We start from the raw sequence: 71218 nt of genomic DNA, 5'->3' as shown, positions 1-71218 counted from the left end.
TACATTCTCCTGGAACATGAATGGCACTGCCACCATCTCCGCAGATATCTCCTGGACTCAGCCACCGCCACTATGCCCCGCCCTAACAGAGTCAATCAAAATGTGTTTCCTGTGCACCTTCTTTGTGCCAGGCCCTGTGGTAGACACAGAAGACATACCTGAGTATCGAGAGCTTTCAGCCCCCTTGATCCTGACTCCCAGTTTGAGAACATGATTAATTTGGGGAAACACCAACCTGGAAGTATCAGAAGGGATGTTTCAGAAAGACTCACACTAATCCACCTTTGTGGTCCCTTCCGACCTCACCAACATCCTCTTGATTTTTCTCTAAGGCGAGCATTTATTAGTCTGATTTCAGCACATGCTGAAATCCTGTATACATACTGTAATCCTATATAATAAAAGCCCAGCGACCAAACAGTGGAACACCAGAGACCAGAACACCACGGCCCCTCGCCCAGGCTGGCCCCACCCCACCAGGGGCGGTTAGGGGCGCCCCTAGGCAACACGATAGGGTGCGAGTTTGATGGGGGAAAGTCGAAGAAATAGGGGCGCGCAGAAATTAAGGGTGTGCGGGGTGGGGGTGGTCGGCAGGAGTAGGTGGAAGGAAGGGGAAGATCCGATTGGAAAGGGCTCAGCACAGTACCTTTCTCACTGCGAACCAGGACGGCGCCAGCAGGGGACTGAATGGGTGGTCGTCTCATGAGTGCGCTTGGGACCCACATGTTCATGGCAGCAGCTGTGCTCCCCAAACTTCACTGATTCCAAATAGTAAACAGCTGTCAACGTCAAAAAACAGAAAATCCTCTCCAACTAGAGGCCCAGGACGATGCAACGCCACTGAAGGACACGCCACTGAAGGACACGCCACTGAAGGACAGGCCACTTCAGGAGGAGCTAGAAAAACCGGAAGTGTGCCCAGAGGCCTGTGGGATGGTGGAGGAGCCTGGGGGCGCACCGCTAGATGTGCATGGCCAGCCCTATAGTCCTCAGTCTTGCAGTACAGTGGGGCTTTGACTTACGAGTTTTCCTTCCGAGACCGAGCTCATTAAGGAGCTCGTTAACTCAAATTACTCTGTCAACTCAATACAAAAAAATCTGCCGAGAAAGAGCTGGTATCTTAAAAAACTCGTTAGTCGGGACACTCGTAAGTCAAGGCCCCACTGTATTTGGACGTGACTTCTGGTGGGAAATTATTTTGATTGAGGTTTGCTGTGCCCTTGCGTGAGGAAGATCAGAATTCAAGGTTTCGTTTGTTACCTTGGTTTGAAGCGGAGGAAAATAGGATAGTGAAGAAGAAACTTTGGAGATCGTGAAGGGCAGTTTGTCCAGACTGTGGAGAGCTCAGAATTAGAGTTTAATTGGGATAGAAACCCGGCTAATAGACCTGATGCCTGAAATCTGAGCGCTCTACTTTTAGGTTTTCCAGTTCAAGTGTTTACAGGCTGCCTATTAAAACATCCCTGGTTGGAAAGTGTTTGTATATAAGCCCATAAGTATTAAGTATTTTCTGTGTTTGCCATGCTTAGCGCTCTGTAAGGAATATGGAATAATGTTAAACGCCTCATGTTCTCAAGAAGCTTGAATTTTAAAATGGAAAATAAAGAAGAAATATAAATATTAAAAATTTAAAAAGGAAGAAGCTTGAGTTTTAGGGGCGATCAGGCAGGCAGGCGAGCAGTTAGGAGCCAGCAGTCCAGGATTGTGAGAGGGATGTCCCAAAGGTCCTGGATTGAGAGAGGGTGCAGGCCGGGCTGAGGGACTCCCCCACCCCATGCATGAATTTCATGCACTGGGCCTCTAGTTACTATATAATATCTGTTTACTCTTTAAAATAAAGAATGAATTTAAATTAATCTTGTTTTGTAAATTTCAAGGTATTCCCTGAGATAAATGAAGATACTCCAGGGTGTCGTCAAACCAGTGCTGGGAATCCTTATTCTGAGAAGTAGAGAAGCAAGCCTTCAAGGAGCCAGAGGGGAGAAATGTATCTAGACACACAGATAGAGAGATCACAGTAGAGAGAAATTTTATATGTACATTATTCATTTATATCCACATACACAAATACACATAAAAGGTGGTGCGCCAAAGTGTGGATATCGTTAAGTGAGTCGTCTCTTGTAAACGTAGCATCAATGTCCCTCATTATTAAGGCCACTGAGCCACAAAAAAGATGCTGAGAGCAACATTTCCAAAAGGGAGAAAGGCCATTACTCTGCAGAGGTGGGCAAATGCACAGTCAGAGGAGACGTTCCAAACCGAGTCGGATGGGTCTCTTGAGACTCCCCACATTAGTGCTAAGGACTGAGATAATTTGTGGGAATTTCCCAGGAGTCCTTTTTTTTTTTTCTTGATTTCACAGAGGGAGAGAGAGAGAGAAATATCAATGATGAGAGATAATCACTCATCAGCTGCCCCCTGCACGCCCGACACCGGGAATCGAGCCCGCAACCTGGGCGTGTGCTCGAACCAGGAATTGAACCATGACCTCCTGGTTTATAGGTTGATGCTCAACCACTGAGCCATGCCAGCCAGACTCCCAGAAGTTCTTGAGCTTTATCTTGGAGTGGCTTCCGTCCGGGCAAGGTCTCTGAGAGCCTCTCACTTAGATGTCACAGGCTAAGATCATCTGGGACTGTGGCTACTACAGCTCATCCAGCAGGTATGTAAACCTCTAGCTCCTCATATTGTTTTCCTTCATTCCTGGAAGACAGAGTGGTGTCTCTTTAAATACCAATTAATATAAATAGGCAATAGGTAATCATATATATATATATATATATATATATATATATATATATATATATATCCTAATGCTTTAACAATAAAAATTTATTTGCATAAAAAGCAATAAATATTTTTAAATGTTGTAAATATATAATATGATAAATATTTTGCTGGAGATACTAAAAAAGTGAGAAGGGAGAGACAATACATGAATTATAAGGTTGCAGGGAAGGCTTCCTATACAGAGTGGAGTGTTCCAAACTGAATCTGGAGGGAGGTGAGGAGCTGCTGCCGGCCACAGGTAGAAGCAGGACTGTAGAGAGAGCAGCATATGCAAAGGCACGGGAAAGAGCTCTCCTCTGCTGAGGACACATACGTTGTCTGATGTGCCAGGGACTTTGAGAAGCTCTGGTCTAAAGGTCAGAGTGACAGCCAGGAGCTGGGGAGGTGCCTAGAGGGAACCAGATATTGACAGTTCATGAGCTCCATTTGCAGCCAATAAGATGAGGCTGCAGAGAGAAGCAAGAGGCTTCCTCCTAGAGGGCTTTCTCTGCCAGTCTATAAATGTCGGGACTTTTTATCTTTCTTTTTTTAAAAAAATATATTTTTATTGCTTTCAGAGAGGAAGGGAGAGGGGGAGAGAGTTAGAAACATAAATGATGAGAGAATCATTGATCGGCTGCCTCCTGCATGCCCCCCACTGGGGATCAAGCCCGCAACCCAGGCCTGTGCCCTGACCGGGAGTCAAACTGTGATCTCCTGGTTCGTAGGTCGACACTCCACCACTGACCCACAATGGTCGGGCGGGTCTTTTTTTCTTGAAGGCAATAAGGAGCTACTAAAATACTGGAAAAGTAAGATTCATATTCTATGAAAGTCACTGTAGCCACAAGAGGGGAATGTGTAGAGGCTGGAAGAGTAGAGGCCAGTCCAGAGAGCCATGGAGGTGAGGGGCTCCAAGGAGATTCCAGGAAGATGGGGTGTGGGTGTAAAGAAAGTCTGTTAGGCAGCACAATTTATAATAGGTAAGGTCTGGAAACAGCCCAAGTGCCCACCAGTAGATGAGTGGATAAAAAGCTATGGTACATGTATACTATGGAATACTATGCAGCAGTAAAAAAGAAGAGTCTCTTACCCTTGGAGACAGCATGGAGGGACCTGGAGAGTATCATGCTAAGTGAAATAAGTCAGCCAGAGAAAGACAAGTATCACACGATCTCACTCCTATGTGGAATCTAATGAACAAAATAAACTGATGAACAAAGTGGATCCAGAGACATGGAAGCATGGAACAGAGTGTGGAATCTCAGAGGGAAGGTGGGGGAGGGTGGGTGGGTGAGAGGTAATCAACCAAAGACCTTGTATGCATATATACATACCCATGGACACAAACAATAGGGTGATAAGGCCTGGGGCGGTGGGGGGGGGTGGCTGGAGGGGGGTCAATGGGGGAAAAGGAGGACATATGTAATACTTTCAACAATAATTATTTTTAAAAAAAGTAAGAAAGTCTGCTGGGGCTCTGGCCAGGTGGCTCAGTTGGTTAGAGCATCTTCCCAGTAAATCAAAGTTGGGGTTCAATCTCCGGTCAGGGCACATACAACCATCAACCAATGAATGCATAAATGAGTGGAACAACAAACTGGTGCTTCTCTCTCTCCCCCACCCTACCCCTTCCTCTCTCTCTCTCTCTCTCTCCCTCCCTCCTCAAATTAATAAAAATAAAAAGAAAGAAAGTCTGCTGGGAGGTTGGAGTGATGTGATAGGAAGTGGTCCATGGCTCCTTCACCCTTCCCTCAACATTGCAGGGGAGGAGGCCGGGCTCACATAAATGGAAGGATGATAAGTCGGACAATCTCTGCGATGCCTGGAATGTACTTTAAAAGTGGGGAGAGTGAAAAGTGATGTCTCAGGATTTCCTCCAGAAAGGAAATCTGGGAACCGGGCCCTTCCTTTGAACAAAACAGGAAAGTCGCAACATACATCTAAGTGTATTTTTCTTGGACGTGTTCCTAACCTGTAGATAAAACAATAGATGGTTCCAATCAGGGACTGTTGGCTGTTTCTAACTGACCTCGGCCTTCTCCCACGTCCATTAGGCCTCTGTAGACCTCCCTCTGTGCTGACTGGATGCTCCGCCCACGGCCCGCTCAGCCAGTTTCTCAGCGCCAGAGAAGAGATGCCAGAGATGTCCCAGGCATCTTGTGGCCGGGCCATATGTTAGGTCCTACCAATGCTCGTCAAGCGGAAAGGAACGAAGAGCTGCAGTGCAAGCTGATTTCAAAACAGGGCTTCCCAGGCACAGGTCGGGGGCAGGGCCTGGGCGTCTGCATTTCCCACAAGCTCCCAGGGGATGCCAACGCTGCTCAACTATGGCTCACACGCTGAGAAGCACTGGTCTAAAGACGGCTGGAGGAACAGCCAGGAGCTGGACAGGTGCCTGGACAGAATCAGATCTTGACAATCCCTGGGCTCCAATGATTCATTGTATTTGTTGCATCTGCCCTGGAAGATGGACCTGTGTGATCTATAGTTTTGTGGATTGGAAGGCTTACAGCAAAGGGAAAGAGACAAGAAATAAGATAATTTAATAGCCTCAAAGGTCTAGCATTGAAACCAGCATATTAAAGATAAGAAAATAAATAGGGCATCTGTATCCATTTTCTTTATTTTTTTCAGTTACAGTTGATCTTCAATATTATATTAGTTTCAAGGGTCTAGCATAGTAAATAGGTATTTATCTAACTTATGAATTGCCAAAAACTTACCCATGGCTAAAAAAAAACAAAAAAAAAACCATTTATTATCTCACAGTTCTGTAGTCTAGTTACTAGCTAGCTGGATCCTCTGCCCAGGGTCTCCTCAGGCTGAAATTAAGTTGCTGCCCAGGCTTCAACTCTCCTCTGAGACTCAGGTTCTCTTCCAAGTGTTGCCAAATGGGGTCTGGCCACAGGGCAGGTCTGCCTAGGGCCCACCCGTTGTGTGTGGGTTCTTGACTTCGTATAGGAAAGATTTCACGACATGAGTCCAAGGTGTTTTTGAGGGTATGTTTACTAAAGCTGGGGACAGTGAAACAAGGAAGGGCTTGAGGTAAAAGAAGCAACAGGAGAGAGAAAGTCAGAGAAAAGGGGGCCTCAGAGACAGTTTCAGGGGGTGAGCCTGGGTCGACCTGCCACTGCCCTCAGCTCCTCTGGTTGCAAGTCTCCCTTAAAGTTTAGAAGAAAAACAGCAAAAATGCAAAGTGTGGGCATGCTCTCATGAGAGCAGGTGGTGGCTCCTTTGTCTTGAGGCTTTTTATCTCTCTTTGGCCATCGGGGATCCTAGGGGAGGTCTCAGGGGAGGGTCTTAACAAAATATTCATTCGTTTTACAGGTGTGTCCTTCAACATGTTGATTTATCAAAATGCGCAGATAGAGAGGTCAGGGCTTGTTTTCTGGTTAGTTTCATTTTTAAAGAACATCATCAAGAATGTCACTGAAGAGGGACTGGGACCAAGGCTGTTCTGTCCCAGGATGGTCTGGAACCTGTAACTCATTATCTGACTGTAAATTTCTCAAATGGTCTGGCCTCATTTAATTATTTTGTCTCAATTTCCCTTATTCCACTTGTCAAGGAATTTCCCTATCTTCTTATATCCTTCCTCACCAGCTCATTCAGACTGGCAGAATTCACTTCCTTCAGTTGTGGGACTGAAGTCCCTGCTTTCTTAGTAGCTGTCAGCTGGGACCCACTCGGGGCACAGAGGCCATCTTGCTACCTGGCTCCCTTTAGGAACGTAACAATCATGGAGTGATATCTTCTCCTCAAAGGGATTTGGGACCATTTTAGAATTCTGCCAAGCACAGCATCCTATGATTGCCCACTTTGCATTAACGATGTTTCCACATCAGTGTAATTTCTACATTTATTCTCAGCAGCTCTAAATCACCTCTTGAGGATGGTGGTAGTAGCAGTAGCTCCCATCTTTTGAGCACCAATTATGTGCCAGCACTTTGCTAGGTACCGTACGTATCCCTAGCTTATTTAACTCTAGCAATAATCCTTAATAATCTATGTCATTATAGACATCTATAGTTTGTAGACGAGGAAACTAAAGCTTAGAAAGTTTACGTAACTTGGTCTGGGTCACACAGTTTAGTTAGTGACCCAGTTAAGTTTGACAGAATGGACTGAGCCCTGGTCTGGGCCAACTGAGTAACCATTAGTTTCCTCACCTAGAAATGGAGGACTAAAACCAGATCTCTTGAGGTTTCTTCCAATTTTTTTTTTAAAAACATTTTTTTTTATTGCTTAAAGTATTACAAAAGGTATTACATATGTGTTCTTTTTTTTCCCCGCCCTTGACAATCCCCTGGCCTCCCCTACCCCAATTTTGACATTTATACTGTGAAAACTGCAATGCAAAGATTTCCAGTAATTTCTTTCCTTCAGATCCAAGGCAAATCAAAGTTTGTAACATCCTGAACAATCAAGTAAGGGAGTGCTTCAAATGGTTTGCCTCACAATGGTGGCTCTTATCTAACTGCGTGCTCCCTCTCCTCTGATTCTGTTCCTTTTTTTAAAGGAAAAAAGATTTCCTTTATTTTTTTTATTTTTTTAAAAAAATTCTGAAACAGACCTGTTTTGTACCGAGTTATTTTTGGGATAAATTTTACTGGTTGCTGTTGTGGAGGAGGTGGCGTTTTCACCTTTGCCATAATAAACAGAAATGTGTGTAGAAAGAAAAAAAAAAGCTTCTGCCGCGGCAGCCATTGAGGAGCAGCAGCCATGGCTCTGTAGAAAAAAAATAAATATATATATACATATATATATACATAGATAGATAGATAGATGATAGATAGATAGATAGATAGATATCATCCCTAATTATATGAATACCACATAAAACCTCCATACTTCCAACACCACGCACACACAAAACCACACCCAAACTATTCTGATTGGTTCTCGCCTGTCTTTGTTGGGTAGCTTTGCAAAAACTAAAGCCTAGCCCCCAGCTCCTGCTCTGTCTCCAAATCCCCTAATCATAGCTTCTGATATAAGGCACCAACCCCCAATTTCCCAGCATAAAGTATTGAGACATTGAGGTGCTCCTTGAATGGCCTAAAGGAAAAACATAATTTTAAGTGCCACAAAGGCAATGGAATTGTCAGAAGTACAAGAAATCAATTAATGAGTTATGAGATTTCAGTCACTGTATGATCTGTAACAGTACACAAATTACAAATTTTTTCAAAAAGGCAGAAAAAATATAAACAAGGAAAAGCTATCAGTGCCATCTTGTGGAAGGACTTTAATTAAAATCTCCAAGGTAATCTAGCCACACCCAAGATCATGTCAAAGCTTCTACAGTCCACACAGGTGTGCATCCCGTAGACAGCAGGGTAGCTTCACTAACTGTTTATAGGGAATGTTGCTGATTGGAAGAGGGTCCATTCTGATTGTTTGCTTCCTGTGCCAGGGCCAGTTATTAAATAATTTATATATCATCCCTAATTATATGAATAACACATAAAACCTCCATACTTCCAACACCATGCACACACAAAACCACACCCAAACCATTCTGCTTGGTTCTCCTACACGGCAAGTTTCTCTAAATGTGGACAGTCTGCATTGACCTTTCACAATGACCCATCCCCAGCTAGCACGTGCACACTTACAACACAATTGCTTATAGTATAATTTTTTCTTTCAAAATTAAACTTAATTTTCTTTTACGTCTTGAATTTATTAGAAATTATTTCTCTTCTTTCATTTATGCTCCCATCTGTATTAGTTACTTGTGGCTGCATTTAAAATTACCCCAAAATTTGATGGCTCAAAATTATAAATATTTTTTACTCAGTTTCTGTGGGTAAGAAATTTGGGAGAGGCCTAGCTGGTGGTTCTGGCTCAGAGATCCATGAGGTTATTGTCAAGATATTGGGGAGGTCATCTAAAGTCTTGATGGACTGAAGGATCCACCTCCAAAATAGCTAGCCCCTTACATGATATTGGTATGAAGCCCTGTTCCTTACCACACAGGTCTTTCCGTAAGGCTCCTTGAGTGTCCTCACAACATGGCAGCTGGCTTCTTCCAAGACAGAGCAAGGCAAAAACCAAAGTGTCTTTTATGACTAACCTAAGGCACACACCATCATTTTCTACTGGTTACAAAAACCAGTCCTACCAATGTGGAAAACACCATACAAGACATGAGATGAACCACTGCGGGCCATCTTAGGGGTTGACTACCACAACATCCCTTCTTAAATCCAATTTCCAGAATATCAGGTCCCAAGTATGCAATATGTTTAGACAAAAGATCAGAATATTTAAGACACTGAGAATTCTGACTACAGTCCAAAGGTTGCAGGAACCCAAACCCAAGCAAGCCTTAGTGAGACACAGGGACCTACTTGGAGGAAAGAATTCTCTGGCTCTGGCTTCACCTCTAACGGCCACTGGCATCAAGCCCTCAGGGAGCTGGGGCCTCAAATATGAAAGAGAACTAGGTCAAAGCATTCTTATTTGCTGGGGGAAGGGCAGCTAGAATGCCCGAGAACTGTTTTGTTGAGCTTTTCAATGAAAGTTATTTCCAGTATTTCACAATGAACAGAGAACAAAATGGAAGGAAGATCCTACTGTTTTTATAAGATTTTTCTGGTGGTTCTAACCCAAGCTCATCTCCACCCCCCCACTCCCCACCCCCGACCTCGTTTGCACTTGTTAGTTTTACTGCACAATTAACTTTTTTCCTTTTAAAATATATATATATACATATATATATGTATATATACATATATATGTATATATACATATATATATTATTGATTTCAGAGAAGAAGGGAAAGGGAGAGAGAGAAACATTAGTGATGAGAAAGAACCATTAATCAGCTGCCTCCTGCACACACCCTACTGAGGATCGAGCCGGCAACCCAGGCATGTGCCTTGACCAGGAATCAAAATCATAACCTCCTGGTTCATAACTTGACGCTCAACCACTGAGGCACACCTGGTGGGCACAATGAACTTTTTAATAAATATGATCTGATTGTATTTTATGGGTAACGTAGTACTTTATTCTAGGAGAACAATTACATTTGAATCTAACCCCTCCCCCAATATTGTAAATTCCTTGAAGTTAGAAAGATTAAGGTTATCACTCAGCCCACCATGGGTGACCACAGATTGTTTTCCAGGAATATGCCCCCCTCAACACACTCACATTCACACAGCACACACACAGGCACTGTACACCACACATGCACACAACAGGAACAGAGCTCTGTGAAGAGCCAGGCTTATTAACCCCTTTTTACAAAAATAGTAATTAGACTTAGCCAGGATCATGCTGACACCATCCTTCTTCCTGTGAAAGCACAGATACATAAACGTACACCTCAGGAAGGTGCTGCACAGTACTCAGCATAGTCCTCAAACTCATGCAGTGAAAAGGGGACACACAGACCCATAAAAATAGAAAACAAGTTGATATTCCCAAAGGGGAGGAGGGATGGGAAATAAATAAATAAATGGACACAAACACACCTTATCACATAGTCCTGGAAACTCATACACACTCGCAGAAATGTACATGCACAGTCTTGCCTATGCATTCCACTTATTCTTTATTTTTTTAGTCGTGGTTTCTTTAACACCTTTGAGTACTGCGTATCAGGCTCCATAGTAGATGTACGGCAGCGGTCGGCAAACTCATTAGTCAACGGAGCCAAATATCAACAGTACGACGACTGAAATTTCTTTTGAGAGCCACATTTTTTAAACTTAAACTATATAGGTAGGTACATTGTTATTAACTTAATTAGGGCACTCCTAAGCTGGCCTTTGCTAAAAACGTCCTCAATCTGATTGAGTTACATTCGCTGAGGTCGGCCCCTTCCAACTCTCCCATCCACACTCGTCTTGTATGCTTGTTTCAGATAGATGAGTGTGGATGGGAGAGTTGGAAGGGGTCGACCTCAGCGAATGTACCTCAAAACAGTGTACCTCCCCCGCACTGCAAATCCCATCGCCCGCCCACTTCTTCTAACGCCACTTCTTCAACATAGACTCGCCCAGGCCGAAAACCGACTTCTGCGCATGGGCCACGAAGTTTCAATCGCACTGTACGTGTGCGCCCACACGTGGTATTTTGTGGAAGAGCCACACTCAAGGGGCCAAAGAGCCACATGTGGTTCGCGAGCCGCGGTTTGCCGACCACTGATGTATGGAATTCAAAGATGGAATGATGACACTTTGCCTCTTGCACACACAGGCAACCCCGATCCAATAGCATAACTGCCACACTAGGATCACCTATTTATATGAGGCGAGATAGGAGTACAGCAAGCCTAAATCTTCCTGAAGTCAGGTAACGCTGCACGGAGGAGAAAGGAAAAGAAAGGCGGGGGGGGGGGGGGGGGGGCGGGGGGGTGTCATGTGGAGAGTGCTGAAGTTGTTGAGTTGCATAGGTCCTAGCCCGGAAACCATCAGAGAGGATTTTCCCTTTTATTTAAAGGCATCCTTGACAATGGGACACAGCCCAAGGCAGAGACCCTGGGTCTGTGGATAAGGAGGGCGGAGCAAGTAGAGAAGGGAGATGAATTCCTACAAAGGGAACCACTGGCCTTTCCAGAAGGAGGCCCAGGTTCATGGAAGGTGGCACCTCTACACCTGCAGAGATCTGGCCGTGGGGGACAGTCACTGTTGGGGACTCAGAAGAGAAGATGTCTCTCCCATAAATGTCTTCACTCTGGAGAAGGTGGGCTTTGAGCTGGTTCCCAAGGAGGCAAGGAAGGGGCATAGGGTCCTGTGGATCCTTGTCTGCAGAGGCAGTGTAAGCAGAAACCCTGGGCGCGTGGGAGGGGCTGGTATCTGAGAGCGACCGCAGGGAAGGAGGGAAAGGAATGGATTGGGATAGGCAGGAAGATCAATAGGGAGTTGTGTGGGAAATGAGAGTGCAGAGGAGAGGGGCCTAGTCAGGGCTGTGAATGCACAGAAGTGGAGGAAAAGGTAGATTTGGTAGCTCCTAAACCTGGGGAGAAAGGGTGGAGGCAATGCTTCAGTGCTGTCTGGGTAAATGGAAGTGCATTTCCATAGGGTCAGAGTAGGCTTTGAACTTGGAGGAAAGAGCAATTCCTTCTCATTTTGCTAGAACCAGAGCTTTACATGGTCAAATGTGTGAGACAGGAGTAGGTGGGGCCAGAGGGAGGGAAGTAGATCTTCATGGCTGGGCCCCAGGTTTGGAATGAAAGAGACCTTGGTTCAGCCACCCCAGCTACTTAACTAGTTGGGTGTCATTGGCCAAGTCAACCAGCTTCTCTAAGCCTCAGATTACTCAAATACAAAAGGAATACAAAAATATTTCCCACTTGTGGTTCTTCCAGAAAACACCTGGCATAGGGCCTGGTACATAAGCAAATTCAATAAGGTGTTTTCCTAAGTATAGTTAATCCACATCAATAGAAGCACATTGTTCAAATGAGGATATGGACTGAGACGCTGTGTTCATAGGTCCACCTTCTATGAACACATGATAAACTCAAGCCTCCCCCAGGGGAGGGTGGCTCATAGAGCCTGAAAATCATGAAATAAGAAAAGAAATTCTGAAACATTTAATCCAGATGACATTTGGGGACATGAGGATGGTTGCATGAAGAGGCAGGCCTTCCATTTCACTTGAGGAAATAATACTGTGTCGTTAAAGACTGTGGAGCCAGGACACTTGGTTTCAAATCCCCAGGCCGTCAGTCATCCTCAGTCAAGTTCCGGAAGCCTCAATGTTTCATCTATAACAGGGGTGGGCAACCCCTGGCACGCGTGCCAAACATGGCACGCCAAACATGGCACGCCAGTAACTTTTGCTGGTTCGCGAAACTCTCTCTTATAATCTTCCATTAACAATTTTTTTCTTAATATCAAGTTTTTTATTTTTCAGATAAATTCAGTGTAGGTGCATCTTAGATAAATAAATAATATTTTACATAACAAGTTATCTTAAAGACCATAATTGGTCTTTAAGATAACTTGTTATGGTAATCCTTAAAGACATGGATTGACGAGAGAGGGGAAGAGCAATTTCTATGCCTCTGCCTTAACTCTCTCTGCCTTCCTAGATCCGACCAGTGTTTTGGTTTCATCCACATACGCTTGTGAATCTTTGTTCTCAGTGATGAATTTTGTTAAGTCTCGTAATAGAAGTAGCCTGACGGATGAAAGTAGTAGCTCGTGCATATCTCTGAAGGTCACGAAATATAAACCTGATGTAAAATCTCTGTCATCAGTGATGCAGCAGCAAAAGTCCCACTGATAATATCAAACAGAGTCATAAAGTTTTCTGTCGCACTATCAGTGAACATGTATACATTAAAAAATAAATGTATTTTTCATCATCATATACTGTGTTTTTGTCGCTCGAATGAATTTTATTATTTCTTCAAGGTTCTTCACATGCGTACACCTTAAGAGATATCAAGTAGGCGTAACATGTTCTCAAAAAATTAGGGTTGGCACGCAGAAGAATTTTGAGTCAGAGATTTTGCTCGTTTTGGCACGCACTCACAAAAAGGTTGCCCACCCCTGATCTATAACATTGTTCATTAGATTACCTCGTAATTAGATTATTATGGCAATTAAATGAGTTAACACATGCAAATGGTTAGAATAGCATCTGGCATATAGTAAATGCTCGATTTGTTCATTTTTACATTTCAGGGCACCCGATGGCAACCCCGTATTTTTCATAATTCCAGCAGTGGAAAAATGAGAATAGTCTCCGTACAGTAATGATTCCTTCTTATTGGACGTGTTCAGAAATTCACTGAGGGTGACGGTCACAGTCATTGCAGAGGAAATTCGTCCTCCAGAGCGGAAGTAGATTTGCCACCTCTCAACCCCTTGGGCATAAGAGGAAGGAGGGAGGCCAAGCGTGGGGGTCCATTGGCAGGTGATGCAATAAATCCCACCCACCGCCAGGGGGCAGCAGAGTCCGGCCCCGGGTGGCTTCATCCCCAGAAAATAATTCTCAATTCCTTCCAGGGTTTTCTTCTTGGCTGTTCACGTGGCTTCCAATGCCTGCCGTAATCCCGCCCATTATTGACTATCCCACCAATCAACAAGGGGCCGGGGTCGGGTCCCGCTGGGGCCGGGGCCGGATAGGTGCTCCTCCAGGTCATTCAGACCGAGGCACCGCCCCCGTGCGACCGGGCCAGTCCCGGCTGCCGAGCGGGATGTCGTCGGGGCGTGCCCCCGGGACTGCGGGGTCCTCGGAGGCGCCGGCGCCGGGTAGGTGGGGGTGACCCGGCCTGGGCGGGCGAACGGAGCAGTGGGCGGAGGTACAGGCCGCCCCTCCCGCTAACCCGCGGTCCTGGGCCCTCCCTCAGTCGTGGGCGTGCAGCCCCCCAACTTCTCGTGGGTGATTCCGGGCCGGCTGGCGGGGCTGGCGCTGCCCCGGCTCCCCGCCCACTACCAGTTCCTGCTGGACCAGGGCGTGCGGCACCTGGTGTCCCTGACGGAGCGCGGGCCCCCGCACGGGGACAGCTGCCCCGGCCTCACGCTGCACCGGCTGCGCATCCCGGACTTCTACCCGCCCGCCCCGGAGCAGGTCGACCGCTTCGTGCAGATCGTGGACGAGGCGAACGACCAGGGAGAGGTCAGCGGGCGGTCAAGCCAGGGGAAGGGCCCGGGAGGGGTCAGCGGGGACACTCGGAGCTGGGGGAGCAGGGGGAGCTGGGGGAGCTGGGGGAGCTGGGGAAGCTGGGGAAGCAGGGGGAGCAGGGGGAGCTGGGGGAGCTGGGGGAGCTGGGGGAGCTGGGGGAGCAGGGGGAGCTGGGGGAGCTGGGGGAGCTGGGGGAGCTGGGGGAGCTGGGGAAGCAGGGGGAGCTGGGGAAGCAGGGGGAGCAGGGGGAGCAGGGGGAGCTGGGGAAGCAGGGCCGGGAGGGAGACGGGAAAGACCGGGGGCCTGGAGACTCCGTGTCAAACTGAACCGGGAAACCCGGGGGAGGGCGGGGCGGTGAGCGGGCGGGGGAGGGCCCAGCCCCGTGAACCCGCTGGCGGAGAGGAAAATCCGGTTGCAGTGAGGGCTGGGAGGAGAAAGGGCTGGACAGACGCGGACAGGTGCAGGCCGAAGCCAGAGGCTATTGAACAGTCTCCACGGCAGGGCTCCGTCCAAATACAATGGAGCCATGTGTACTCTTCAAGTTTCTAGCAGCCACGTTCTTAAAGGTGAAAAGGGAACAGGGGAAATTCATTTTGGTAATGTGATTTAGCCCGGTGGGTCAGAAATACTGTTGCAACCTATAATCCGTGTAAAGTACATCCTTAGTGAGGTGTTTCCGTTGTTGATTGCACTGCATCTTCACAACCTGGTTGCATTTTACATCGCATCTCCATCGGGGCCAGCAGCACGGCAGGTCCTCGTAGCCACCCGTGGCCAGTGCCTTCTCCACTGGAGAGGCGGGGAGATGGTGGTGGGGAGGCAGACCAGGAGCCCAGCCCTTCACCCAGCCACTCTGCTGGTGATGGGTGGCCTCCCGGCCACAGGTACCCACCGGGCTGCCGCCCTCCAGACTTCAATCAATGCCACTTCCCGCCCCTGTGAGGTGTGCAGGATCCTGGGCCTGGCCCGGAAGCAGCAGCTGGAGGGCCAGAGAGACAGGCCTAAGTGAGGGCCAGGAGAGTGTGGGGAAGGCGGCACAGGCTCCACCCCACCAAGCTCCCCCTTCACAGGCTGTGGGAGTGCACTGTGCCCTGGGCTTTGGCCGCACGGGCACCATGCTGGCCTGTTACCTGGTGAAGGAGCAGGGCCTGGCTGCTGGAGACGCCATCGCTGAAATCCGGCGGCTTCGACCCGGCTCCATCGAGACATATGAGCAGGAGAAGGCGGTCTTCCAGTTCTACCAGCGAACTAAATAGGGGCCCCAGCGCCCTTCTTCCAGGCCCGCTGCCTGACCAGGGCGTCAGAGGGGCCAGCGCTGTGGGAGTGGACTGAAGCCTCCAGCTCCCAGCCGGCTCACGAGACGGACGTCGCCCTTCCTGCTGGCAGGTTCTGATTGGAGGGATGTCTGGAGCTGCATTGTTGTGGGGGTCCCTCTTCTGCTTCCTTGAATAAATAACTTATAAGAACCAGCTCCTGTTGCCCAGCGCTTTACAGTTTACATAGCACTTCTACATGTCAACTTAGCTTAAGCCTCACCGTAGCCCTAGGATGTCGGAAAGGCGCTGTGGAGGAGGTGGCTAAAGCTCAGAGTTTCAAGGTTGCATTTCTAGAAAGTGGGAGGATGGGCCAGGACTACAACACACATCTTCAGCCTCTTAAAGATGCTGAAACTCTATGTATCGATTATCTGATAGGTCTTCTGGAGAGCTGGTCAGTGAGAAGGGCACAAATCCCCCAAAGCCCAGGGTCCCCGATGCTCACAGGCCGGGGAGGCCCACGTGGACGCAGCCCCTCTGTCTAGGCCCACGTCCCCCATGTGTGTCATTCCCTTGACCCTCTCAGGACAGAGAAGGCCTGAATGTTGTGCTCACCTCCCAAGGGCTGTCGGCCTCTCACCAGCCTCAGGGTGCCCAGCTCACATGCTTCTCATCAAAATTTCCTCCATCCTTACCTGCCCTGCCCCAATAGCATGGCTCGTTCTGTTTCTTAATGCAACCCAGAGTATCTTCCAAAGGTGTGTGTGCGTGTGTGTGTGTGTGTGTGTGTGTGTGAGAGAGAGAGAGAGAGAGAGAGAGAGAGAGAGAGAGAGAGCGCACATGAAGGCAGGAGGGGTGTGATCGGCCCGCTTCCTGTATTCCTTCCCTCCATTTACCAGGATGTGAAGACAGGTGGGAGGCTTGAAGCTTCACCCTACGTTCATGTCTCTGCTCTGATCCTGACCCACTGAGGTGGTACAACAGGTCCTCACACTCTCTGTCCTCTTTCCCAACCTGGCTCCACCCTCCCCATGTCTTCTGCTCGCAGGAGAGGGATCTGCCCTGTCCTTCCTCCTGAGGCTCCTTCAAAGGGGACAGAAGAATTTCTAACCCATAAAACCCTCTATGCAGCCTCCATCCCCATAAGGTAAGCAGGTCTCCTCTGCCTCGAGCATTCCTCGGGGAAATAAGCATAATTATGTGCTTAAGGAAATAGCTTTTAAATAAGAGTTGGCTTGGAATGAGAAACTGTCCTTATCCTTCCATCTGCTTTGGGAGGTTAGTCTGAGATTCCCTTTGGGCTCATTCCCATTCCCAGATTTTCTGCCTTTCGCTCACCCCCTCTTCCGTATAAGGCCACCAGTGAGGCATTACAGACCAGCCATGACCCTCCCCCATTCTACCCCTCTGAGAGGACAGGTGTGAGGAACAAGCCCCTCCATAGACAAGGAGCCTTCGCATTGCATCAGACCAGGACTTCACAAGGTCAGCGCTGCTGATGCTTGCAGCTGGACACTTTGTTGTGGGGGGGTCTCCTGTGCACTCTAGGGGATTCCAACATCCCTGACCTCTACCCACCAGATGCCAGTGGAATGCCACCTCCAAAAAAGTGGCAGCAAATATGTCTCCAGACATGGCCAAATGTCCCTGGCGGACAAAGCAGCCGCATGTGAGAGCCGCTGCATCTGATCAGCAAGACCCCATGCAGCCATAGGCTTTTGTTTGCTGTGGGAGCAGAGGTGGGAACACACTCGGGAATTTCTCCTGTGGATACGCACATCTTGACAGGGGAGAAGGGGCCAAATTAAACACCCTCAAACACCAGCCCCTTTTTTCCGGCTGGGTTCCCAGCACTGCTTCCTAGATGTAGCAGTGCTGTGTTCTCGGTGAGCTGCTGGCGGGCATGGCTGCAGGAACACTGACTCCCACCCCCATGTGTTTAAAGTTTTATTCATGCTCATTCTCCGGCATGTGGTCCCAGTTCCCTGCTGAAGGGAGTCTTGTGTGTGAGAAACATCCCTGCCCTCGCCAGTTTGGCCTAGTGGATAGAGCATCTCTGCCTGCGGATTGAAGGGTCCCAAGTTCAATTCTGGTCAAGGGCATATGCCCAGTTGTGGCTCGATCCCCAGCAGGGGGCGTGCAGGAGGCAGCCAATCAATGATTCTCATCATTGATGCTTCTCTCTCCCTTCCTCTCTGAAATCAATAAAAATACATTTAAAAAGACAAAACAGCCTGTCTGTATCTTGTCACTCTCTATAAGAAGGAAGCCAGTGTAGTCTCGTGGGATTGTTTTGTGACAAACCAATGTCAGTTACCACTAATGCACTTCACACGTTGTTGTGACTGCATTTCCTTACTGATCCTATCTAATAAAGAGGGAATATGCTAATTGACTGCCACCCCCTCAAAGATGGCGGCGCCCAGTCCCCTCAGCCCCCCAGCTGCCCAGGGCCAGCCCGAGGGATGACCAAATGACTGAACAGCAGGCTGCATGGGGTGACTAGGCTGGCGGGGGGGCGCTGTAAGGGGCGACCAGGCTGGCAGGAAGGGCAGTTGGGGGTGACCAGGCCAGCAGGGGGGGCAGTTGGGGGCAATTAGGCTGGCAGGGGGGTAGTGAGGGATGACTAGGCCGGTGGGGGGGGGGGGCAGTTGGGGGTGACCAGTCTGGCGGGGGCGCAGTTAGGGGTGACCAGGCCAGCAGGAGAGGACAGTTAGGAGTGACTAGGCCGGCAGGGAGGGGGCAGTTGGGGGCAACCTGGCCGGCAGCAGAGGGCAGTTAGGGGTGACCAGGCTGGCGGGGTGGGGCAGTTAGGGGCAATCAGGCCGGCACGCAGAGGCAGTGAGGGGTGATCAGGCTGGTGGCGGGGGAGAGGGGGCCGTTAGGGATGACCAGGCAGGCAGGCAGGTGAGCGATTAGGAGCCAGCTGTCCAGGATTGTGAGGAGGATGTCTGACTGCTGGTCTAGACCAGCAGTCAGACATCTCCTGAGGGGTCCCAGATTGGAGAGAGTGCAGGCTGGGCTGAGGGGACCACCCCTTCCCCCCACCATCCATGAATTTCATGCACCGGGCCTCTAGTATGATTATAATTGCCATATTTATGAAGCATCACCATAGAGCAGGTGTTTGCATACATTGGGTTATATCATTTTATCCTCTCAACCATTCTGAAAATCAGGCACTTTTTTCTTTTTTATAGATGAGGGCACTGAGGCTTAGAGAAATAGCAGACTTGCCCAGTGCCTCGCACTTGTAAGAAGGAGCTGGCAGCAAACCCAAGTGGTAGCTCCACACTCTGCTCCTTCGCTCAGACACCTGCCTGCCAAGACCTGCCCCTGGTCCCAGTTACACGGGGAAGTCCCCCTTCATGCTCAAAGCTTAGCTTCATCAAGCTGACTCTCAGGCCACTTCTGTTACGGCCACTATTGTCTGACTCAGAGCAAGTGGCTATCCTTACCTGGCAGGACAGGCTTAAGCACGTGTGCTGGCCTTGAGCCCTCAAAATATCATTTTATGTCTCATGGTTTATTAAAAACTCTAAATCCGTCTGGTTTTGTTGTTGCCTTTAATGCATGGCAGGCACTATCCCCAGTACTTTATAGACATCATCTCTTTTAGTCTTCAAAAGAAACCTAAGAATAGATCTTCTTGTAATGACCAGATGAGCGAGCTGGGGCCCAGAGAGTTTAAGAAACACGCCCAGAGTCACATAGCTAGAACAGGATTCAAACTTGAGTTCGTCTGACTATAAACTGCCTTCCCTCTTAGGAGCAGAGAGAAAAGACTTTGTTGTAATTGGAAAATATATAACAGCATCTTGTGTTCCCTGGAATCACAGCTCTGGGCTTGCAAGCTGTCAGGAGAGCCCCGTGATTGCCTGGCTCCCCTCCATCCACCCCCACTCTCTCCCCAACCCCCCAACAGGGACGCTCGACTCGCAGTGTTGGGCTGCGGCGGCCATCAACCCGAACAGGCCTCTGCCTCCAGCCTCCTGCACCATCTAAAACATAGTCCCCTGTTGATTTTAAAATGAGTTACATAAGCACTCCTTCCATTACTTTAAAATTTTCTCTGGCTATTACGGATCCAAGGCATACTCCTGAGAAGGCCGCGTGTTTGTCCAAGCAAGCGGAAATCTGAGAGGCGCTTTGGTGCACGTCCATGCCTGCAGTTGATGACTTATTTTCAACGTTGATAACTCCGTCCTTTCTGGCAATAAATTGCTTCAACCGCTCTCTCTCTCCCTGCTTTTTCCTTTCCTCATTCTGTTGCCATGGACATTTGATAATGAAAGAAATTGCTGAGGACACCTCTGAGTTTTCACTATGTCTATGGCAAACAGTTCTGGGGCTGTTTTCTCCTGGCTTTTATAGTAAACACAACACTGTTTCTTCACCAGCATATATGGAGTAGCAGCTCTGTTCCATACCCAAGGTGGGCCATACCCAGGTGGCCCTGCTCACCTGCGTGGGTTTTATGTGCCCTTGGGCTCCTCCGAACACACCCCAAGAAAATGTACTGACCTGCATGTTTTCTATAGGTGCCCTTTGTGAGATCTAGTTGGGGCTGGGTGCAGCCTAGGGCCATGAAATAGAATTAATAAAGTAACCACACTGGGACCAAGCCCACAGGCAGAACTAAGCCATTCTTGACCATGGCCTATAAGGGCCCGAGGAACCCTTTCCCTTCCTCCAGCTCCTCCCTTGCCTCATGCTCTCCCCTCCCCCATCGCCTTCGTTCTCTCGGCTCTACCTGTGTTGAGGTCTCCAAGACCACCCTCGGGTTTGATGATTTGCTAGAAAAACTCACAGGAAAGCTGTTCTACTCTCACTGATGGTTTATTGCAGTGAAAGGATACACGTTAGAATCAGCAAAGGAGAAAGGCTCACGGGGCAGAGAGAGTCCGAGAGGAGCGGGCAGAGCGTCCAGGGGAGCTGACAGACAGCGCTTCGTTCTCCCGGCAGCAGGGTGTGACCGCGCTTAAAAAACATGGCCAACCAGGGAAGCTCCCCCAGGCCTTGGTGTCCAGGGCTTCTGCTGGGGCCACATAGGATGCAGCACCTGCACGGCTGACCTTAGCTAGCCAGTCTCCATGGAGGTCAGACTGAGAGAGCAGGGCCCCAGCTACCTGTGCACACCAAGTAGGCATTCACCACACCACGCTGTTAGCACAGACGACTGGCCTGGCCCACACTCTCAGTACAAAGACCCTCCCATCATCAGGCAGGGTATTCTGAGAGCTCAGGAGCTGGTCAGGAGACAGTCCCAAAGGCCTTCGGAACATGGCAGGCCCGGGCAGCCTTTCCAGCACACGACCAAATGCTCATGACGTCCCCACTTAGGAGCCCGGCACACACGATCTCAACTCATTGCCTAGCTCCCAACTCCTACCCCCCAGAGGTGTCAGTTTAACATTATTTCCTGGGAGGAAGGTCTCCCACCACCCCACCTACACATATTCCCAAAGCATCTGTCATTCTACTATCTGGTTCTTTGCTCACCTATAATGATCTGTTTAGTTGCTTAATGTCTCTCTTTCCTCCTAGAGTCTTAAGGACTGGGCCCATGCAGGTGGCACCCCACACAATGTCTGGCACATGGGTGCTCCATAAATATTTGGCAACTGACATGTGACATGCTGTCACCTGGCTGGGTATCTACATGGATGCAGAAGTGGGAAGAAAAGAATAAGCGTAGTGGGGGAGACATGCACCCCTCGAAGTCTGCAGGCAAAGATGGGTACATACAGTTAGAAAAGATGCAATACAGAAATACGCAGGCAATGCCGGGGTGATTCAAGAGAAATGAGGAGGGTGTCTGGTACCATTCCAAAAGTTGAACTCTCGATGGGATGTGGAGGGTGTGCTCAGATAGCCTAAGGGATACACAAATGTTGGATGCGATTGAAATCACTAAGATTATGTATTAGGTGCAGAGTCCACAGAGAAGGTTTGGACAGAGAGGTGGGCAAGATGAATGGGGGGCAGTGCGGGGAAGGGGAAGATATAAAGAGCGTGCTTGCAGGATGATGGGGCAAATCTGTCATCCGGTGGGAACAGAAAACACAGTGAGATAAGCTGGTGAAAGGGCAGCAGAGATTCAGACTAGGTTAGGATCATATCCGATCAACAGGGTGGCGTTCACAGGCTCTGCGCAGAGGTCATGCCACGAGGCCCCATTTTGGTTCGCTTTGTTTTGTTTTGTTTGCCCGTTTTTCTTAACGTACCTCTGGCAGAATGGCCCCGTGACCTAGCAGCAGTCTGGCGCTTCATGGTGTAATGCTGCCTAAAAGACCAGGTCTCATTGCTGCTGGTTGGGGAGACCTTCCAGAAGATGAAAGCTAAGAGATCCTGCTCTCCCTGCTTGCTGGAAGTCAGTGGCTTTAATGCCTTGCAGATGACAGTAAAGGGGTCAAGTCGGACTGCTTGCCCTCTGGACTTGCAGGTTATGACTTTTTCATGCTTTTGACGTGGGAAAGGGTCTCAGGTGAGTGCCACCCGCATGCGCTGGAACTGTGTCCTCCAGCCGACGCTCCTCCTGCATCCCCGCTGCTCCGGGTGAATCACATTTGGAATCCTGGGCTGTTGCCATAGCCCAGTTGACCCGGTTCATAGGCCTGCAGGGATGGCAACCCCTGGTGCTGGGTTCAGTCCAGCACCTTGGTATTTCTCCCTATTTTCCCCAAACTGAGGGGTGCCCTGTGGTTGCAAACCTTCTACTTGAGTTGCACTCCCATTCCCCACGCCTCTCTTCCATGATGTCTGTCCTCTTACCTTTAAACTTGTCTTCTTTTCTCCAAATTGTCATCCACGTGTCAAGTACAGAGGAGCCAAACAGACCAGACGGTATGTTCTGTAAGTGAAGGGCATGTGGTGTGTGCCAAGGAGGGGCAGTGCCAGGGGCGCCAAAGACAGCTCCCACCATGAGAGCACGCACAATCCCCATCGGAGTTGAGGCAGCTGCAAATGCCAGAGCACCCTGAACCCCAAGGCTCTCCTGACTGGCACTGTCCAACTGGAGACCCCCAACATGCCCACATGGGCACCAGGGAGCCCTCTCCTGCTCCTCACAGGAGCCTTCAGAGCTCAAGGTGAGGCTGGCAGGGAGGGTGACCCTGCGCCTCCACACTTTGCTCCTCAGTCCTGAGGGCACTGGATCTGGCCTGGCACGTGTCCCCGTTAGGAGGGGAAGGAGGCCAGGAATGCGTGGAGAGCTCCAGGCCCGCACAGGAGTCAGGCTGCACCCCGGACAGCTTGAGAGTGGCCCTCCAACCACCCCAACCCACTTCTGCTCATCTGATAACCGGAACCCACAAACCACAAAGGAAGTCAATGGGGTGGGGACAAAAAGGAACTAGGGAAATGGGAAGTAAAGCAACAATAAGAGTAAGATACGACTGTATATTCATCAGGTTGGACATACACAGGGAAGTTGGTGAAAAAAACAGGGAGAACTTCCAGGGTAACTAGAATGTTTCTTTTTTTTTTTTTTTTCTAGAATAAACACCTTTCTTACATGAGCTAGGATAGGAGGGAAGAGGATTTATGTGCCTTTTCAGGCCTTGATGCTCTCGGCTAGGGCTCCAGCTCCTTGCCCTCTGGCACACAGCTGTCCGTCTGCCTGGCCACACTGGCCTGGTGCTGGGGTGATGCGCGCGAGCATCGCTGGAACTGCTCCTCTGGGACACTGCTGATCGTGGCGTTGTTTCCTTTCATCATATTTCTTCTGAATTTTCTTGTATTGTTTTGTTTGTTTTTATTGATTTCAGAGAGGAAGGAAGAGGGAGAGAGACATAAAAGCATCAATGATGAGAGAGGCTCATGGATCAGCTGCCTCCTGCAGGCCCCACACTGGGGATCAAGCTCCCAACCTGGGCATGTGGCCTTGACTGGAATAAAACTGTGACCTCCTGGTTCGTAGGCCGGCACTCCACCTCTGAACCATGCCAGCCAGGCTCTTGGATTATTTTTTGTTTAAAGTCTCTTCCTCCTCAGCAGTCAGCTTGGCCCCCTTCTTGCGGCCCAGGTGCAGTGCCTAGTGGACTCCAGCGCTGTCGGTAGCGTGCGCTGTCCGTGACCATGAGGCAGTTCTTTGCTAGGGTCTCTGCATGGATCAGTTTGTTGTTGGATGCACTGTAGACAATGTCAATAATCTTTGTTTTGCATGTACAGCATCCGAGCCCAGAGAAGTTGTCCAGGTCCAGCCTCAAGACTGGGCACTTGCCTCCCCACACGCAGACGTGTATGTGGTGCGAGCCCATCTTAGTGTTGGCAGCAGGCATCTGGGCTCATAGTGGTACAGCTGTCACTTGCCCCTGGTTTCATGGCTTGATGTTGGCTGGAAGGAGTGTATGTTTTATTTCTTAAAAAGAAAACATCTGAAGCAAATATATATGTTAAAATGTTGCCATTGTATATTCTGATGTTAAGCATATGGATGTTTGTTTAACCAAGCTGGGTCCTTTTTAGTCTTAGTTCAGGATGGGCAAGTTGTTGTCTTGTATTGCTTTCAAATTTTAAAAAGAGTTGGGTGAGAGGCGGGGTAAGACCACATGTCCCAGTGACCCAGGGGAAGGACCCTGCCCTAAACACATCTCTGGGATCCATTCTCAACAATGACTACCTGCCCGGCCAGTGGACCTCAAGCAAGGAGATAGGTGCCCAAGGAGGTGTATACAAAGGGTCCTTGCAGCGGCATTTTAATGGTCAAAAATCGAAATTGGGACCATTGTCTATCACTATGAGGACAAATAAAGTTAGTCTATATGTATCCAGTGAAATACTAAGCCACCGTGGAAATGAGTCATAGCCACATGTGTTAAAATGGATTCAACTCACAAACTGTGCTGAGGAGCAGGATGAATTGCAGAATCCTCCCACAATAAAATGCCATTTACATAAGATTTAAATATGTCAACCTCATTCATTTCCAGCCTCTAGGCAAGGATGTCCTATCTGAACCACAATGGAAAAAAATGTGAACGTGCTACATAGGATGATACATGCAAGACAGAAAGTAATTATATGTATAAAATCAAAAGTAAGGAAACAGAGATGGGGGTGGAGTTGACTCAAAGGAATGCCATGGATTAAATGGCAGGTTCTCCAAGAGATTGTCCAAAGACAATCTCCCAGTGCCACTGAGGAAGGAGTAAAGGTACTGAATTATGTGGATCCTAGACTAACTCAGAGTTTTAGGATATTCACCCTAAAATCCATTAATTTACAAATAAGAACATTGGAGGGTGAGAGGGCCTCGAGGAAGGCGGATGGGAATACAGTTCAGCAGCCACCCCAGTACTAGGGGCCTCAGCTTCCTCTTGGGCTCCTCCCGCACACACTTGTTGGGCACATACGCCGTGCCGGGCACTGAAGGTTCCGCAAAGAACAAAACAAGCATGGCCGCGCCCTCAGGAAGCTTGAAATTCTGTGTGGGAATTAATGCCCGACGGATGTGCGAGGTGTTAGGACAGGATGTGTGTCCCCTGACCAAGCCCGGTGGAAGAGAGTGGCCACATACAACTGAATATAACGCACGTGGACACAGGTGCACACGCATACACGATGCCTGTTATGAAAAAGGGCCTTATTAATGGGAACATTTTGTTGGGATAATTTGCACTTTGGGGCGAGTCAGAATCATGGAAGCAAGATCTCTGATTGGAGGGGGTGCTGCTGACGAACACAGGAAACACCAGAGAGGACCAGGTCGGAGGCAGGCAGAGGCTGGGCTCGGTCTTGACACATTAAGTTGAGGGCGCGTCTGAGACATCCACACGAGCTCCCAGGTGAGCAGCTTCCTACCTGAAACACCCGGTATGGTCTGTGCTGGAAAGGCAACTTTGGTGCAAACTCTTTGACTCGAGGGCCACAATGGGTTCTTAAACTGGACCGGAGGGCCGGAACAAAAGCATGGATGGAGTGTTTGTGTGAACTAATATAAATTCAAAGTAAACATCATTACATAAAAGGGTACGGTCTTTTTTTTCAATAGTTTTATTCATTTCAAACGGGCTGTATCCGGCCTGCGGGCCATAGTTTGCCCACGGCTGGGCTACACCATGGGCGCAGATGAGATTATTTAGGGAGAGACTGTAGAGTGAGCGAAAAGAGGAAAGGGCCTGGAATCAGGGACTAAAGAACTTCAAAGCCACTAGAGCAGCGGTTCTCAACCTGTGGGCCGCGACCCCTTTGGAGATCGAATGACCCTTTCACTGGGGTCGCCTAAGACCATCCTGCATATCAGATATTTACATGACGATTCATAACAGTAGCAACATGACAGTGATGAAGTAGCAACGAAAATAATTTTATGGTTGGGTCACCACATGAGGACCTGTATTTAAAGGGCCAGGAGGTTGAGAACCACCGCACTAGAGGAAGGCAGCTGAATGGCAGAGAGCGGGAAGGAGAACCAGGAGAGGTGTCCTAGGGCAGGGGGTTTAAGGAAGTGAGGAGGAATCCGCAGTAACAATGTAGGCATCCATCAAACAGAATGAGGACTAAACCTGTCCATGGGGTAAATATGCTGGAGACGGGCGTGAAGGAGGCTAAAGCCAAATTGGAATGGGTTGAGGAACGGGTGAGGGGGCGCAGATGGAGACAGGGAGTCAGGGAATGAACATTGGTGCTTCCAAACCCTTTCACTTGGTGGCTCATGTAGAAAATTATGTTGAAATGGAACATTGTATTAGAGCAAGGCTGCTTCCAGCTTCAAGTGTGGCCCCAACCAGCTGCCCCAAGGGCTAAGATCAATATCTTATAACACTTGTAACCATTTGAGGCACAACAGTGAGTCTCAGAGCACCAACTGGTGATGGCCACCAGAGGCCGCTCTCAAGTAGCTCGTCTGTGAATGGGTTCACAGCGGGGTGTGGAGTCCAGAGCAGGATTGCTGGCAGGGTTTGGTTTGGTTTTCACATGGAGACTAGAGCATCTTTCAGAATCATCTATGAGAAAGACCCAGTTGAAATGGTGTGACTAAATTCAAAGGAGAGGAAGGTTAGGATAGCACTGGTAGTACTATCAGGCTCCTAAGAAGATATAAGGGTAGAATCCATTTCAGTTGGAGGGGTGAGTATACAAGATACTGTGTGTGCAAAAGAAAAAGAAGTGTAATCCTTCCCATGATACTAGAAATCAGATGTCGTTATTATGTCACAAATTTAAAACCTGAGGCTAGTGCGATTAAGCCACTGCCCCTGGTCCTCCAACTAGGAAGCAGTGAACTGGGATTTGAATCCAGATCTTTCTGACTCCAGAACTCCTAGCATTATACTTGGGTGTATCTTGGAGCTCAGATGGTGCCAGGCCTGGAGACACAAAGATTAATTAGATTTGGCCTTACCTTTGAGGAGATCACAGGCTAGAAGTAGAAAAAAACAAAACAAAACATACAATAGACTAGAGCAGGGGTGGGCAAACTTTTTGACTCGAGGGCCACAATGGGTTCTTAAACTGGACCGGAGGGCCGGAACAAAAGCATGGATGGAGTGTTTGTGTGAACTAATATAAATTCAAAGTAAACATCATTACATAAAAGGGTACGGTCTTTTTTTTGTTTTAGTTTTATTCATTTCAAACGGGCTGTATCCGGCCCGCGGGCCGTAGTTTGCCCACGGCTGGACTAGAGTGTGATAAAATATAATAATGGAGGCATGAAAAAATATTTTAAGAAATGCAAGGACTATATTGCATTAGTCCCACCTCTTCCTGAAGGCAGGGAGGGTTGGGCATCCAGAAAGAGTTTAAAAAAAAAAAAAAAAAAAAGCTGGCTGGATTGATGGGTTGGTAGGGAAATGGAAAACGACATTTCAGTTACATATGAAGAGTACCTCCTTAGGGCAATTGCCGTCCATTAGCCACAAGGGGTCGCATCAGCTCTTTCAAGCTCCCTCCAGTTGTTTTCTAGAAAGGAGAGGGAAAGAGGAGGTAAACAGATACCCCACAGCATTTCCCGAGCCCGCAGGCAAGGCCCGCAACTTCATTCCCCGTCTGGCTCCAGGCCCTCTGGCTCCTGGTCTTTGCAGCTTCTGTCCTAAGTTCTAAGTTTTTGATCAGTTTCCCAGTTTGTCTTTCCTTTGGACTTAACTCAGGGAAATGGTCTCAGGTCTTTCCTGGAGCCCCCAGTCCCATCTAGGGAGGTGACTCCAATCCCAGCCGGCCTTACGGTTGAGAACCTGTGCACAGATCACTTCCCCTCTCTGGGAGATACTGGGAAAAGCCGAGGTTGGGAGGAAGGCTCTGGCTCAGGGTTTCCGACTCTTCCTCAACCACAGCTACGGTTCATCAAGCACCTTCTACTCGCCCAGCATTGTCAACGCCTGCAATACCCAATAAGGCAGCCACTTGTCACATTAGCTATTTAAAGTAAGTACAATGAACAACAATGAACATTTTAGTTCCTCCATCCCACTAGCTGATTCAAGTGCTTGATAGCTCCATGTGGCTAGTAGCGACTGGACAGCCCAGACAACATTTCATCACAGAAAGTTCTACTAGATAGCATGTTTATCTCATTTACTTTTATAACAACCTTCTGATGCAGGTGTAATCATTAATCAACGTTAGAGATAAGGGCCTCAGGTGCAGAGAGGTTGGGAACTTAGCCAAACTCTCAGCAGATTAGTGTCCAGAGTGAGGGCTCAAGCTCAGGTGGATGGCTCTGGAGCCCGCCATTCTGTGTCTATGCCGGGTGTTGCCCCATAACCCCAGCTACTCAGCTCTCTCTTCTTACCTCTCAGTAGTGGGACTGATTCTTCCCATCCCAACAGCCATTGTCCCCCACAGCTCCTCCCCTGCAGCTGACCTGAATGATGAGGGCACCTGGGCTTCCAGTCCCTTCTGGAAGAACATCCCCTCTATTGCCCTCCCCACTTCCTGTCAGGCCTGTTTTATTTAGAGCATTAGCATTAAGGGGTTTTGATCCCTCTCCTAACACATCCCTGTTAGGTTCATGGAAGGAGGTACACACGAGGCCCAAAGGGTAAAGAATTATAAATTTACTAGGTCATTTGGGAACCAGATGGGTCGAGCCCCAAAATGGCGCCAGCACCCAGGGACAGGGAGTCAGAGATTTTAAAGGATTCTAGATGGGCTTTGTTGGCGGGGAAATTCTCTGGGCAGGTCCGGATCCTGGGTAAGTCTGGAAGGGAAAGTTACTGGTTTTAGGAATGTGATCTAAGCCCGTGGTCGGCAAACTGCGGCTCGAGAGCCACATGCGGCTCTTTGGCCCCTTGAGTGTGGCTCTTCCTAAGCCTTAGGAGAACCCTAATTAAGTTAATAACAATGTACCTACCTATATAGTTTAAGTTTAAAAAATTTGCATCTCAAAAAAATTTCAGTCGTTGTACTGTTGATATTTGGCTCTGTTGACTAATGAATTTGCCGACCACTGGTGTAAGCGAAGGGGAATGCTGTTTGCGAAATGATCTAAAAGTCAGTTTCTCGGGGGAGTGGGGTATCGATTAGATTATTCAATTACTTTATCAGACCTAACATTCCAGCCTTTTTGTTTTATGGAATAGGGACAGAGGTCATTTCTCCCATAGTTATTTCCTGCTGAGAAGGGACATCGAGATCATAAGGGGATGGACTTTGATTGTAGTCGGCTGGAACGCTGTATCGATTTCTCCTGGTTGGAGTGAGGGGTTGCAGCAGCATGATTCCCTGAGAGGCTGGTTGGTGAAGGCTTGCAAGCAGTCCTGTGGAGTGATTTTGGGGGGGAAAGCTGGTCCTGAGGCCATCACAGCGTCACTTGTCTGGGCCTGGAGCTAAAATACCACTGAGGCCTCGATGTTATCTTTCGGGAGGAAAAAACAGGGGTCTCAGCTGCCTGACTACTGATATGAAAGGGGAGGATAGGTTACCCTGGGGGCGAGGTCCCCAGTTTTGCCCCTTGCTAGTATTATTGCGGCAAAAGCTAGAATGACAAGAATTTTGACAGATGATCTCATGGAAGGAAAGAGACATTAGTTTGGAGAGTTGTAGCCAAACATTATAAAGTTTATATTTTTAGGTCCATTGTAGAGTTTTAAATATATATATATACTTATATATATATAAATCAGGCTGAGAGACACCCCCCTCCCACACACGAATTTCGTGCACTGGGCCTAACACACATGAATGTTAGTTCTTGTACCCAGTCATGTGGGACAGGGGCTTTATATGTGTGTGTGTGTGTGTGTGTTTATACAGTTCTTTTATATATGTGTGTGTGTGTGTGCACTTATATGTGTATATATGTATATATGTATATACGTATATATGTATATGTGTATATATGTATACACATACTCATCTATAATAATCTATAATAATAAAAGCATAATATGAAAATCGACCGAATGACCAAACAGCAGAACGACCGTCCGGACGACCTTCCAGATGGCCACACTATGACACGCACTGGTGCCACGATAACTAGATCATCCCTTTGCAGGATGATCAATCATGAGGTGATCGATTGCAGGGCTACCCAATCGATCGTCGTGCAGAAGGTGGCCTGGACTTGTGTCTTTGGGGCAATCGCAGAGTCCCCATTCCCCCCCATTGATCACCCTGCAGGCCGGTGGCCTGGGCCTCCCTCTGCGGGGTGATCATGGGGCGATGGCGGCCCCCTGACCAATCACATCACACCCACCTTGGCTGACCTGGTGCCAGTGCATGTCATAGTGTGGTCATCTGGAAGGTCGTCCGGATGGTCATTCTGCTGTTTGGTTGTTCAGTCGATTTTCATATTATGCTTTTATTATTATAGATGAGTATGTGTATACATATATACATATATGTGTACACACACATCCTATCTAATAAAAGAGAAACATGGTAATTGGCGTACAACTGCTATCCTTCCCATTGGCTAATCAGGGCGATATGCAAATTAACTGCCAGCCAAGATGGCGGCCGGCAGCCAGGCAGCTTGAAACTAACATGAGGCTTGCTTGCTTCAGTGACGGAGGAAACCAACGTTCCCCGCCTGCCTTGCCGGCCTCTGAGCCTGCAGTTTAAGAAACATTGTAACAAATATAGAAGCTAAACAAAACCCCAGAAACCTGCTTTTAGCGAGCCCGGGATCTCAGAGCTGGAGTTATACATTGTTTCGATTATAGAACCAAAACAAACCAGATACCTGCTTTCAGCAGCGGAGGCCTAAGAGCTGGAGCCTCAGAGCTAAAGCTGGCCCAGAATAAAAAAGAAAAAAAGGAGCAGTTGGGAGCTTCCGTCACCCGCCAGCCTGAAAACAGCCCTCAGCCCCTCATCCAGACTGGCCAGGCACCCCAGTGGGGACCCCCACCCTGAAGGGTGTGTGACCAGCTGCAAACAGCCATCATCCCCTCACCCAGGCTGGCCAGGCACCCCAGTGGGGACACCCACCCTGATCCAGGACACCCTTCAGAGAAAACCAGCCGGCCCCCACACGTGCACCAGGCCTCTATCCTATATAGTAAAAGGGTAATATGCCTCCCAGCCCCGGGATCAGCTGAGCTGAGAGGCCTCCTGGCACCGGGATCAGAGTGACAGGGGGCAGCGCCCAAACCCCCTGATTGCCCGGCGGCTCTGTGTGTGACAGGGGGCGGGGCCACAACCTCCCTATCCACCCTGCTCTGTTCGTGACAGGGGAAGGCGCCCCAACCTCCTGATCAGCCCTGCTCTGTGCCTGATACGGGGGAGCTCCCCAACCCCTTGATCGCCCTGCAGCTCTGTGTATGACAGGGTGTGGCGCCCCAACCCCCTGATCGGCCCTGCTCTGTGTGTGACAGGGTGAGGCGCCCCAACCCCCCCACCCCCCACACACATGGGCCCTGCTCTGTGTGTGAAAGGGTAGAGCCATAACCTCCCCATCGGCCCTGCCCTGAGTGTGAGTGTGGCGGTGCCCCAACCCTCTGATCGGCCCTGCTCTGTGGGTGATAGAGGGTGGCGCCCCAACCCCCTGATCCGCCCTGCTTGGTGTGTGACAGGGGGCGGTGCCCCAACTCCCCTATCGGCCCTACTCTGTGAGTGATAGAGGGGAGTTCCTCAACCCCCTGATGGGCCCTGCTCTGTGCGTGACAGGGGGGAGCTCCCCAACCTCCTGATGGGCCCTGCTCTGTGCGTGACAGGGGGCAGCGCCCCAACCCCCTGATTGGCCCTGCTCTGTGCGTGACAGGGCGTGGCACCGCAACCTCCCCATCGACCCTGCCTTGAGTGTGACAGGGGCGGTGCCCCAACCCCCCAATCGGCCCTACCCTGAGTGTGACTGAGGGTGGCATCGCAACCTCCCAATCCGCCCTGCTCTGTGCATGACAGGGGGCGGCGCCTCAACTCCCCAATCGGCCCTGCTCTGAGCCTGACCAGGGGCTGCACCTAGGGATTGGGCCTACCCTCTGCCACCCGGGAGCAGGCCTAAGCCAGCAGGGCGTTATCTCCCGAGGGGTCTCAGACTGCGAGAGGGCACAGGCCGGGCTGAGGGACACCCCCTCCCCTTACCCCCCGAGTGCACAAATTTTTGTGCACCGGGCCTCTAGTATATATATATATAAAAGAACTGTATAAACACACACACACACACACACACACACACACACACACACACACACATATATAAAACCCCTGTCCCACATGACTGGGTACAAGAACTAACATTCATGTATGTTCAACAGCTGCCTATTGAGCACAGACTGTGTTCTCAGCACAGATCCTGGCCATAGGTCATATCTGGCCGTGAGCAAGACAGGCAGAGTCCCTGCTCTCATGGAGCTTATTCTAGCCTGAACAGACAGGTGATAATAAGTAGGAAATTTAATAAATAATGTAATTTCAAATAGTGATAAGTGCTCTGGAGATAATGCAATCAGAGCTAGTGATAGCGATTGGGGAGAATTCTTTTGATTGGGGGTCGCAGGAAGACATGTCTATGGAGGTGACATTTGAACTGATGTACAGCAGAGGATCAACCATAAATGTTGAGTGACTAAGTGGCTGGGTGTCTGGGTATCTGGGTGGCTGGGTATCTGGGTGGTTAGGTGACTGGGTGGCTGATAGCTAAGTGGCTGAGTAGCTGAGCAGATAGGTATCTAGTTGCTTAGATGACTGGGTGGCTAAGTGGCTGGGTAGTTGGCTACCTGGGTGGTTGGGTGGCTCGTGGTTAGGTGGTTGGATGATTAAACGGACATCAGCACCCACTCTAGGGCCTCTTTGTCAGAAAGTTCTTTCTACTATTTAACATAACTTTCTCATTTTGTTCTCTTGAAATTCCCTATGTTAGGAAAACTGGTTAGTCTTCTCTATGCCTCTTCTATCTCCAAGTGTGTTTCTGGGCCAAAAAAATGAATGGATGGGGACAAAACAGGATTCCAGGCAGTGAGTCAACCATAAAAGTTGAGTGACTAAGTGACTAGGTCTCCCAGAAACAGGTTTAGAGCAATATCAGACTAGGGTCCTCCCTCAGGAGTCTTAACTAATGCCTAGGAAGAGGAGAAACCCAGGGCTCCACTGGTCTCAGGTTGAGGGTAATTCTAGGGTAACTCAGGTCCCAGTAGAGTGGCTCTGGGACTCCATCCTGTTTCCTCAGCAGTCTCCCTGGCCTCTGTCTCCCTGCAGTGGCCTGGCCTCTGTCTCCCTGCAGTGGTCTGGCCTCCGTCTCCCTGCAGTGGTCTGGCCTCTGTCTCCTTGCAGTGGTCTGGCCTCTGTCTCCTTGCAGTGGCCTGGCCTCTGTCTCCTTGCAGTGGCCTGGCCTCTGTCTCCTTGCAGTGGTCTGGCCTCTGTCTCCTTGCAGTGGCCTGGCCTCTGTCTCCTTGCAGTGGTCTGGCCTCTGTCTCCTTGCAGTGGCCTGGCCTCTGTCTCCTCCTTGCAGTGGCCTGGCCTCTGTCTCCCTGCTGTGGCCTGGCCTCTGTCTCCCTGCAGTGGCCTGGCCTCTGTCTCCTTGCAGTGGCCTGGCCTCTGTCTCCTTGCAGTGGCCTGGCCTCTGTCTCCTTGCAGTGGCCTGGCCTCTGTCTCCTTGCAGTGGCCTGGCCTCTGTCTCCTTGCAGTGGCCTGGCCTCTGTCTCCTTGCAGTGGCCTGGCCTCTGTCTCCTTGCAGTGGCCTGGCCTCTGTCTCCTTGCAGTGGCCTGGCCTCTGTCTCCTTGCAGTGGCCTGGCCTCTGTCTCCTTGCAGTGGTCTGGCCTCTGTCTCCTTGCAGTGGTCTGGCCTCTGTCTCCTTGCAGTGGTCTGGCCTCTGTCTCCCTGCAGTGGCCGGGAGCTCCTGTGTTCTCCATTCATCAAAGCCGAGGTCTCCCTTCTCTCCTTTCCATGGCCAGAGAAACAGGTGTGCTGTCTGCAGATCAACCTGCTTTCTCCCTCAGCTGCCTGCCCTCCTGTCCATCCTGTCCCACTGGCCTCCACAGTTTTCTGTGAGGTAAGAAAGGATTCTGACCTATAATCATTTTGACCTTCAAGGACATGTTCTGTGACGCCAGGGAGGGAGAATGCAAACCAACAATTGGTGCTGCTAGAAAGAGCAGTCATGGACGCCAGGCACCTCAGTCAGTTACCCTTGAGCATCATTACTTCCAGGGTGAGGGGAGTGGAACCTAAAGATCCAAGGAGATCCAGGCAAAGGCGGGGTAGCTGGGCCTCTCCGAGGAGCTGATATGGTAAATTTCCCTATCTGAGTCCTCATCAATATGCTCGGACCGTCATCCTGGCTCCTGAGGCCATCTGAGACCCGTAGTGTCTGGCTTGTCAAAGAAGAATGGCCAGCCTGGGGCTTCCCTGCAGATGATGCAGGGTTCCCAGGGGCTCTTCTCTCATCCCCCTCAGGGTACAAAATGCGTTTTAGGAATGAGGACAGAAATTATAGAGCCCTTCCCATGACTGTCATGGAAATAAAACTTCCTGCAGGGAGTGGAAATGGCAGTGGGGCCTGGGAAGCCTGACAAGGGAAGCAGGAGGCAGGGAGCCCAGGCTGTGGCGCTTGCTACACACACCTCCAGCACCTCCCTGGAGGCGGCAGGAGCTGCCCTGAGGTAGCCAGGGCCGAAGAACCCAACCTCGGGGTGCGAGCATCAGGTCAGGAGGAATGAGGCAGAGCAATAAGTGAAAAGAATCCAACTTGACCCAAGCTTGGCCTGGTGGTAGGGGGAAGTAGGATATACGGGGAGATAAGGAGATGGGAGGGAAGAAGACCAGACAGAAGCTGCAGAGAATAGGGAAGGGGAGGGGAGGGGAAAGAATAAAGAGAAGAAGAGGAGAGAAGAGGAAAAGGGAGTAAAAGCACTCAAGGTCCCACCCTGTTCTAGCCTGGCATGAAGGACTGAGGGACAGGGACAGCTGCAGAGTGCTGTCTGGGCCTCCATTCTCAGTGGGAGGCCCTCGGCTGGGAGACAGTGAGAGAAAGGATTGAAGGGTCATGCAGCTCCAGGGGGACATTGTTCCGGTGTCACAGTCCAGCTGTCCCTCCATTTTTGGCCAAACCCGTGTCTGAAGGAGACATCCTGACTGGGATACCAGGGAAGGAAGAACTCAGTCCTGTCCCAGGTGAAGGTCTACACAGATGAAAACCCCTCCATTTCTTTAGGCTAGCCAGCCTCTGACCATGGGACAGCCACAGTGAGGAACAGTGGCCAGTACAGCTGCACTAGGGCGGCGACGCACTTCCTACACGTGGGCAGACACACCTCAGGGACAGCCATGGCTCAAGTTCAAGGGGAGTCACCAGCTGGGGGATTGAAGGAGAGAAAGGTGCCGCTCTGGGATCTGGTCTCAGAGGTCAGCAGCTCTCTGGACAACACCCCTCCCTCTGGCTGCTCCTGATGCAGGGCCAATCCACAGGGCCCTAGCTTGTCTAGGATGCTGTCCACATGCCCTGACACCACCCCCACCTCCCCACCCCACACCTAGGACACATCAGGAGCCAGGAGAAGGAGAGGGGTGGGAAGATGCCCTGAACCAGCTCTGCTACTCACCATCCCCCTCTTGAGACCTGGGCCAGACCAGAGGGGACTAGATGTCCTCTAAGGCCCTTGGCTCTGGGATGCAGGGGCTGGGGCTGTGTGGGAGTTGCCTCAGAGCCCATGGGGAGGTGAGAGGCCAGATCCTGTCTCCCTCAGCCTCCTGGGGCCTCACTGTGTAGGACTTCCCTCCTGTGCAGTGGCCTAACTTCTCCCCAGAACTCTTCCTGCCCCCTGTGCTGAGCATCGTCCCCTCTCCCAAGCCCCATGAGGGAAGCCCCCTGACCCCGAGATGCCAGACAAAACTCCACCCTCAGAGGCCAGCCTCATGGCTCCTCTTCTCCTTCTACAAGGAGGGCTGCACCTTGCAGAGCAGGGGCCTCCACTCAGAGCTCTGCATCCCAGCAGCCAGCAGGGAGACTCTGGGTTTACTGGTGTGAGGCAGCCCCTGGAGGCATCATGGTCCAGAAACAGAGCCCCCAGATGGAGATCAGGATGTGGGGTAAGTGGAGGAGGGATGGAGATATTCCTCAGGGGTCTGGGCATTGGGCAGTGGGACCCCCTGGGAGTGGGGGAATGTTCTCTAAGGGAGGAGGAGCCAGGAGTCCTGGTGTTCCAGCTGACCTCTCACCTGGGGTGCTGCCCCAGCTCCTGTGTCCTGTTCTCTGCTCACCCTGAGTTCCAGGTCCCCTGGCCTTACTGTGGGGGACATGGTGAAGCTTCTCTGTGAGGCTCCGAGGGGCTCCCCTCCTATCCTGTACTCATTCTACCTGGAGGGAGATTTTGGGGAACTGCTCAGCCCCCCACGGTGAAGCTGTCTCCCTTCTCTTCCCAAGGATGTCAGAGCAGGATGCTGGGAACCACACGTGTGAGGCTGAGAGCAGGGTCTCCATGGAGACAAGTCAGCCTGAGACATCCTCCCTGGATGGTACATCTTATCCCTCACCCAGCTCCGAGCCCCATGCTGCCAGGACAGACCCCACTACTCCACGTACCTCCCACCAGGGGGGCACAGTGCTGAGCCCATAGCAGGTACTGCACGACTCAGCATGAACCCTGCTTGGAGTATCTATCCACTGAACCGGGGGGGGGGGGGGGGGAGGGTACAATGAAGTCCATGGAGAATGGGCAGCGCAGAGCGAGGGCCACATAGTCCTCCATAATAACGGCCCTTCCCTGTTGGCCTCCTCTGAGTCATCCCCGATTCCCATCTCCAGGGCGTGTGCAGGCCAGGCCATGTGCTTGCCCCTCATGCCAGCCATCTGCCTCTTTTGTGCCTGTTCGGAGCACATTTCTGAATCTCATCCTCAACACGCATGGTCACGCCTCCTCATCCCCCAGGACCTCATGCCTTGTCCTCTCCGAGCAGCAGTAACTGTCTGGTTCCTCGGCTGTCTGCAAGTTTGCTTGTTGTGATGGTCATTGCTGCTGCACGTCTGGGTTATTTCAGACCCTGGAGAAAAACTGGTCAGTAACTCTTGTGGAATTTCTTAGGTGATGAGTCCCTATGCCAGACACGGGCCAGCCTTCGGAATGCCAGAGCGTGACAGATCCAGTGCTTTCTTCGCCTGGGTATCGGGTGGGAAGAGGGACTCCTTGTCACCTGTCATACATAGAGGGACCCTTAGCAGCTTCGGAAACACATACACAATCACCCGAGACGCACACAGACAGACGACTGCACACTAGGGCATGGACAGAGGCACACAAAGGACAAAACTCAGACAAGGCGACTAAAAAAACGCCAAGGCCTCCAACTCTCTCATTAAACTCCGCAGAGCTCTGGTCTTAGCAGAAGAGAAAGAAGAACTGAGAACTCCAGTGTGTGCGCATACTCACGCACACGCTCCCTTGGGCAGTGCTGTGCCCTAGGTCAGTGTTCAGTGGGTGTTAACTCATCACAAGGAAACACAAACAAGAGAGAACTGACCAATGACCTGGTCCCGACGCTGCTATTTCCTAATGTCTTACTGGACCAGTCTAGGCTACGCAGGTGACAGGGCAGGTTCCCCAAGAGGCCCTATCTCCTATTCTTCATTCTCTAATTCTTCCAATCAGAGTCATTGAATAAAAACAAATTTTTGTTAAAATTCGAATGTAGAGGATTCTTTAGAGAAAAAGAGGGTAAATGATTAGATAAATGGCACTTTGGGTAATCTATTGATTTTGATACTCTCTAGACTCTCCTTCCTGTCTTGGGCATGATAATTAAGCATCAAATTTGGCTTTCAAATCAATCACCTTGGGTGGCCACATGATTATGCCAACTCTAACCCTTACTTGCTTCAGGCCATGTTTAAGTCTGCCAATGCCAAAGCTATTTGGTGCCAGTTTACTTCTAGGCCTTCAAATCCACCTACAGAGTTTCACATTTACCCACTTCCTCCAGGAGCAACATACTTATTTTCCATTTGTCAAGGGCAAAAGTAATGGCTCTCATAGACCTCAGACCCAGATGTATTTATTCAAGCTTGCAGCTCTCTCTATTAAGGAATCTGTGGTGAGTTCTCCAGGAGCTGGGCCAAACTTCTCTTGAGAAAGGCCACCAGTGATGCAACCCAAGTATTCCTTCCTGACCATCAGCCAGGACCCCTGAAAGGGTCTCTCCCCATCTCTAGACCAGTCCCCCACCTCACCGGGCACCTCCGTTAGGGCTTGGGCCAGCCTCCAACTTCCTCTTCCCTTCTTAACTTAGCACTATTTGTCTGTCCAACCGCCCATCCTCACTTCCCTTCCTTCTAGTCTTGAGTCTGACACCTGTGTGGTCAGAGAAAGGTGAGGCAGGTCCAGAGTTAGATGGGAAGGCAGCTGGAGATGGGGCCATGAACTGAAGATCTGTGAGTTCCACCATCCCTGCCTCTATACTAAAGCCTCCTTCCCCTGGCCAACCTGGCCTGGTATTTCTGTGCACTCACCCCTGAGTCAGAGCATTAAAGGCAAAGCAACACGGCACAGCCGGCTCCTTACCAGCCCAGACAAGGTGGTGGAGAAGCAGTCACTGGTGAAAGATCCTCAAGAGGAAGGTGCCTTTCATCGGGAGTAAAGAGCATCCCTCTTCGTGTGAGGATTCTGCCTCCCCACCCATCCCCACCCACACAGGGAGCACCTGTCTCTCATGAAAATAAGACTCCTGGTGATGTCCTCTGACCTCAGAGTCTCAGGGGCGCGAAGCCTTCTTTAGAATGTTGCTCTTGTGTACCCTCAGGCCCAGGCCCATAGTACACAAGCAAAATGGTCAGATCAACAGCTTTATTCTCCATACCTGGGTCTGGAAGCCCCTTCACCGTTTCCACGTGGCATATTTATTCCTCAACAAACAAAAATATTTACCACTAAAGATATTCAACAGCCCTAACTGGTTTGGCTCAGTGGATAGAGCGTCGGCCTGAGGACTGAAGGGTCCTAGGTTCAATTCCGGTCAAGGGCATGTACCTTGGTTTCAGGCACATCCCCAGTAGGGAGTGTGCAGGAGGCAGCTGATGGATGTTTCTAACTCTCTATCCCTCTACCTTCCTCTCTGTAAAAAATCAAAAGAATAGAGAGAACCAAGATGGCGGCATAGGTTAATGCCGGAGTTTGCTGCCTTGAACAACTACTTCAAAAGTGAAACCAAAAAACGGAAGGGACATCACCCAGAACCACAGGAACGCTGGCTGAGTGGAAATCCTACAACTAGGAGGAAAGAGAAACGCATGCGGACACTCAGAGGAGGCGCAGTGCTGAAGTCAAATTCTGAGGTGCGGAGTGCGCGGAGCGGGCTGGCGGCGGAGGGCGCGAGGTTGGCGTTTTCAATCGGGAGGGAGTCGCAGACTCTGAGCTCCAGATACAGGCGAGTCTTTAGGGACCCAGACTCAAACGGGAGAAGTGGGACTGTCTGGCTTCGGTCAGAGCGAGTGCAGCTTTCTCTCCGAGGTTTGCAGCGGGTGCTGGGACTCAGAGAGGCAGAGCCCCTGGGGACAGGACTGAGAGCTGCCATAACTGCTCTCTCCAGCCCACCCTGTTGATCCTGTGCGACCCGCCCCGCCCAAGCCCTGCACAGAGGCATGTGCCGGATAGCCTCAGGCAAAGGCTAGATTAGCACCTCCCTAGAGGACAGAAGTTCTCTCACTGCTGACACAGCTGATTCTCATAGCCACTTGGCCTGGAGGTCAAACCCTCCCTGGAATTAGCTACAACAATCAAGATTTAATTATAAGACTGCGAACAAAGACCACTAGGGGGTGCACCAAGAAAGCATAACAAAATGCGGAGACAAAGAAACAGGACAAAATTGTCAATGGAAGATATAGAGTTCAGAACCACACTTTTAAGGTCTCTCAAGAACTGTTTAGAAGCTGCCGATAAACTTAATGAGATCTACAAGAAAACTAATGAGACCCTCGATCTTATATTGGGGAACCAACTAGAAATTAAGCATACACTGACTGAAATAAAGGATAATATACAGACTCCTGACAGCAGACCAGAGGAGCGCAAGAATCAAGTCAATGATTTGAAATGCGAGGAAGCAAAAAACACCCAACCGGAAAAGCAAAATGAAAAAAGAATCCAAAAATGTGAGGATAGTGTAAGGAGCCTCTGGGACAGCTTCAAGCGTACCAACATCAGAATTATAGGGGTGCCAGAAGATGAGAGAGAGCAAGATATTGAAAACCTATTTGAAGAAATAATGACAGAAAACTTCCCCCACCTGGTGAAAGAAATGGACTTACAGGTCCAAGAAGCGCGGAGAACCCCAAACAAAAGGAATCCAAAGAGGACCACACCAAGACACATCATAATTAAAATGCCAAGAGCAAAAGACAAAGAGAGAATCTTAAAAACAGCAAGAGAAAGAAACTCAGTTACCTACAAGGGAATACCCATACGACTGTCAGCTGATTTCTCAACAGAAACTTTGCAGGCCAGAAGGGAGTGGCAAGAAATATTCAAAGTGATGAATACCAAGAACCTACAACCAAGATTACTTTATCCAGCAAAGCTATCATTCAGAATTGAAGGTCAGATAAAGAGCTTCACAGATAAGGAAAAGCTAAAGGAGTTCATCACCACCAAACCAGGATTATATGAAATGCTGAAAGGTATCCTTTAAGAAGAGGAAGAGGAAGAAAAAGGTAAAGATACAAATTATAAACAACAAATATGCATTTATCAACAAGTGAATCTAAGAATCAAGTGAATAAATAATCTGATGAACAGAATGAACTGTTGATTATAATAGAATCAGGGACATAGAAAGGGAATGGACTGACTATTCTTGGGGGGGAAAGGGGTGTGGGAGATGCGGGAAGAGACTGGACAAAAATCGTGCACCTATGGATGAGGACAGTGGGTGGGGAGTGAGGGCGGAGGGTGGGGCGGGAACTGGGAGGAGGGGAGTTATGGGGGGGAAAAAAAGAGGAACAAATGTAATAATCTGAACAATAAAGATTTAATTTTAAAAAAATCAAAAGAATATATATTTTTTAAAAAGTTAAAAAAAAAAAAAAGGTATTCAACAGACTGTACCTCTAAAGGCGATTTTCAAAGTGTTTTGACCTAGAGCTAGACTAATAGTATCACCAGAACTAGAATGTGGTCATGCAAGGAGTCCACTTCCAGTAGCACTTACCTAGGCATAGATGTTCTGCTTTCTTTGTTTAAAAGGGTTTCTTTCACTACCTGTTGTTACACTTCCCATAAAACAGACTCCCGTCAAATTCACAGAGCTCCTTATTGAGTGAAGACTCAGAAACAGCCCTGACAGGTGAGCATTAGGGATCTTTAATAATCAGGGGCCTCTCTGAGTCTCCATAAATGTCCTCTTGGTTTTTCAGGAGGCGCCATGTCCACAGATCTTACCCAGGTAGAGCTAATGACTATTTCTTGGACACTGGCCATGAGCCAAGCGTTCTGAAATCCACATGTGACCCAGTTTCTATCCTGAGAGCTAATGTTTAAAGCTCTGGAAGCATCTGCTACCAGAGGGGCAGCATGTTAGTGGAGAAAAGCATACAAACCTGGATTCCAATTCTGTCCCCACCACTTACTGTTAGATCTTGGAGAAATTACCTCTCTGAGCTTCAGTTTCCTCATCTATAAAATGGAGAAAAAAGTACCGACCTTTGCAAGGTGGTTGTGAAGAATAACAGACACTGAATAATTAGGAAAAGAAGCTTTTTAGACGTCCAGCCATGTCCTGGTCACTGGATTAGGAGCTTTGCATGAATTTGAACTCCCTAACCCAGTGTCTGGTATATAATGTACAAAGTTATTAGCTTTTCCTCCTTCTAAAAAGCAGCCCAAATGGTGGGTCTGGGCCCTTTCCATGCAAAGTGTACCCCATCATTTCTGACCCTGCCTCTTACCAGTTTGTGATTCCCATGGTGCCACCCTACCCTCTAGGGTGTTTTTCAAAGGAAACATCTCATAAAAATTAACCATGTCCAGACCTGTGAATTGGCCCTTATAAACAAACCAGCCTTGGCCCTCCAGCAGCCTCCACTGACATTTTTTTCTCTTAGCCTCTCTGTCTCCACTGTCCAGCCTACTCTCTGAAGGTATTTGGTGAATTTCTGCTTTTGTATTTCCTAGGGCCCCTCTCACCCCTGAATCGGCCCCAGGCCCCAGGTGGAGAGCAGCACCCATTGTATGCCAGCGGTAAGGATTCCAGCAGGACCATGGTCTGCCATGAAGGCAGGGAAGGGTTTTTTAAGGGGAGGAGATGAAGGGAGCCCTGTGAGCCAGAGTTTCAGGATTCAGTCATCCAGGGAAGGAAGCAGATGGCTCTTGAGAAGCGAGTGCTGTGGAGTTGGGATGGGAGAGGGAAGCAAGGAGGGAGCCGACCTCCAGGAGAGAAGGCAGGGGGTGGTTCGACTAAGGTTTGGCAAACTGTGGCCATGGGCCAAGCCCTGCCAACATGCATTTTTGTAAAGAAAGTTGTTTTTTCTTTGTGTCTGGCTGGTTTCACACTAGACCCTAGTGGTTGCAACAGAGACTATGGCCCACGAAGCCTAAGATATTTACTATCTCATTTACAGAAAAAGTTTGCCAACCTCTAGTTTGAACAGTGCTGGGCTGGAGTGGCAGCTAGAATCTGCTACAAGGGCCAGGCACCTCCTGCCTAGATGGATATTCCACATTAATGACCATGTCCCGCTGCCACAACAGAGCTCCTGACTGGCTTCCCTCCATCATTAGCTCAAAGACACTGACTTATATCTTGACGTGGGACAGCCAGGCAGATCCTATTTCAGCCTCACTCCTTCTTTCAGTTCATTACCTGAATGAAAGAGATGAAGGCATTATCTACTCTGTGATTCATACAACCCCAAAGAAGAGTGAAGGTGAGTGATCTTGGGCCAAACTTGACATGTTTCCTCATGTAAAGGGGAAGTTTGGGTTCTAGGGTGAGGTGTCACTACCACTATCATCACCATTACCATTTGTGACCAAAATTACCATCACCGCCACCACTACCTTCACCACCATCGTCTCCTCCTTCACCACCGTCATCTCCTTCTTCACCACCATAAACACCACTGTGACCACCATAATCACCACCTCAACATCATCTCCACCACCACTGTTACCATCCTAACTAGGGAACGTTTGCCCTTTTCTGATCACTGTGGAGCAATAAAAAAGAGAATGATGCAATTTGTCTTTGCCCCAGAGTCTAAGTTGAAACAGGACATTCTCAGCTATCAGAGGAAGTCATGAAGACCACAGGCTCCAGCCATGCTGCTAGAGCTAGGAAGGCGGGGACAGGGAGCGGCTGGTCCTCTCTCCAGCAGAGGGAGGGAAGATGCAGGTTTCTGAGTCAGGCAGAACTGAGTTCACAACCTGACTCAAGGTACTCACTGTGTGAGTAGGCAAGTTATTTAAACTCCCTAAGCCTAATCCATAAAGTGGAGAGAATGCCTGCTTTGCAAGACTATTATTAATTAATTGGAATAGAACCTGGATTCTAGAAACCTTAAAGATCCTCTGGTATGTCATAGGCGTTCAGAAAAGGGAGCTTTTTCATAGCTCGCCTGCTCTGAGATTTCCATTCTTGTTCTGTGAAATGGGTTTGAGTCAGCCTAGGGTTTCTGCTTCCTCCCATAAGGGACACTAGAGCCATGGTCGGCAAACTGCGGCTCGAGAGCCACATGCGGCTCTTTGGCCCCTTGAGTGTGGCTCTTCCTAAGCCTTAGGAGTGCCCTAATTAAGTTAATAACCATGTACCTACCTATATAGTTTAAGTTGAAAAATTTTGGCTCTCAAAAGAAATTTTAATCGTTGTACTGTTGCTATTTGGCTCTGTTGACTAATGAGTTTGCCGACCACTGGGATAGAGGAATCTCCTGACTCAGGGGCAGTTACCCCAGGGCAGATGGGAAAGGACAGATGGCCCAGGTCCTTCCTGAGAAGGGTAGCAATGAAGACTTAAACCTAAGAAAGGAGAGAAGAAACCAACCTCAGAATATATGGTTCTCACTGGCAAGATAAGGAAATGTGACTGCTTTACTCCTGTTAGGGCAGCAAAGGTGAACGCATGATTTTGGGGGGGGGGGGGGGGGCGATCTGCTCCCAACTCACGCTCTCGGCTGCTTTCCCTGGCGTGCAGGTGAAGGGATCTGAAACCCAGAGTCGGGAGGGTCATTGGGTCTTTTCTCATTGAGAGGATGTTCCACGTGTGCAAAGGTGCAGTATTTGCATCCAGTTCCACCTCTCAGGGAAGTGACTGTAGAGTGAGTAACCTCGCCAAGCCTTGTTTCCTCACCTCCGTATGAGAAGGAATTGATACTCCCTGCTTTGCAAGACTGATGTGGGATTAATATAATAGCATAATCCTCACTCCTGAAAGAGTTCCTGGTACACACTCAGGATCTAATGTAGGTATTTTTAAAGGAACTCTGACAAGTTCATCACTCTCGGTTCTCACTAAAGTCCGTGTGAGACGGTCATTATTACCTCCACCCCCTGGTGAGGAAGCGGTGACTCAGAGGCCAAGCGACTGGCCTGGGGTCACACAGCTGCTGTGGTTTAACTGGGTGGAGCCCCGGGTCTCCCGGCTCCCGGGCCTGCCTGTTCGCAGATTGAGAGTTGGGGTCCCGAGGAGTAAAAGGGGGAACAGTGCTCCCTGGGCTGGTCCGTGCTCTCCCCAGGGAGACAGCTGCAAGGAGGTGGGGGGCGATGTGCTGGGAGCACCAATGCCCTGGCCCAAGTGTGCTTCCCTGCTCCCCTCAGCCAGGCCTGTGGAGTCAACCTTGGGGGAAACGGTGAGTGGACTCCTGCCCTTTCCTTATCCTCTTGTTTACATCTGCTTCCTCATCTCGACCCAACTCTCCCACAGGTCATTGCTAACATCTGCGCTGAGATGAAATGCTTGCATCTTGGTGAAGTTCCAGCCAAAGGGCTGAATGTAAGAAGCAGGATCCGCAAAGATCCCCTTGGGTACTTCAAGGAGGTCCTCTCCTGGTGATGATGTCCTCCCAGCACACACACCCCCGAAGCCTCCTGTGCTCCCCAGGAGGCCAGTGGGGTCCCATCCCATTCTTTGGGTCCTCCAGTTTCCAGGCCCAGCACTCAGGAAGCCTCTGAGCCCTTTGTCCTGGTCGGGGTTCTGAGGAAACTCAAGGAGCACCTGAACGAACTCTGAGTCCCCCTCTTAGCCGAAGAGCAGGAAAAGGTGTGGGAAGGGCAATCCCCACACACACATCAGGTTCAAGCAGTGAACTGGCCACAGCAGCCACAGATGTGTTATTGCCACACAAGTGCAAGGTCAGAGTCCCTTCTCTCTATATACACTGAGAGGCCAGATTATTATGACCACCCCATCAGTACAATGAAGTGAATTAGTTATGCAAATAATAATAATAATAAAACCTTGAGAGTATTTGCTTAGGAAGTTTTCAATATTCAGTATTTTTGGAAGTGTCAATGAAGTACTGATGGGATGGTCATAATAATCTGGCCACTCAATGTATATGTAAATGCTTTCTATTATGGTCCTCAGTCCCTTTGGATGTGCTTGGCCTGACCTGTAAGGAGAGCTCATCAACCTGCACATCCCAGAGGGCTGGCCGTGAGCTGCTCCTGTACAGCATTTCCAACTTTCAAGCTGCTTGTGAGGTGAGGGCTGAGGGGACCCTGAGGTTCAGTGAGACCAAGGGCCAGCACCACGAATGCTGCCTTTCACGTGCAAACCCTTCCTGGTTTCCAGGTTGATGGAACCGAGGCTAGTCCAAAGCCTTCGTGTGAGGAGTACATGAGGAAACTCACTTTGCCCTTACATACTTAAAAAGAGATACATGGCTGTAGAATCTATTTTTTTTAAGATTATATAAGCTATTTTTTCATATAGTTCACCAGTGTAAGTCATTTGCAGGGCCTGTAGTTTGGTTTGGTTTGTTTAAGGCACCCACATTCCTTATGTCTGAGTGGTCACTGAGGGATCAGTTACTAGTATACTTGCCAGTCTGGGCCCTGGCCCCAGCCTTGCAGGTCTCTGCGCGGGAATCACAGTGAGTCCCTGTCACAGATGCTGGCCTACACCAAACCCACCCACCTCTCCTAAGAAGAAGTAGGCACTTTCAGAGAACTCCTGGAATGAAAGGAGCTTCAAACATCTAGCATTTCCCCTTGAACTTATTAAAAAGGCAAACACAGACCCAGTACCAGACTGTCGAATCCCAACCTGGTCTCCAGGCAATTTGTATGAACATTAAAGTTTTAAAAGCCTGGTCTACCTCCGAAATACATCCTTCATCAAGCATGAACTACACTCATCCACTCACCTTTGGAAACTTAATTGCCTGGGGTTCGGCTCTGAGTAAAGACAGTGGATAAGACAGAGAGGCCCAGAGAACTAGTAAGATAACCCATGCTGGCATTTTTTCTCACTTCTCTTTTATTCCCTTTTCCTCCTTCCCTTCTCCCACTCTAACCCCTCTCCATCCTCTTCTTCCTCCTCCTCATCTTCTCATCACCTGTCCAGTCCATGTCCAGAATACATCTGGTCCCCATCCCCTGTGCCTCTCTCATTGTGCCAGCATGACTGAGCCACGCACGCCACGTCACCTAGAAGTGCAGGGTCCTCACTGGTCAACCAGGAAGTGCCTGCAGAACCCAAGCCCTTGCCACACCTTCTATAAACAGGTGCCCCTTGTAAAGAGTCAAAACAGACAAGACAGCCCTGACCGGTCTGGCTCAGTGGATAGATAGAGCGTCAGCCTGCGGACTGAAGGGTCCCAGGTTCGATTCCAGTCAAGGGCATGTACCTTGGTTGCAGGCACATCCCCAGTAGTGGGTGTGCAAGAGGCAGCTGATCAATGTTTCTCTCTCATTGATGTTTCTAACTCTCTATCCCTCTCTCTTCCTCTCTGTAAAATATTAATAAGATATATTTAAAAAAAAAACAAAACAGACAAGGCAACTCATGAAAAAAACACTGATGATGGGGACCAGGAAGGAACCAGCCTTTGTGGTTATCCCCAAAGACTGCCTCGTGCCTGCGTTTTCATTCCTCCCCCCCCCACCCCCACCCCACCCTCCACCACCCCTACCCTATCCCAGTGATACTCAACAGCTGGTCTGAGGACTGGGGCCGGTCTGTGATTTGTGTCTATCAGTAGAAGATAAGTAGTGCAACTGAAATAAAAAAACTTAAAAACTTTTATAGCAATCCGACAGAGCGGTTTTATGCTTGTTTAATATAATCATAAAAAATTAGGACTTGTATTTTGTAAACCCTTTTTAATTTCATTTTCTTAGTAGTTTGCTTTTATTGTATTCTACAAAAGTAACGCTCCTCAAAGGATTGGAAATTTAAAAAAAAAGAAAGACAGGTTCTTCAACACAAGTAGATGAGAAGTCTAAGGAACAGAGTGAAGAAATAAAATGGAGTCACTATAGTCAAACTGCTCAATTCCTAAAATCAGGTAGGCTGAGGCAGGAGGCAACCATTCTATTCTCATTTTAACAACCTGGGAACTTAAAAACGTTTGAACTTTCCAGGCCTGCATCGATGCCTGGATACACATCAGACCTCCAGAGAACCCTCTGGTTACCTCCTGAAGGACTCACATATCCAGACCACCTGGCACCCATCATCCAGACCAACTGATCTGGCTGATACCTGTCCTCGACCAGTCAGTCCTACAGCTAAGAATGCAGGACTGACTATTCCCACGAATGCATGTTTTACGGAACTCAACTTTTCCTTCTTCTTTGGAACACTCCTGGGGTTTTGCCTACTTGTCTTTACAGTTTGCAAACTCTAAGACTCTTGAATACATTTTTTATCATTTATTTCTACCAAAGCCTCCATACCCTTTTTTGAGTTCAGTCGACATACCAGGGTATATGGTGTCAGGTGTCATGGAATCCAAAGAAAACTGTGCTTCATTTCCGGTGCTGTTGTTGGATTGAAACGAGGCTTTGTCTCCTCGACAGCTCCAGGATTCCAGTGATGAGTCACCTTGGTTCTAAACCTCCCTCCTTCAGTTCAGATTTAGAGTATTTATTCTTGGATACTCTGATACCAGTTTTTGTGATGGGGTACCCTCTTTTTAAGTCTGTTACAGAAGGACAACTCCCTTCTAGAAGGTCAGCTGGAATTATGGTCTATCTTCTGCTAAATATTTGTCTCAATGGACTTCTGATAAGAAGAACAATTTAGAATTACAGTGCCCACTGTGGGGAACTTTTGAGATTTCAAAAATATTCTATTTAAGTGCACAATTAGAGATTTTAGAAATGCTGAGCAAGCTAAATTGGAGGCATTTTGCAATTGGTATTTAGAGGCCTCTAAGACACTAAATGATTCAAATATACATTTAATGTCTCTTGTTTTTTTGTCTGACCACAGCTTTCAGGGGGATTTATCTTTAACATGAGACCCTGCAAAAGTTCCCAAAAAGTACCCTTCTTGGCAACTCTAGCTATACACACACACACACACACACACACACACACACACACACATTTTGGACCTTTCTTTTGTGTCCTTTATTTTTTTATTTATTTTTTAAATGTGTTTTTAGTGTTTTTAGAGAGGAAGGGAGAGGGATAGAGAGATAGAAACATCACTGAGATGAGAGAGAAACATCATGGATTGGCTGCCTCCTACAGGGGATCCAGTCCACAACCTGGATATGTGCCCTGACCAGGAATGGAACCAGTGACCTCTTGGTTCCTGGGTCAACACTTAGTCACTGAGCCTCACCAGCTGGGCTGTGCACTTTATTTTTAGTTTTCAAATATATTTTTTATTGATTTCAGAGAGGAAGGGAGAGGGGGAGAGAGAAACATCAGTGATTAGAGAGAATCATTGATTGACTGACTCTTGCACGCCCCCTACTGGGGATCGATCCCGCAACCTGGGTATGTGTCCTTGACCTGAATCAAACCCAGGACCCTCCAGTCCACAGGCCCACGCTCTATTCATTGATAGAGCTGGGCTGTGCCTTTTATTTTTAATAAAATGAACCAACTTAGCCAAAATAATTTAAAATTCTAATGGTCATTGATAAAGACTAGATGAAACCTTAAGAAAGCCCAATGTCCGAGAATTTATGGGAGGAGCTAGGGCTTCTGAAAGTCTACGCAATTGCAAGAGTCTGCAAGAACTCTACAGGAAAAACTGTATGCTTATAATAAAGTTCTCTGGTTCTAATTTCCCCTTCTCTTAACTTCCTCTTCCCTTGAGTAAATACCTCTCCATCTTGGCAGGCCAGGCAGAGCGTGCACGTGGCTTGCCATGCCTGAGGGCACAGGATTGCAACTCTCTTTTTCCTGAATAAATCCTTTTTGGTGATGAAAGGCCTACTAGATATTAATTTTCAATCAACACGGCTCAGGAAAAACTTTAAGTCCACACTGAGGGCCCTCCAAACCTCTGGGACAATGCATGCATTCTTTGATTGATATGCAGAAGCCTCTAAAAGGCAAATTGACTTTTAAAAAAATCCTCTAAAAGAAACGTTGGCCATCTGATCAGGTGCTTTAAATTTCTTACTGTTTCTCCTGCCTGAAACCTGACCAGATATTTCAAAAACGACCAAGTAGGCAATTAGACGGGTATGAGCAGAGCAGGAACAGTAGGCCAGGTACCCAATGTCACCAGGGTGGGAAGTCCCAGGTGCCTAGAAACAGGCAAAACTAGAAAAAACAAGCATTATAGGCTAGGACCTTACCCCAAGGTGACCTTTCCTCCCCTAGCATTGCTACTAGCCCTGCGCTTTTTCATATCACTAGTCATGCGGTTTTAGACCCCTGTAGAGGAGGAACAAGGGGGACAGAGAATAGCCTCACAGGACTCCCATTCAAGCCCTTGCACAACCACTCCCTTACGCATTAAGCCCTCAGGACAACAAGGTTTTAACACCCATTGAATAGTCTTGGGAACAGGCCTCGAGGCCTCAGGTCTGTTGACCATGGAGACAGAGTTTTGGTTAAATTGGAAATAACATCGAGGCCTCAGTTGTGTTTCAGCTCCAGGCTCAGAAAAGCAGCCAAACCAGATGAAGTGTTCTCTGACTGACATCAGGACCAGATGCAATGACTAATGACCCCCTCCCTTAGCACTGGCCAATCAGTAGAGACATGACCCTGAAAGGACACACCTGGAAAGCTAGTACGTATGCTATTGAGATCCTTCTCCGAGATCTCTCCTGCAATGTCTGCTTTTAGAAAACAGATAAAAACCCTTAAAGCAAGTGGTTCTCAACCTTCCTAATGCCGCGACCCTTTAATACAGTTCCTCATGTTGTGGTGACCCCCAATTTCATTGTTACAAATTGAACATAATTAAAGCATAGTGATTAATCACAAAAACAATATGTAATTATATATGTGTGTTTTCCGATGGTCTTAGGCAACCCCTGTGAAAGGGTTGTTCGACCCCCAAAGGGGTCGCGGCCCACAGGTTGAGAACCGCTGCCTTAAGGTAAGGGACCCAGTATGTTCTCTCTCTCTCTCTCTCTCTCTCTCTCTCTCTCTCTCTCTCTCTCTCTCTCTCTCTCCTTTCCTGAGCCCACACAGCCCAGTTGGCTCCATTCATCTACCTCTGTGATTTTTTCAATAAACTTCTTGCATTAGAGTTCTTGGCTCTGGATTCTTTTTTAGCAGAACTACGTACCCGAGGTCTAACACCACTGTCAACAAAAGGATTTAATAACTTTTTGAACAGAAATTTGGCAAAATTGGAAGTTGCAAATTTCAAGCCTAATGGGAATTTTTTAAAGCCTCTTCCCCTAAGTTAACATAAAACTATGTACCCAGAGGGAAAGAAGCAAATTAGGAACAGTGTAGTTAGACAGGTAGATCAACCTATGATGTCACTTAAGTCACAACCCAATTCTTTGGGGAATTGAGAATAACTGTTCTAATTTTACAGATCTTTGCAAAACCAGAACTGCAATTCTAGAAGCAGCTCAAAGCCCACCTCTCCTTACTATCCTCAATTCCTCAGACGGACAAAGAAAATAGAAAACAAGTGTCTTCTAAAAAAGCACAAATGGGCACTCTGGCTCCAATTCTCCTTCCCAAGGACAAATATAAATCTTAATTGTCTTCTCCACAAATATGAATTAAAAAACGGCCTTAGCCATCTGAACAAGTGAACTTCACTTATTCGAACTGCTCTAAATTAGTGTGTGCGGTGGGGATGCCTTATTGTCCCTGTTGTGGCTAAAATTTTAAAAAGAAAACTACCAGGTCTCTGATTGTGACTGTCTGTATATGTCTATGTCTATGTCTATGTCTATGTCTATGTCTATGTCTATGTCTATGTCTATGTCTATGTATGCCTACCTCCAGAGGATATTACCAGAATTCTTTTGTAAAGAGTTCTGTTTAATTGGCTTAAAGAACTTAAGCACTTACATAAAAATTCTCAAAAACACAATAGAAACTAACCCCAATGCTTTTCAGGATCACATGATCGGGGGAAACACTTGATTGTAAAGCTATTTAAGTTTGGTTTGATTAGTTAGGCATGCCTTTAGAGTTACCAGAAATAAGTACAATACTTTCATTCTACCTGGGTTTAATATCCAAATAAGTTCATGTTGTAAAATTTGTCTGCAAGAAAGATAATGATATGATAAAATTGTCAGGGTAACCTAAACATAATTATTGAGAACAAATAAAATAAATAGATGTAGATGGGATAAAAAGTGTTAGGTGAACAATATGCATGTTTATGGAATGTCTACTTACACAGTTTTTCAAAATATTTTGGTAACTTGAAACCATAGAGTTTTGTCAAGTTAAGTTAAATGATGAGTCAAATTAAATTTATTGAATATATAGATCATTTCCAAATAAGATAAAACACTGAAACATTAATTGCTAAGTAAGTCTATCTATTTCTGACTTATTACAGAGAAACTAAAAAATAAGTTTGAATCTGTTAATGAATATGTTATGTACTTTGTTGAGGATTTATATGTTTCTAAAAATTATATAGTTTTCAGTGAAAAAGCCTAGATTCTAGAGGTTATAAAGTGTATTCGTGAGTTTGCCAATGTATAAATGTTGATATAATAACTCGTAATTGCTTACTTTTAGTTTTCACTAGAAATTAAGGCTCCTAAGGATTAAGAATTCTAATTAATATGGAAGGAATTAATATATGTTTTGGTAAAAGAATGAATTTAAAAAAAGGATGCATTTTTGTTGAGGAAAAGGAAAATAGAGTGTGTTTTTGGATAAGAAAAGATATAAAAGGACATGGGGTTGTTTTTGTTGAAAGAAAAAAAGAAGTAATTCTGTCCTAAAGTAAAGATAGAACAAAAACTGAATGGTATGTGATTATTGTAGAAGGTTTATTAAAGTTGTAATGGGAAAGCAATCTTAAAAAAAATTTTTTTTTTACATAGGGTCAAGTTAAGATTGGAATATATTTATTTAAGTTAGCTTTCTTTTAATAGCAAAAGTGCACTGCTATAAAACTATATTTGGTTTTCTCTCTGTTAAAAGGAGATTCTTATTGTACTATTAGTATGTTCTTAATAAAAAGTTATAAAGGGAAAGTAAAGATTTGTGTTTTATTAAGACCATTTTCTGTGCACTGTATCCTCAGGTCTTTGATTGCTTAAGTAAACCAAGTCATCTTAATTTTTAAAGATCTAAATTTTGCTTACATCTATTTAACTTTCTGTATTGCCTGTGAAGTCTGTACTGTCACAATAATTAAACAGGTAACTAAGTATTATGTCATGGTGACCTATGCTTCTATTTGACCAAGTGTTTTAAAACTCTTGATATACTTGACAAACTTTCCAAGATTCAAAAATTAGAGCCTTTCTCTTACCCTGAACATAATTTTAATATTTTTTCAAAAAGGATCCCTGAAACATCTTAAAAGAAATCTCTTTCTCTCTTTATATAAAAAATAGAGGGTATTACACTAATTAGGCCTATTTTATATGCTAAAATTATATGGAAAACATTGGCAAATAATTATTATGTTGTATTTGTATGCATGATAAATACTATTATTAAAATAAATGTTCTAGAAAGTATATGGAATTTCTAAGAATCTACAATGTCCTGATATGTTTTCATTTGCAATTCTAATTGCTATCTTAAAATGTTGAGTGTTTTAGAGAAAAGCAAATTTCTTTGTCAGCTGCACTGTCCTCAGATCTTTAACCTTGTCACTCTAAGTCCTTGCATTTACAGAGATTCATTGTCTTACTCTGATACCTTTTGCAAATATGTTTCATCTTTTGAGAGATTCATGAACAAAAGAACTCTGACACTAACTCTAAAATACAGGTTTCTGATCTACTTTCAGATCATACCATTAAAATGGATGAAAATTTGCAGAACTGAGGAAAAATTGCATTTATGAAATGGCAAAGAAAGGATCAAGATCACTAAGAATTAATAACATAGGACCAAATGAACTGATGGGGATAATTATAATTTTATGATTTTTATTTGAAATATTACTGGTTCTTTAATCTTTTATTTTTCTAGATATAAAGAAACCTTTTTTCTCTTAGATGATCTATGGCTTACAACAATTTGGTAAATTATACCTTTGTAAGCAGAATTAAAACACTTACCTTTTTCTCCCTACCTGTCCCAGAATTTTGAAACTCTCAATGAGTATTCTTCTTTTCATGGCAATATTGTTCTTCACATAATTTCAATAAAAATCTGTTCTATTTGTAACAGGACACAATTGATAACTGGTTATATTACCAAGGCTTTGACTGAAATGTCATATTGGAGAAAACATGCATAGACTCAGATATGACTAGACAGCTTTAAGGAATTAAGATTAATTTATGAAACCAATAATACCCTTGGAAATATTGAACTGGTACCTTGCTTCCAGGGTTCCCAGCAGCCTTAGCAGGTGAGTGAGGAAGGTCATTTCCTTGCAGGTACAGGAACCCAGGATACTTGGGGGATCTTAAGAAAAAAATAAAGGGACTCACTCAAATTCATAGGTATTGCAGGCAAAGACTGATGGAAAGCTCTTTGAAAGTTCAATCTGGAGATTCTTTAAGAAAAATTTCATCAAAGCAGATTTAAAAGAGCCTAAATGGTTAATTACTATACTTGCTGCTCCCGTGTAAATATCATGCCAACTTTATTGAAAATAAAGTTATTTTGCAAAAAAACTTCTCTTAATTTGGCTATCTTTGGCAAAATTGAGGGTGATTTTAGAGAGGAAAATTATGTTTCAGTACTATGCCTTCGTGGATATTAGGTTCTAGTGCTGCTCGTCATCTTTTGAGATTTTGTTCCTACTTACCAACTGGACTGAATCCTGAAATCTTCTAGTTCCTTCCAAAGTAACACTTGCAATATTTTTCCCATCTTTTTAACTTGGAATCATTGAGAACTGAAACTGAACTTTTCCCAAAATAGCTCATCTATGGACAATCTCTGTGCCTGTGGCAGAAAAATTACCAGAGACATTCAAATTGCCACCAGGAAAATCTATTAGATCGTCGCTGCCTGCCTTCACTCCAAATGCAGATGCTTCAGCCAGACATCTAGAAATCTTCCTGCCTGACTGCCTTCAGAACTCAGAAACTGGGAGTACAGTCTGCTTCAATCCCTAGCAATTGTTTTTCTTTAGTTTCCATAGAGGTGCCTCTTACGAAATACCTTAGGGCTTGTACCACCACCTAACTTTGGGAGCTCCCTGCACCTTCACCTCCTGAAATGGGAGACAACTGTTTAACTGAACTACTTATTGACAAGACTGAGACTAGATTCTGAAACTGATATATAATAATGTCTTCATTTATCCTTCCCTAATGCTACAACCTAAAAATTGGCACGAATATTGACTTAACTGTACACTGAGGTATGGCAAGAATGTCTCTAGCCCATGTCCCCTGTCCAAGGAAGGCATTGCCATTGTGGCCTGAGGGATTTTTAAATGTTTCCTTTAATCTATAATGTTTTCTGATAGATAAGTCTTGATCAAAGGGGGAAATGAGGAATAGAGTAAAGAAACAAAATGGAGTCACTATAGTCAAGCTGCTCAATGATTAAAACCAAGTAGGCTTGTTATATTATAAATCAGAAGACGCCTTAATCAATAAGTCAAATTAATTTGGAGTCTTTTATTATTACACTAGTACTAGCGGTACCTTGGGGATGTCTTCATCTACTCAGAGTAGAGTGTCTCTGTCAAATTCTGGGCCCCAAATAGAGGAAGTCTTTCCTATTTATACTTTTTTCAGTTCTTTGTCTTCCAAATTTAGAATGAGACTTCCAGACCTTCTGAGAAAGAGGTCCTGTGTGCTGGAAGGGGCCGTGAGACCACATCTCGAGGCCTGGCCTGGCGCCAGCACTGACAACTCTGTCTGGGGCACAGTTTATGGCCTCTCTGGAATGGGAGTCGTCTTATTTTCCTTATTATTTAAGCAAGCAAACATTTGCAGAAGCCAGAATAGCAGGGTTAAAATTTTAAACAGCAGTTTTTACCCAAGATGGAGGTTACTAGGCTTCAGGCTGAGGCAGGAGAAAATGATTTTATTATTGTTTTGACAACCGAGAAACTTAAACTTTTGAACTTTCCGGTCCAGCATCGATGCCTGGATCACCCTGTGGTTACCTCCTGAAGGACTCACATACCCAGACCACCTGGCATCCATCATCCAGACCAACTGATCTGGCTGATACCCGCCCTCGACCAGTCCTACTGCTAAGAATGCAGGACTGGCTATTCTCACGAATGCACTTTCTACTATAAAAACTCTTAATGTTTTCATCTTTTTTGGAACACTTCTGGATTTTTGCCTTCCTGTGTTTCCATTTGCAAATTCTAAGACTCTTGAATAGATCTTTATTATTTATTTCTAACGAAGCCCCCAGACTATTTTTTATTTTGTTTGACAAGTTCTGCTCACACACACACACACACACACACACACACACACACACACCACGGGCCTGGCCTCTCAGGCGCTTTGCTGTCTCCTAGAAGTTTTCCCCAGCCCAGCGGTATTTGCACAACTGAAAACACCCTTTTCCCTTAGTCTAGAGAAGAATGAGCTGGAATTTCTCAAAACAAACACTTATTAAGAAAACGGGGGCGGGGGACCCCATCAAGAACAAAGGGGAAGTGGAGCTTTCAGAGACCCGTGGTCTTCAGCCCAGGCGTCCTTAAAGCAGGGGCCTGAGGACACTCGCGGGCAATGGGACTTTCCAAGTTCTCGAGGGACTGACCCTGCAGACACCGAGGAAGGGTGCCAGGACACCTGCCTGCCCCAGTGCCACTGTCACGGGACTGCCCACCGCAGCCTCCACGGTCTCAAGACTCTGAGCTATGAAACGTTATTTTTCTCTCCCAGTCAGTCAGCAGGGGTGACCTGGCTTTGCCTCCTCTAGGGACCTGGGCTCTATGGGGTCACCTCACCTACAGGCTAAGAAGAGAGGCAAGAAGTGCACAGCTGGGTTGAGGCTGAAGAGGCAGCCTAGAGCTGCCCCCTTAAATGAGACAGAGGGTAGCTGAGAGCCTCATGGCTGCCCTCTGGTGGCCATCGTGGGCAGTCAAGAACCTACACACCAGCCTGCACTGTGGTGTGGTCAGTTCCATTCATTGTAAGAGATCATTCGCTACTCAGTCCTGGCCTGGTATGCAGCTCTACAGTTTAGATACAGACAATGAAAATAGAGCACAGCTCTTTCCCCGAACCGGGCAGATTTCACATGTTGGGACTTCTTTCCTTTCTAGATTTTTAAATTTAAATCCGGTTAGGAAATAGGGCCTTCTACATTTTTATTTCAATGAGCATCCGCTAAACAGCTCTGAGTCCTTCATCTTTGTATTGACTGTGATAACAGAAACTATAGCCAGGATTGACATGATGGAAAGAGCCAGGCTCTTTCTTCCAACACTGGGAAATGTTGTGCCCTGCACACCTTTCCTGTCTCCCTCTGCCCTGCTGGAAGAGGCTGCCCTTGGCAGGCCCGGAGTGGTCAGCTGTCTCCTGCTTCGGCACCCATTGCTCACTGTGACTCTGATCAGGGGGATCCTCTCTCGAGCTCTTTGAAAGAACAGCCTGTGTTGTACTTGTTTCCAGAATTCTTTCCCACGGGGGTTACAGATGCATAGTTACTTTTATTGTCAGTGTCATGACCGCTGTCATCACCGGTGTGAGCTCCTACCCTCCCAGGGATTACACATGCCAGATGCTCTATAAATGTTTAAAGCGTGCGTGTGCACAAGATGGGGAGCCAGCAACGTGTTTGGTGAATGAGTGAAGGGACGGATGAGTTTCCAGCTCTCTCGTCTCAATAAAGCACAATCCTGGCTTTGTTTCTGTCTTCTGCAGCCTCCCTTCAACTCTCTGGGAATGTGTGTCTTCGCCTGAAAAGCAGACCCTACCCAAGCCTCAGACCCCTCCCACCCCGGCTCCTCCAGGCCATTCCACTGAATTCTCTCTTCGCCCTTCAGTTTCTCCCTCTGCAGTTGTGTGCATCAGGTCACTGGCCCATCAAAGGTCCCACTCCCTCTACCTACACCCAACAGGGCCAGGGCGAGGAGGAGGCAGGAGAGGCACCTGGGGCACAGAATTTAAGGAGGCATCACCTTCAGGGCCGTGTATGTGTGAGAGTGCCATCTTCTTGCGGGGGGAGGTGGGACCTTTCATGGGATCGCAGGGGCCCACCCGCGGGAGATTGTGGTGTGGTGGGATTTATTTTGGGTGCAGATAGAAGGCTGCCCCCAAGTTTCCAGGGTCTCATCTCCATCCATCCCCCTGTGGAAGAAGGCCGGTGTTGTCTTCATCAAGCCCGATACAAAGGCCAAGGTAAGAAAGTTCTGTGCGTGTCAAAGCATAGTTCGTATCTGTCCCCATCCCGCCAGCACAGTCCGGGCTCAGCTGGCCCTGTGGCCGTGTTGGGTCTGCTCAGCTGCCGGCACAGGTGACTGCTAGACCTACATGAGCACCACAAAATTCACGAACAAACAGGACTAGTGAGAGAGAGAGAGAGAGAGGAGAGAGCACCCTTTGTCAGGCTGAATATATTATCTCAAGCTTGGGAAAAACCAGGCACTTCTTCAAACTAACCATTCAACTTCCCACGCTTTCCCAGGCTTCTGATGTGTCCACTCCCTAACCAATCTATTTCCTCCGTCTTCCAGGATTTGGGTCCCTTATCCTATCCGATCTTTCCCCGGCCTCTACGGTTGCCATCTGAGCTTTTGCTGCACAATGCGCCCAGCAGAGTAATTTCTTCTGTTGTTTTTATTCCTCTGGAGGGTGGAGGCTGCCCGGGGGGAGGTGGGGGGAGCTGTAATTCTTAGTGAAGCACTCCGAATATTGGATTCTGCTTCCCAGTTTATTATGCTTAATAATGTCTGGTTCCCTTTGCTCTCTGCCTTTGTTAATATCTAGTTACCTACGCTGACAATCTCAGGGTATTTGAGGTGCATCCAATCCACACATCCAGGCCCTGCCTCAAACCCAGCCTTCCTGCCTCCTCCCAGCAGGGCTGCCTGCACTGGCTGGCAGGGGGGTGGGAGGGCTTGGGCTCCCCGCCCCGGGCAGCAGCTTTGGGGCTGGCCAGGCCCTGGTGGCTTGCTGTCGGCCGGCAGCTCATGCCAGCAGCTTCTCCATTCTATGGAAACGGGAAACCGCACAGTTGAAGGCAGACAGGAAGACAGGGCGTAGGTTGGGGGTGCTCCTGCGCTCTCAGCCCCCATCCTGAGCACAGCCTTGAAGTTCCGCCAGCGCTCCCCCACGCTGCCCTCCTCCTCACCCCTGGCTCCTAAAAGCCTGCTGCGTGCTCCTCCCTTCTATCTGGGCTCTGCCTCTGCCTCCTTCCCTGCCCCACTCTCTCCTCTCCTCTAACAGCCTTTGTCCCTTCCTCACCTCTCCCCCTGGGAGGAAACACAGCCATCAGGCCAGTCCAGGGAGCTAGACGGGGCATCGCATGGGCATGGCGCACCTTGCACATCCACCCCAGTGCCCTGGCCCCGAGTCTCTGCCCCCAGCAGCTCTCCAGGTTCATTTGAGCTCAGGCAGCTGCTTGGCCATAGTCACCACCTGCTCCCCGCCCCAAGCCCTTGGCCCCCAGCAGAGATGGGCTGATGGCACTACTGTGCCTGACCCCGCTTCCAGAAGGGCCTAGAAGGCTGGGGGCAGCCCATTGCCAGCTGCTCTCTAAGGAATGCAGGAGGCCTTGAACTCACCAGCCAATCGACTCCAGTGCACGCCCTGGAGCGGGGTAAATGCTGTGGTCTGACCAGTGAATGGCAGTGGGGAACCTGCCCCGCAGGCTTAACCCTTCCTGCGCCTTCCTGGTCCATTTTCTCCGAAGGTGGGATGTTTTCCTGTACCCCCCCCCCCCCCGACCCCCTCCCTCCTCCCCATCAGTTTCACCCTGAGGTTTGCCCTGGGGGGAGTGGGGGGCGTATTTCCTAGTTCTCCCTGACCCCCTCCTGTGCTGGTGGTGATGACTGGGTTACTTAGCCTGTCTTCTCATCACAACTGCAGACGCCTGGGGGGCAGGCGCTGTGCCTTTCACCTGTGTGTCCCTTGCCCCTGGCTCAGAGAAGATGCTCAGCCAATCCCTGCTGCGTGAGTGATGGACTTGGCAATGGCTCATCACGACTGCCTTCCTTTGGCCTCTGCCCAGAGCCAGGCAGCTCTGTCAGGATCCCTGCTCTGCCCTCTCTCTGGAGAGCTCCTTCCTGCTTCGGTCAGAACCATCACAACCGCTGCCCCCAGGGCTTCCCTGCCGCCTCTCTCTCCCCAAGCAGCCCTGATGCCGTCCTCCCCAGCCCCTCCCTCCACGAGGAGCTGCTCAGGGCCTCCCCGTGACCACCAGCTCCAGAACCACTCGGAGTGGAGAGCCCCTCGCTGCCCTGCTACCCCGACCCACGCAGAAGCCTCGTATGCCACAGGGGGAAAGCCGCTGGTCTCCAGAACCGAAGTCTGATACCAACCCCAGTATTCCAGGCCCCTGGAATCTGACCCCAACCCCCTCCTCATTCTTACCCACTTCAGCCCTAAGGGATTCCTCCCCGGGGCCTTCGCTTTCCCTGTTGCCCACTTAGCCCCCCACCCCCACCCCCCCGGGGAGTTGGAGGATAGGATGTGGGCTTGTGTGGGGGCCTGTGGCCTGCGACTGCATATCCAGCCAAAGGCCCGGGAAAGGGACTGACTTACAAGAATCGGCTCCTGGAAGAGCCCAGCCAGGCCTGCAGCCAACTTCCACTTTCCTCGGGATGTTCTCAGTTCCGGGGCCTCTTGTTTTGAGTGGAGATTCCTCCTTCTGCACATGGGACTTTCCAGAAGGGTCACAGCTCCTTCGATGCAGCCACGCCGCCTGTCCCCATTCAAGCCTTCCCCGCAGGCAGAGGATGTCCTGGGTGCTGGCGGTCGGGGGAGCGCTCCTGGCTCTCCGGAGAAGGGCGGCTGTGTGGTCCCTGTGGATGCCCCTTCTCTGGGCAGGTAAGTGGGGCAGGTGAGTGGCCTGTCCTCAAAGAGCTGCCCCCTCCGGCCGGCCGCCCCTCACCAGATGTCTGCACAGGGTCCCCCAATCCCAAGTAAGAACCCAGGCGCTGGGAGGAGGTCGGCAATACTGATGCAAGCTTTGGGGAAACTTTTTTTTTTTTAATATATTTTTATTGATTTCAGAGAGGAAGAGAGAGGGGGAGAGAGAGAAACATCCATGATGAGAGAGAATCATGGACCGGCTGCCTCCTGAACGACCCCTACTAGGGGTTGAGCCTGCAACCCAGGCATGTGCCCTTGACCGGGAATCGAACCCAGGACCCTTCAGTCCCCAGGCCGACGCTCTATCCACTGAGCCACACCAGCCAGGGCTTTGGGGCAACTTTTAAAACTAGGCCAGGCAAAGAGATGCAGGGTCCTGGGCGGCAGGAGGCAGCAGCCCTGGGAGAAGTCGGTTTAGTTTGGAGAGGCTGTTAAGACTGAGGCTGCTGGCACCAGTGGTTTGGAAAGAGCTGGCTGTGAGAAGGGTGAGGGTCTGGCAGTGCTAACACGTGAGGATTCTAAATACTGTGTGTCTGAGGAGCACAGGGAGGGCAGGGCAGAGCAGGGATCTTTCAATCTGAGGATGTATTTCCAACAGCCTGTGGGAAGCCAGGGCCCGTCAAGAGGTCTGTGTAAGGGGTACTGAGTAGGGATGAGAGGCCAGAGCAAGTTTAATGCAGCACATGTGGGCCTGGAGGACGGATGATCTGGTGATGGGATGCCTGCCTGTTGGTCTCTTCAGCCCCAGGCAATCCCTGCAGTCTGCCTGGTGCCCGACTTCCCTCCCTTGGGTGAGAAGTGCTCAGTATGACGCGGCTCAGCACCGCAAGGCCAGGGCATGGGAGTCCGGGGGTGTAGCCAAGACAGACACCTTTGTCCACCTCAGACTCACAGTGACTTGGAGATGACTCTGTCCAGTGTCCCTCCAGAGTCTCCAAGCTTGAGGGCTCCAATCTCTGCAGATTTCAACATTTCTAGACATGTGAAGGAAATTCCTCACAAAAAAGAAATCTGTTTGGTTCAAAAATCTTTCAAATCCTTGGCCTTGGGAGGCAAAAATAATTTCGCCAAAAGCCTCTTGGTGGTAAACGAAGTGAGTACAACTGATGGGTGCACCCCTTGCGTTATGGAGGGGACGGTGTGAGCCCAGAAAGGAGCGTAATTGCTGAAGGTCACATGGCTCATTCTGGGCAGAGCGGGGCTGGCTAGGACCCAGGAGTCCTGACGGCCATCCAGTGCTATTTCTCCTCTACATCCTGTCTCTGCCCTGCATTCCCCTGAAGTCATCGCCAATCAAGCCGGAGATGGTTGGCGCCAGGGAGTGCAGGGAGGCGTATGAGGGGCTAGGCAGGGGTGGGCAAACTTTTTGACTCGAGGGCCACAATGGGTTCTTAAACTGGACCAGAGGGCCAGAACAAAAGCATGGATGGAGTGTTTGTGTGAACTAATACATGTTAGCACTGCTGCTGGTGAAGGAGCAGAGGGGAGAGCAAGAGAACCCTCCGCTCTTTCGGCTCCGCGGGCGGATAGAACAGCCTAACGGGCCAGATCCGGCCCGCGGGCCATAGTTTGCCCACGGCTGGCTAGAGTTACCAGTGGCTGGTTGAGTGACCATTCAGAGCACGTCTCCTTAACCGAACTCCCAGCACCTGGGTCTGTCTCACATCTCCTCTCGTTCTGCCCTGCACCCCTGCAGCCACCACTATGCCAGGCACTAGGTAAATCAGCAAATCCTGCCATTCGTTCTGTAAAACTTGCTGAGTTTCTACATCCTCCTCCTGAACAGAGTGGGAATTGGGAGTGCAAAGATGGAGAGAGGAACTCACAGGCCAGCGGGAGACACTGACTCATAACCATGCGATAACAGCAGAAACAAGGCCAATTCATAGCAAGGATCCCAGGCTGCTGAGGGAACGCGGAGAATGAGTGTGTAACCTGCAGGGATGGACGGGGGAGATTAGGGAACCCTGATGCTTCAAGGATGAGCAGACATTAGCCTGTGAAGGGGGCAGGGCGCACTTGAAGCAGAGGCATCACCCACAGGCCTCAAACTCCACACGTTCCCAGCAACACTCAGCCCCCTGCCGCCTCTCCCCTTTCTGCTTCTCCTCCTGTCCTGGGTCACAGAGAACTGGCACCTTGTGGGTTCCAAGGACCTGGGAGCCATCCTTGACTCCTTGCTCCTTCGCTTCTCAGACCCAATCTACTACCAGGTCCACTGATTACACTTCTTCTTCTTTTTTTAATATATTTTTAATTGATTTTTTTACAGAGGAAGGGAGAGAGATAGTTAGAAACATCGATGAGCCGCCTCTTGCACACCTCCTACTGGGGATGTGCCCGCAACCCAGGTACATGCCCTTGATCGGAATCAAACCTGGGACCTTTCAGTCCACAGGCTGACGCTTTATCCACTGAGCCAAGCCGGTTTTGGCTGATTACACTTCTTATCTCTCTCAGTTCCTGCCACCTCTACTCCCCTCTGTTGCTCCCCCTCAATACAAACTTCCATCACTCACCTTTGGATTAAACAGGGGTGGGGACCCTTTTTTGGTTGAGGGCCATTTGGATCTTTATAGCATCATCCGAGGGCCATTCGAAATAATCAACGTAAACATTAGCCGGCCATATTGGGCCAGACATTTAGTGAACTCACCCCTCAGGCCTTGGCAGGGCCAGACCCAATGATTTTGCCGGCCTTATACGGCCCGAGGACAGGAGGGTCCCCACCCCTGGGTTAACACAAGCAGCCTCGGGTTTGCCCCACCTACAGGCCTCCTCTGCCCGCTCCAGGAGCGATCTCTCTCACAGGCCTCTAATCCTGTCCCTCTCTTACCTAAAACCTCTTCTAGGGCCCTCATTGCTCGGAGGACAAAGCCCAGGTGCCAGTGTCACCCTCAGGGCCCTGCACAATCTGGTTCTCTCTGTAAATTCCCTGCGTTTCTACGTCCCAACTCTGCAGCACCATTCTTACCCCCCCCCTCCCCCCCCCGCAGAGACCTACTTTCAGTTCCCTGTGCACATGCTCTCTCCCCCCTGGCCGTCGCTGTCCCCTCGGCCTGTAACGCTTCCCACCCCCCGCGCCAGCCAGCCCTCTGCTTGGCCTGCCAAATTCCGCTTCTCCTTTGGCCTCAGTTTACCTGAACCCTCCAGACCAGGTGAGGTTACACCCTCACGCTACCCGTGTTCTCCCAGAGTCCCCCCCTTTTCCCATGATGGCACTTGGCTTGCTATATTTTAATTGCTATATTTTACTATATGTTAATTGCTTGGCTTCCTCTCTGAGCTCCATGAGCACAGGTATGAATTCTTTTTAACTTTGTTCCCAGCCCCTGGGACAGTGCATTCTCAACGTGGGTGAAGGGAGTGGGGGGAGAGGAGCCCCAATTTGCTCTGTGCTGCTTGCAGGAGAGATTGGGGAGCCTCGGGCAGGCGGAGTGACGTGGCTCTGTTCTTGCAGGACCGCTTCCTGTCGCGGCTACTGGTGCCCACGTGCAGGGCCAGGTGGGGGGCTCGGTGCTGCTGGCGGCAGAGTGCCACCCTGGCTTCCAAGTCCGAGAGGCCATCTGGCTGTCTCTCTGGCCCTCGGAGGAGCTCCTGGCCACGTCTTTCCGGGGCTCCCTGGAGACCCTGTACCACTCCCGCTTCCTGGGCCGCACCCGGCTGCACCACAACCTGAGCCTGGAGCTCCGGCCGCTGGAGCCTGGGGACAGCGGCAACTTCTCCGTGTTGCTCGTGGACACTGAAGGCCGGGCCTGGACCCAGACCCTGCAGCTCAAGGTGTATGGTGAGTGTGCCTGGCACTGGTTCTCTGCCCACCTTCCCTCACAAAGTCCTGGAAGGGCACCTTGAGTCCTGGGAGCTGGAGAACTGGGTTCCAGAAACCTTGGGCCTCTGACTTCGTGGCTGATTCAGAGAGTCTCCTGCAGCCGCATCTGAGAACGCTCCTCAGGTTCCCCCAGGGGAGCTGGATCGGGAGCAGCCCCGCTCTACAGTCCTAGTCTGAGCCCAGCGTGGCATTTTCCGGACTCAGTGGTCTTGGACACAAGGCTGAGCTCCGACATTCGCCATCTCATTAGTAAAGTGGGCGTCATGATGTTGCCACATAGATGCTCATGGCAGTGAAGTGCAGTGGGGCTGGGAAAGCATCTGGGACGGAAGTTCACCTGTGCCTCACCAGTCCAAAGGTGTCAGATTAAGACATGCCATTATTTTCTGGGCCACTGAAAGGGAAAATATTGCCAATTAAACTATGGCACTATGTTTTTATTAAAATTTATAATTCAACTATAGTTAGAAGTACAGAATTTTTATTTTATATTTTAAGAGTTATTTCAAATATATTTAGAGATCTTAACTATATATAATATTCATGGGTTCTTTCAGTCATTCGTAGTTGCAAAACGTACCATCTCCAACCTTATTGGCTAAAGACAGCTATTTTATTTCTCACAATTCTGTAGGTTAGCCTGGCTCAGCAGGCAGACCTCTGCTCTGCATGGGTTTGCAGGGTCATTCATGCAGCCTCACTCAGCACCTCAGCTCAGGTGTCTGAATTCACTGGGGACAGAAAGGGGCTTTCTTTCCAGCAACTTCACCTCCACCTCCATCACAACCACCTCTACCATAACCTCTACCACTATCACTACCTCCACATCTTCTTCCTCCATCCTCACCTCCACCATCACCACCTTCCTCCTTCATCACCTACCACTATCACCGCCTCTACCTCCACCATCACTTCTACCACTAACACTACCTTCACATGTACCTCCACCAGCACCACCTCCACCTTCACTGCCTTCCTCCCTCATCACCCTATCACCACCTCCATCTCCACCCCCACTACCATCTCCACCTCCACCATCACTTCTACCACTATCTCTACCTCCACCTCCACCATCACTACCTCCACCTTCACCACCTTCCTCCTTCATCACCCTATCACTACCTCCATCTCCACCCCCACTACCTCCACCACCACTACCATCTCCACCTCCACCATCACTTCTACCACTATCACTACCTCCACATGTACCTCCACCGTCACTATCTCTACCTTCCTCCTTCATCACCCTACCATTACCACCACCTTCACCTCCACCATCATTTCTATCACTATAACTATCCAACTTCACCACTCCACTATCAGCTCCACCTCTATCTCCATTACCCCCATCACCTTCACAGCCACCACCACTACCACCTCTACCTCCACCATTACTTCTACCACTATTACTATTTCTACCTCTACCTCCACCCCTCCGCCATCACCTCCACCTCTACCACCTTTACTATATTTCTTATGGTCAAGAAAAAACAATGGCCTTCCAGCTCTCATTTAGATACCTAGTGGCTTGGAAATGATATGTGAATGACCCCAAAGCACAATTGTAGTAAAACCTTGGAAATTTGGTAGCGTAGAGCGGAGGACAAGGTTCAAATTCAGGAATGGAGAGTAGGGGTGACAGCTAGGAAGAGGGAAACAATGAGGGAGAGAAAGGCAGTAGCAAATTGGGAGGAGAGAAACACCCCGCCCCCTCCCTGAGACAGCTAACTGGCTGCCACTCAGGGTGCTGACAAGCACTTAGACGGGTGTCCCTCTGGATGCATGCGGCCCTGAACCTGGAGTACAGTTTGGCAAACAGCGTGCTGGCTGGGTTTCAGCACCCCCACCTTCCCCTGTTCCCCCCTGGCCAAGGCCCTCGTGCAGTGAGTAACCTACACAACCGTACAGGCAGCCCTGGGGCTCCTCCCTTGTTGAGTCTCAGCTGCTGCCCATGGGAGATGAGGACATGAGTGTGAGAACACATGCAGCACCCATACCGCGAGGCTCCAGAAGGCCTTGTTCTCAGCATCCGAATTACAAATTGTGAGGAAATTGCTGTTTTATTGCTTCCAAATGCATAGCTTGATTAGAACTAATTGCACAAAACGGCCAAACAGCCGTCCTTAGGCGCTCTGCTCTAACAATAGATAAAGAAGGATTTGAATTAGCAGATCAGTTACCAGACATGTCAATGTGCTCATCGTGTTTGGAAGCAGCTTGTCCTCCTGAGGAGTATAAATATCTCCCCTGTAAACTTTGTTTATACTATTAGTGTGCCCAGCATTTTTTTTTTCTTTTTTCATATTCCAAATCCCAACACACTGAGCTGGCATCCATGAGGTTTTACTCTGCTTGGCTTTGGAATGCTGTCAGACACTGAGCCCTCATTGTCACCAGCAGGCTCTCCCGCTGGCCCCCCTTGCCAGGGAAACCCGGGATTGACTCATCAACCTGCGTAGGAAAGGGGAGCAGGACACCAGTTTGTTGAATGGCCCAGGCAGCTGAGCACCTAGAGAGTGAGGATTATGAAGATAACAAGACAGAGCCCCTTCATAGCCCTATTTGCACCATTGTAATTATTTTCTTAATCATTTCTTGTCAGCATTTGTCTGCCTCACCAAACTCTAATCTCCAAAAGTCCAGGCATGTGTATGATGGGCGCTGCTGCTGCTGCTGTTGTTTTGGTTGTTGTTTTGTTTTGTGCCTGATGTGATAAATGCTCACCATCTCTCTGGTTGATATATCAGGGGGAAGTGCTATGACAAGAGACAGACAGAGGGCTTGGAAAGCTCAGCACCACGCCTGGAGTGTCAGGGAAGGCTTTGCAGTCAGGGCAGCAGGCAGTGTGTCCAAGCTGGGCCCACTGTTTTCTAGGGGGCCGAGAAGATAAAGGTATGTGTGCACTGCTGAGACATATGAAAGCATGGAAGAGCATGACATGTTTGAGAGGACTGGAAATTAGGGAGGACCAGCAGGAGGGATAGCTGGAGAGATGGACATCAACCATTTTATGGAGGATTTGGAATCCCACACTTAGGAATTCAGCTTTGGTCCTGCGGTCAACAGGAAGCCAGACAAGGTTTGGGAACAAGAGTGGACTAGTCAGAGGCGTTACCTACCCCGGTGTGGATCCCAGAGCCAGGGCGAGGGCCCTGCCCAGCACCCCAGTAACCCAGACCTGCTCTACTATTTTTGCCCAGATGCAGTACCCAGGCCTACGGTACAAGTGTTCATTGCTGTATCTCAGCCCTCCAAGACCTGCCAGGCTTTCCTATCCTGTTGGGTCCCCAACATCAGTGACATAACCTATAGCTGGCGACAGGAGGGGACCATGGACTTTGGTATCAAGGCACATGGCCTCTTCACAGATGGACAGGTGTTGAGGGTTTCGCTGGGACCAGAAGACAAGGGCATGGCCTTTTCCTGCATTGTCTCCAACCCCGTCAGCTGGAATTCGACTATAGTCACCCCCTGGGAGAGCTGCCATCATGAGGCAGGTATGCCACAGGTCAAAGGTCATTGTGGGGTAGTGAAGCATCAAGTCCACTTCTGACCCTGCCCCCTCCATGTCCTGCCCCAGGGAAGGCCTCCTACAAGGATGTGCTGCTGGTGGTGGTGCCGGTCTTGCTGCTTCTGGTCCTGGCTGGTCTCTCTGCCTGGTACTGGGGCCCCTGCTCAGGTGGGAGTTCTGCAAGTGCTGGAGGTGGGTGGGGAGCTAAATCTACTGGAAAGATGGGCAGATTTGGACCTTTTCCTATTTGTCTTCAGATTGTCTGCCCTCTATACCTCTCCCACCTCTTATCTTGGCCCTCTCCATCTTGCATTCTGGCCTCCAATAAGAATTGAAGTTCTTTTGTAGCTCTTCAAGTGAGCTATTCTCTTACATACATCTTCAGGCCTTTGCACATTCCATTTTCCCTGTCTAGAACACACTTTCCATGATTTCCCACTCAACTCCTTCATTGGATTATCTCCTATAAGATCTATATTTTATCTATGTCAAAGAGGGGGAGGAGAAAGAGATAGAAACATCAATGATGAGAGAGAATCATTGATTGGCTGCCCCTGCACACCCCACAACAGGGATCAATCCCGCAACCTGGGCACATGCCCTGACTGGGAATTGAACTGTGACCTTCTGGCTCATAGGTCGATGCTCAACATTGAGCCACACTGGCTGGCTAATGTTCTGCCTTTAATGCCCATCGCTTACCCCACTCACAGCACTGATTGCACTTACTCTCCCACAAAATTCTTAACCCTTTAAAGGCAAATGCTGGGTCACCACTGGGCATCTAGCAATAGTTTCTGTTACATAGCTGTATCAATAAAGTTTGTTGAGTAAAAGTTTAGTCGAATCCCAACCCCTTGTTGCCTAGAAAATATTCTCTGAGCAAAGTGCTATCTGCCTGGAGCTGATCGTGCCTCTTTGTCAAGGAGAAGAAAGGGGAAACTCAGTGGTCAGCCAGGTTCTGAGCTCTATACCCATCAGCCCTGCCTTTGCCCCTAATGCCCCCTCCCCCCCGAAAAAAGCACCTCCATTGGCCTGGGCTTCCTGGTTTTGTGCATTGCAGGCTGTGTGGCTTGCTGGCACAGGGTGGAGAGAGCGGGTCAGCAAGGAGAAGGAGGCATAAGGCCTGAGTCGCTCAGCATAGAGCTGGAGCAGAGGGCTGGCTCTTGTATGTTCATTCCCTGGGGATGGGGAAAAGCAGCTGAGGTCACACTCCATCCAGGGGCCCTGTCTGTCCCAGGCGGTCCCTGGGATTTATGTAGAAGCTGGGAAAGAGCAGCTTTTTGTTTTAATAGCTTTATTGAAATATAATTCACATACCATACAATTCACCCATTTAAACTGCATACAGCCCTGGCCGACTTGGCTCAGTGGATAGTGTCGGCCTGCAGACCGATGGGTCCTGGGTTCGATTCCGGCCAAGGGCACATGCCTGGGTTGTGGGCTCGATCCCCAGTAGGGGGTGTACAGGAGGCAGCCGATCAATGATTCTCTCTCATCATTGATGTTTCTATCTCTCTCTCCTTCTCACTTCCTCTTTGAAATCAATAAAGAAATACATTTTTTAAAAAATAAAGTGCATACAATTCAGTGGCTTTTATTGTATTCACAGAGTTGTGTATCCATCACCACAATCAATTTTAGAACATTTTCATTACCCCAAAAAGAACCCCCAAACCCCTTGGCCATCCCTCCCTAATCAACCTTCTCGCACTCAGCTTAACGTTGTCAAGGCTCAGAAAAGAGTGGCTTTGGCCACCGAGAAGGACAGAAAGGCTCCTCACAGGGAGTCCAGAGCTGGCTCTGGCTCTGCCATGTGGCTTCTGGCCATTTAATTGGGTCCATCCCAGCTCTAACTTTCTATACTCTTTATAGCTAAATGCATGGCATAGCTGCCGAGGGAGGCTAGACAGTAGGAAGAACTACTTGTCTTTGAAGCATCTCCTTTTCCATGGTCTTGATAAAATGGGGGGCGGGGGGAGGGTTGTGGGTGTGGGGTTTTTTTGCCTGAGATGACCTTGGGCTGGGTCAAGGTTACTAAGATTCTAAACATTGGAGGGGTAACCTTCTATCTTATCTCCTTGCAGGGAGAAAGAAGAAGGAAGTCTGTGCTGATGAAGTCACTCTACAGACAGAGAACCCCCCTGTGTAGGATCTGCCCTGAGGGAGGAGATAAACTGATGTGGGATCATGAGGAACCCCACTGCCCAGGCACATGATGGTCCAGGACCTAGTTGGTGCCTGGAAACTGCCATGGTCCTCGTAGCTCCTGTGAGACGCCGTTGCACTCTCCAGGGGCAGCCTGGGCAGCTGTCACATTGGGAGGACAGGAAACATTGGCACAACCTTCCACACTCTCTCCCTTCCCTCTGGCCGTATTGCATGCCCTGGCTTTGGTCTGGGCAAGATGGGCCTAAGAAGATATTCCCTAAAGGACACTGGACATTCTCCAGGACCCACCATTGCATTTGTTGAAGTCCTAAGCCCAATTTCTCAAAATATGACTATTTGGAGATAGGGCCTTTAAAGATATAGTTAAGGTTAAATGAAGTCATTGGAATAGGGCCCTAATTTACTAGCAATATGCCTGGGGTCCTTTTAAGAAGAGGAGCGACACCAGAAATGCACACACAGGGAGAAACAGCCATGGGAGGACACAGAGAGATTGAAGCCAAAGAGTGAGGCCTCAGTAGACACCAACCCAACTGATATAGTGATCTTGGACTTTTGGTCTCCAGAACTGTGAGAAAACAAATGTCTGTTGTTTAAGTCACCCAGTCAGTGGTACTTTGTTTTGATAGCCCTGACAGACGGACCTGCAGCAACGCATTGCCTCCAGCCTGGGTCCCAGGCTTTAAGAGACATTAGACCTCTGAACTGTGACTCTCTGAATCACCTACTTCCAGCCCCAGTCCCAGCCCTAGCCCAAGCTCCTGCAGTTTGAGATCCTGATGACCAAGGCATTGTCATAAGAAAAGGTCTAGAAATAGGTGAAGGTGGGAGGCGAAGGACAAGGGTTTCTCTTTCTGGCCTGAAAGGCTTTCAGGTCATTTGAGTTCATGACCCTCAAAGGTAATTTACAGTTATAGACCATCAAAGGGTGGTTTTTATCTCATGGTTGGGATGGGTGCCATTTTATAGGTAACACCTTTTTGTAGATAGCAACTTTTTAGTAGATAACTTCACCCTCTCTGTTAACTATCATGACTCCTATAGGATCTGGGGGTGGGACTTGAGATTCTTGCCTTCAGTGACCAGAAAAAAAAGATATTAAATTTGCCCCAGCCAAAGTTTTTGCACAACTTCAAGAAAAGCAGCTCAGTTTGAGGTAAGTGTCTCTACCTGAGACTGAGAGAGGAAAGAGCTAGGAAAAGCTAAGAAGAAGAA

The 71218-nt window shown here is 48.8% G+C and overlaps 3 protein-coding genes across 3 annotated transcripts; all 3 read left to right on the top strand.

Moving 5' to 3' along the window:
- The first annotated feature begins 13886 nt into the window (after nucleotides 1-13886).
- On the top strand, nucleotides 13887-15840 carry DUSP23 (dual specificity phosphatase 23). The gene is made up of 3 exons (XM_081112519.1): nucleotides 13887-13998; nucleotides 14097-14365; nucleotides 15442-15840. The coding sequence occupies exons 1-3, from the start codon at nucleotides 13944-13946 to the stop codon at nucleotides 15625-15627; spliced, it is 510 nt and encodes a 169-aa protein (XP_080968645.1). The 5' UTR covers nucleotides 13887-13943; the 3' UTR covers nucleotides 15628-15840.
- An 18272-nt stretch (nucleotides 15841-34112) lies between these two features.
- Nucleotides 34113-44986, top strand: FCRL6 (Fc receptor like 6; the record flags this gene model as incomplete). Its single annotated transcript, XM_081113304.1, is given in 10 exon segments — nucleotides 34113-34163; nucleotides 35721-35950; nucleotides 35952-36040; nucleotides 36187-36316; nucleotides 36318-36466; nucleotides 36880-37005; nucleotides 42112-42177; nucleotides 42792-42863; nucleotides 44752-44783; nucleotides 44858-44986. Coding segments are annotated over 10 exon segments (1074 nt in total).
- Nucleotides 44987-60355: 15369 nt separating this feature from the next.
- Nucleotides 60356-69983, top strand: SLAMF8 (SLAM family member 8; the record flags this gene model as incomplete). Its single annotated transcript, XM_081113031.1, has 5 exons — nucleotides 60356-60446; nucleotides 63952-64278; nucleotides 67521-67817; nucleotides 67901-68023; nucleotides 69919-69983. The coding sequence occupies 5 exons, from the start codon at nucleotides 60356-60358 to the stop codon at nucleotides 69981-69983; spliced, it is 903 nt and encodes a 300-aa protein (XP_080969157.1).
- Between the last annotated feature and the right edge of the window lie 1235 nt (nucleotides 69984-71218).

Source organism: Myotis nattereri (assembly GCF_964212035.1).
Source record: "Myotis nattereri genome assembly, chromosome: 18".
In the NCBI taxonomy this organism is placed as follows: Eukaryota; Metazoa; Chordata; class Mammalia; order Chiroptera; family Vespertilionidae; genus Myotis; species Myotis nattereri.
Note: the sequence above shows the minus strand (reverse complement) of the source record. Positions and strands in the feature narration are given on the sequence as shown.

Coding starts and splice junctions, on each gene's coding strand:
- DUSP23 (XM_081112519.1), top strand. CDS start 13,944: ATGTCGTCGGGGCGTGCCCCCGGGACTGCGGGGTCCTCGGAGGCGCCG. Junction 13,999..14,096: donor CTCGGAGGCGCCGGCGCCGG/GTAGGTGGGGGT, acceptor GCCCTCCCTCAG/TCGTGGGCGTGCAGCCCCCC. Junction 14,366..15,441: donor AGGCGAACGACCAGGGAGAG/GTCAGCGGGCGG, acceptor CCCCCTTCACAG/GCTGTGGGAGTGCACTGTGC.